The sequence below is a fragment of the Acomys minous genome (genome assembly GCF_964271855.1).
Source record: "Acomys minous genome assembly, chromosome: 1".
In the NCBI taxonomy this organism is placed as follows: Eukaryota; Metazoa; Chordata; class Mammalia; order Rodentia; family Muridae; genus Acomys; species Acomys minous.
In genome coordinates, this window is record NC_140483.1 from 183,013,040 (window position 1) to 183,084,580 (window position 71,541).

At 42.6% G+C, this 71,541-nt stretch overlaps 1 long non-coding RNA gene across 1 annotated transcript; it reads right to left on the minus strand.

Annotated features, from left to right (window-relative positions):
- Positions 1–36,980: 36,980 nt before the first annotated feature.
- LOC311599912 lies at positions 36,981–54,068 on the minus strand. The gene is made up of 3 exons (XR_014780056.1): positions 53,529–54,068; positions 46,279–46,348; positions 36,981–37,058 (listed from the first exon to the last, which is right to left on the minus strand). It is a non-coding gene; the product is annotated as an uncharacterized lncRNA (long non-coding RNA).
- Between the last annotated feature and the right edge of the window lie 17,473 nt (positions 54,069–71,541).

A 71,541-nucleotide genomic window follows, 5' to 3' on the forward strand; every position in this document is an offset into this window, starting at 1 on the left:
ATCCTATTTCACTCCAGAAGAGCAACATTTGGGCTAAGCCAACATTACACAGGAGTGCTCTAAGCTATCAACAGCCACGCCACTATGTGACACCACAACCCCATAGAAAGACCCAAGACAGAACTATTTTCTAGCCTTCTGCTCCAGACCAGACTAAAATATCATATGTTTTCTTGCCTGGTAGAAGACATGAAAAGGACTATTTCCAAATTCATTAATTTGGGTAAAGTTAGAGAAGTTGGGAGGGGGGCAAGTGAAAACCCATTTCCCTTACTAACTCAGAAGCCCTTCAAAAATATACCAGTCATCATCCAGACTCCCCTAAAGGAAGATTCATCCTAGGATTGCACCTCATCTTCCAGTCAGCACCAGATATCAGATGTAAATGGTAAAATACAGAAAAATGCCCACAGTTCCTTCAAAACAAACTCGCAAGACCTGTCCTTCAGTGCTTAACAACAGGGATGCACAGGATTAGGGAAAGAAAAAAAATCAACTCTTGTTCAGTCCCAAACACCTCCTAGCTCCTGGTTAAGGGATATTAACCTTGGCCATTAGAACAACAATCCCCAAGCCCCAGTTAAAGGTCTCATATCCTATGTCTCACCCAACCTATAAATTGGACATTAGAGGAGACTCCTTCCCTTAAAAGAAAAGTCAGTCTTACCCATGCCTAACCTTAATGGCTAAAGGAACTCACCACTCTCCAGCAATGAATCATCTGGGCCCACTACAGGGAACCAGCTGACATATCATAGGACTATAGCAAACTTCATCTTATACCATCTAATTGGCTGACCCCAGGGTGCCTATCTCCTTGGCCAGTAAGTATTGTGTTATTCTGCCATACACTGGAGCTGCTTATTCTGCCCTGACCAAATTTTAGGGACCCCTCTCTCCCTGCTACCTCAATAATTGGAGTGAATGGCATCTTTTCTTACCCCAAAGGTCATTCCCTGTTACCATGTGCTCTAGAATATCAAGTCTTTAGCCATTACATTCCAATCTTGCCTTCCTGCCCAATTCCTTTGTTTAAAGAGATATTTCCAAGCTCTACACCAGGCTACACTGAGACCCTGAATCATCTCAAACTCATTCCATTAGCCAGATAACTATGGTCCTTTGGAACCAACCACTCTCTCTGCCCTCCAAAATATTCACCTCAAATATCCACTCAAATTCCCCCACTTCATCTGGCACATATCAACACCAATCAGAACATTGTCTATTCTATTTTCATCAAATTAAAAGACTTCTATTTGTCATGCAAACCTCAATAACCTCTTTGAACCCAAGTTTTTCAAAGAACCCTCACATGCTTATTTCCAAATTCCTGGAGGCTAATATCCTTAATTTCCCCTGTGTAATACTCCTATTTTCCATGTCAGGTATCCCTGTGGGTCATTCCATCCAGCTCAACATCTTAAGATCACTACTGAGACAGTTGCCTCTCTAGTTGGCCCAACCCATATACCCTCCTCAGTACAACTCAATATAACATGCAATATTTCACTGCCTTACACATTAAAGGTACTTTTTTCACTATACCCCTTCTCCTTGGGTCTCAGGTTCATTTCCTTTCACCCCCAGACTTAACCCTGACATTTATCAGCCCCAACAGCACACATGGACAGTTATCTTCAAAAGATCCTAAAAGAAGTCATATTTGCTTCAAATCTTTCTTCTCCTTCCCTCATAGCACCCTTCTGCAATATGTAGATGGCCGCCTCCCTTATAGTCCTTCCCTCCAAATGTCACTGCAGGTGCCATCACTCTCCTAAGGGATACACAGCTGTTCCATAAAAAACCACTCAGCTCAACCAACAATTGCTCACACACACACACACACACACACACACACACACACACACATACACACACACATTTTCTTTCTAAACAGCTTGATAACATGATTAAAGAATGTCCCCCATGCCTTACGGCAGTGGCAGCCACTGTCCTACTGACCCAGTATTCATAATAGGCCCCCCTACTATGAAATTCACATTTCTACACATAAATGAAATACATTAAATCTCACGCCCCTTCTCCATAGAAGAACCCACTGATTAGCTGCACCTGGAAGTGGTAGACTATTCCCAGGAAGCCCACATAGGCTTAACAGACTCAATATTTCCAAATCCAAAATGCAGAGTTCAGAGATGGCAACAATTTTATCCTAAGTAGAGTAAGAAAAGGTATTTAGTAACAACCCCGGCCCAAATTATAGAAAGCCTACCCTTACACCTGAACACATCTGCCCAAAAGGCACAATTGAATACCCTCAAGAGCTCTCATCCTGAAAAAAAGGTAAAAGATTTAGCATTTATACTGACTCCAAATATGCTTCCCTTGTCCCAAACTCATGTGCAGCAATCTGGAGCAAAAGAAGGTTCTTAAGATCTAAAGACTCACCTATTAAACACACCTCTTATTTGACACCTAATAGAGGTTGCCCAGGTCCCAGCCTAGGTCACAGTTATCCATTGAAATGATTACCAAAAGGCCAAAGCTTAGGAACACAGCAATAAGGAACAGATAAGAAAGCAAAGAACGGTGCTCTTTTCCTACTTACAGCCTCTGAGACCCTTGATACTACCTTGATTATCTACAAATATAGCCAAACAACATAAGAAGGCCTAATGGAGGAAGAAGCTGATAAAGATGGACCCTAGTTTTCTTCACAAGAACAAAATCATCCTTCCCGCTCATCACAAAATGGGGATTCCAGCAGACTATATAATTGCATGTCGATCAGTTGAAAACCTCTCCACAGGCCCCTTAGTCTCTGTATCCATGGCTGGGTATCCCAATCTGCCCTCTCTGCATCCTATAAGTCCTCAAAGATTTCTCAGGCCACCTACTTCCTTGACCACTCAGGAGTCAAGAGAGCACATCCCTGGACAGGGCAGGCAAGTGGATTTCACCCATTTGCCAAGTACAAATAATAGAAGTGCATAGTCACTCTGTCTTCAATTACCATATGAAGTGTTAGATAGCAAAGTGCGTTTTAGTGATAATCTTTGCCTTTTTATCTCTCTTACCACCCTGCTTATCATGAACCTCTCTTGTGGACACCACCCTCATCTCTTTTCCTTTTTCATTTACCATGTGTAGCTATCCTCACCTTTTCATGCTGGCTAGGAGCCTTCCCAATGAAAACAAAAAGGGCCGTGGATAGCACTCAAGTAAATTTCAAGATATAATCCCCAGATTTGGAGTCTATACCTCTTCCAGAGAGGTAGCAGTCCAGCCTTTGTCCCTCAATAACTCAACGTGTCTGACAAGCTTCAGCTCTCACCTTTAAGTACTACTTTGGCCATCACCTTCAGTCTTTGGGGAAGATAGGAAAAGCATAGTCCACATCACAACAATATCTCACCACATTGTTGCATAGTCACTCTGTCTTCAACTAGCATGAGTTTCAGCAAGGGTAGCCCCAACTTTTGTTTTTTACTCTTCTAAGATATGGAACCACATTCAAAGTCTATATCCTTAGGCCCTTTTGAGACTATGCTTCTCCTCCTCCACCCTATTGAAACTTCTCCTTTGAGTAACTCTTTATAGAGCCTGCTAAAAAAAAAAAGAAAACCTTCAGGAGGCATACTGACCACTATCAGCACCCTTGTCACACCCCCCTTAAATCTTAAATCTGTGGTTAAGTCCACCTTAAAGACCTATGAGGACAAATACGAAAAGGACCCTGGCAAGCTTTCCTCACAACTCCAACTACAGCTACACATATACAATTCCCATTCTCGGTCCAACCCTCCTGGCTCTAGCTCACCACTCCCACCAGACACAGTCTCCGCCAGATCAAGTTCTCAGCCCATGAGTGAACCGTGACTGAATCATAGACAGTAGACACCAAACCCGCAAATGACTTCAAGCTCATCTCAGAAGAAAAAAAAAAAAAGAAGAAGGTAAAGGCTCCAGCTGCAGACAGAGGAGAAAAGTCTCTGTATGATTCCACCAGAAATGATATTCAGCTTGTTCATTTCCTCTAAACACCCAAGTAGCTTGCTCACAAATCAGGCTATGAGACTGTCCTCACTCTAGCCTGGGACAAATATCTTCACCAGGATTTCTAAGGTTACCCAAGAAACTTCCCTTGTATTTAGAAGTTGCTTGATATGGTGAACTATACTTCAAAGCATGCTTTGTTTTAGCTTCTTTTGCCCCTCAAAGTGTTCTAATCTTACCTCCAGATATGAAAGCTTGTAAATGTCCAGTCATGTGAGTCCTTCTTCTACTCAGACTAAGACTGACCACTGACCATGTCTACCCTTTGACACGACCTTTGTCTTCCATACTCTCTCCTGTTCCTTTGTTACCCATATGACATTCCTGCTTCCAAACCATCTAAAAGGTCATATGAGCACTAAATGAAGGATCTTTGTTTCACAGACTGTCGAGTTTGTGCCCCTAAATTGCCAACTAAGGACTTATCTTCATCTCAGTAAGTCAAAGTTTTAGATCAGGATACTTTCAACGCCATCATTCACACTAAGATAACCATAGCTGATACCAGTGGGTTTTTATATAAAATTTCAAATCATTGTTTTCTTCAATAAATTCATACTGATATTGAACCAGTTCCTTTCAGATTAAAATCAACCCAGGCAGCTTGCAGGTGGAGAGACCCTTCTGCCTGTTCTCTAAGTTTTCCACAGACCCTGCAGCTGCTCGCTGCTCCCTTAGGCCCCACCTGCCTTTACAAACCCAATAATAGAATCTCCTGTGACCCTTTCTTGAGTCCTATACCAGATAAGTAATAGACTCCTAAATTCAAGATCTATCTTACATCTATGCTAATTCTTTTCCAAAGGAAAATAAAAACATACAATCAACTAAGTCTAAAAACACAAAACTATGAAAAGGGGAGAACCTCACACTGGGTCTCAGCAGAGGTCTTCCTGGCTCTCCTCCAGACCTTGCACCAACCTATGGCCCTCCACTGGCAGCTACATCCAAAGCGGTGCTTTATCCTCTATTAAAACAACAAATTTTAAATGTACGTAGGAGCCTGCCTTCACCCTATTAATTCTATTTCCTTTGTGGAACTGTGGCACTCCCATGCCTTCCTGCCATGTGTTAAAGACTTTACACGCCAGTTTACCTAGTATCTCACTTACTCTCTTGCCAAGTACCTCTTCAGCTCCCTCTTTCAGAAAAAATAAATCTTAAGGAAGAATGAATTCTTAACTCTGCCAGTAGAACCATATGAACTGAACCAATTGCAGCTCTCTTAGTTTTGGGAGGCCTCACTGGCGTGCAGCTCAGCACTGGGGGTACAGTGCACTCTGAGAAAATGAAAGAACTCTCATCTGTATGCCAATAGAACCGAGCATTTGCCTTCTCCATGCATATGGCCACAAAGACAACCCAACTCTCTAGCCTGGTACTTCACAGTAAGCAAGGCCTTAGGTTCACCAACATCCATCCAGAGTGGAGACTGCAATGTTCTGCAGTGCTATGCTGTTACATCCATGAGTCTGGTGGGGTACTAAAAATAACCCTCAGTTCCATCATGAAACAGGTTAATGACAATCGAGAAAACTAAAAACTACTGCTCAAACTGGATCAAGTGGAAGTCAAGCATGTGGTCATGATTTTCTTGGTTATCTGCCTATCTAGACCCCATTGCTGGCTTGCTCTTTATCATCGTCTTTGGGCCCTGCTTCCTCAAACACATTCTATCCTTCATAAGTCAAAATTCAAAAAATTTTCAATGCTTTTTAACAGTAAAAAGGAAACTTTTTGTACTCCTTCCTCAAAATCCCTCTTCACAGACAGGCAGGGACAGCTCTGTTCCTCTGGTTGAAAGAAAGCGTATGTAAAAGAACACCTCAGCCTTATTTCCCAATTGAACTAGTGTTCTTACTGCAGTTAGCTAGTTAGTAGTTAGTTAGTTAGTTAGCTCATTAGTTAGTTAGCTGATGTTTGGGGTATGTATGTGCCACCGTGTACATTTGGAGACTAGAGGACAACTTGAAGGAGTCAGGTCTTTCTTTGCACCATGGTGGTCTAAAGCGTCGAGATTAAGCCATTGGTCTGAGCAGCTAGCATCCTTACCCACTGAGACATCATGCTTGTCCTAAAAGTAATTTTTAAAGACCAAGAGAAGGAACTGAGCCAGCCAAAATTAATATGGCGGTTAACTCAAAAGCAGCTTCTCTCTTGCCTTACCTCTATCTTTCTTTGAGTCTTAGCTAAGTGGAAAACTACCACACCCAGCCTGTGACATCTGTCCTAAAGTCAGCTAATCCAGGTAAGAGGTGAGGTGAATGTGGGGATCCAGAGCCCCTGTGAAGTGAAGATGAACAGTTATCTTTATGCACTGGCCCCTTAAATGATGGATTTGTCACCTTGACACAATCTAGACTCAGGAAAACACCTCAGTTGGATGACTGTCCAGACCTAGTTGGACTGTGGACATCTAGGTGAAATACTGTTTTGGTTATGTCCATTGATAAAAGAGGACAGATTAGTGGACAGCACCATTCCCTTGGTTTGGGTCCTGGATTTGTACAAAGGAAGAGAAAGCCAATTGAGCACTAGGCACACATGTGTTCGTTTCTCTCCGCTGTTGGCTTTGGCTGTGACTGGCTCCTTCAAGTTTCTGATTGACTTCCATACAATGACAAACTAAGACCCGAAGTTACAGAATAAACCCTTTCTCTCCTAAATTGTTTTTTGTCAGAGCAATTTATCACAGCAGCAGAAATGAAACAAATACAGCCCATTGGTCTATGTTGAGTGAATAAATGTCTTTGTTTATAGACTCCTGGTGAAAATATTTATTCTCCATGACTCTAACCTCCATTTCCATTTAAACAAGTTCTATTCACAATGCCGGTCCTTGACTAGCATCTAGAAATTTGGCACTCAAATCATGCTAATAAAAGAGACACATCATTCTATTTTCATAGACCGAATAATCTGCGGTTACCATCTCCTCCCCCACTCCCCAGGCCATGAAACTAAATAGAAGGTACTGGCATGTAAACAGAGATTGGAAGGTAGAAACCTGAGCTCTGACAGCCCAAACAAGCTGGGCTACCTGTTTCTGATGGGCAAAAAAGACGTAGAGGGACGGTAACACAGTAAATTCAGATCCTCAGCCCTCATGTTTAAAAAAAAAAAACTGGGTGAGAGGCCGCAATTCCAGTGCTGGGAGGCAGAGAGAGGAAGACCTCTAGGCTTTGACAGCCCCTGGAGCTGAATAAGTGATGTACAGGTTCAGTAATAGACCTTGTTTCAAGTAATAAAAATAAAAATAATATTAGAGGAAGGTAACTGATTGAGGAAGACTCCCACTGTCGTCCTGCAGCCTGCACACATATACCCGTGTGTGTACACACAACGACATGGAACAGGTAATAGTAGAAAAAAGAAAAAAAGGGAGTTATTCAATATGGCCATATTGGAAAGATAAACCGACGTAGGGGTTGAGTGACCATAAATTTGCCAACTAGGAGTACCAGCATGAACTTTAGGCTGAAAAGAGGAAGAATTGTGTCCAAAGAAATGATATGGATATATGAATTATTAAATAGTTTTGATTTGGATGCATCTCCTTGAACATTATTTCAACCCCAATCCTAGGAAGTGTTCCATGGCAATCCTAGCTGCTTGAGGGTACAAGGTGGTTCTCAGGATATTATTTTTTCTCCATGGTAGAGATTTCCCTTTATAAACAGTTGCCCTCATTTAGGGAAGGGGATGTGTCCTGTGAGGTTCTGTTGCTCCAAGCACCCAAGGTGACTCAGGAGGAAAGGGAAAGACAATAACTGTCCTCCATGCCTTCAGCCAAAGTAAAGGAGACAGACACAAAATGCAGACACAGATGTCAGGCTTTCCTTCCGCTGTTGGGTACTTTGTATGCCTACATGACAAGCAGTGTCTAAGTAACTGTTTCATGCTATCTGATAAGTACCGCCCCTACATACACACACACACACACACACACACACACACACACACACACACACACGCACACGTACATGCACACGCACACGAGGCCTTTTTACTCAGCTCTGCAGTATAATCCTTCAGGTTCAAATACTATACATGTGTTTCTTCAGCTTTCACTACTACACACATGTGAACATTCATTTTATAACCCTCATGGAAGAGAAAGAGCACACACATTTCTCTAGAAGTCACCTGCTTTTCCTTTGGTAGTCAATCACATATCCTTTCTCAACAATGAACTTCGGCTATGAATCAAACTACATTCTAAGTCCTGTTTGTGCTTCTAAACAGTCTCCAAATGTGTGTGGCCTCAAGGACCCCTAAAACCACCATGGCTTTGAGACTCACTAGCATAGATGCCCCTTACTATGGCATTATTTGGAAAAACAGAAGGCTATGATCTGAATTCTAGTGCTTGGATGATTAGAGAGTCATCCATGTTCAAATCAACAGCTGACCTTTTATCTATTTTTAAAGGTGAATGTACTTGTAGGATTTCCAAATTCCACAAGAATTGTTAAATTCAATCCCACGGGACTTGGCTCTTTGTATTCGCTGATTCCTTTGGGCCATGTTGGCTAAAATTAAGATGTCCAAGTTATGTTTGTCTTCTGAGCTCTTCTCCACATAGAAGGGGCCTAAATGTTCACAAATGTGATCCTTAAATGGATCAAAGACAGTAAAGACTGTCTGAATAACTGCTCTCCGCTCTTTTGCTGCCTGGCTGCACCAGACCCACTTCTTCGCATCCCAGCAGACATTGCCTAGCTGCTGTAAGTTTATCCCTGTAAATGCTGAATTCACTGCTAACAATGAAGAAAGTTATACCATGAAAAAATAAGTGGCTTTGTGCCTATTTTATGTACATATGATAAAAAAAATGAGTTGTCAGACTCTAATTTCATAATGTCATAGAGAGAAAAGTTTCAAAGAAAAAATGTTACAAACCCCTTTGCTTTTTTGCCATGCATGAGTGGGTCAGTTGAAATATAACACTTTGAGTATTAGACACAGAACATGTCCCTACAGCTGATGCTTTGTTATGGATTTTGCCTATTGGAGCCTCTGTGAGAAACAGAGAAAACACGAAAATAAAGAATGAAGGCACTCTTGTGGTTTTGAAAAGCACTTTTCAGTCTGCTAATGAGTTCTTGTTCAAATCAAATGCCTGACCCTCGAAGACAAATGATTTTCCAGCATATTATAGAGCAGGTCAATTTGGAATCAGAATAGGTCTTTAAAAAGACACACAGGGAGATGAAGAGATCTTAGCAGACCCTCTTACTTTGACTTTCAATGTAGTGTTGCAGCACCACTGTCTTGGTTTTACTACAGTAGTAGAAAAAAGACACTGACACATTTGGAGCTCTGGACATGATCCCAGTTGCTCATATATGGCCGCTCACTGAATGTTGCTTCAACCTGAACATTAATGATGCTCATCTGGAACCAAAGGAGACCACTCTGATCACTGGACTTAAACTCAGACTCTGTGACTGTTGAAGGTTTAGCATGCCCTTCAGCAGGGCCGCGAATTAGAAGAGCATTGTAGATATTGGACAGCTTCTCTGGAGTTAGAAAAAGCTGCCCGTGGAAGTGGGTTTATTCTCAAATGAGAAAATTTCCAATCGTGCTGATGCCTGGCCATATACTACTGATGCAGAGACTAGAGGCATTCAGAACCCGGGGATCCATCCAAAAGTTCCACCTGGAGTGAACACATTCGAGAAGCTCATTGGCTGACACAGATCTTTGTGCAGTTAACAGAATTTGTTTCAAGTGGTTAAATCCAGGATCCCTGAGCACATGATTGAGGTCAATACCACAGGTTAGTCCCTGCACCAAGGGGTCCTAATAATGATTTTGCTGTCAAGATGCCTTGGATGATGATCAAGGGAGTAGGATGCACAGAGCAGAGCTCCTGGCTGCTATCTTTAGGGACTACTTAGAAAGTAGAGTGCTTATGCAGCATCAACTATGTGACATTCAGACAAGTCCTTGACTAGTACAGAAAGTCCACTTGCCTGCATTGTTTATTCAGATAATGCAACATATAGTGAACAATGGCTTTTCTTCTGGGAGTGTGGAGTTTTAGTACGTAACCATGAAATTAATGCCAAAAGAAATGAGACACTAATAGTATATGAAAAAAGGGTATATAAAGATATCAACTTAACTGTTGTCAAGACGAAAAAAGGACATTAAAAACTGAAGTGTGAAAAGTAGACGTGTATTTGAGCACCAGTATAGTAGCAGACAAGTAACCCTGAAAGATTAAAAGTTCCGAACGCGGGACAATTTGAATCCACACTAAAATTGATTCAAAGGGATTCATAGGCAGGTACACAGATTATCTACTGGCACATGGTGCTGGGTAATAAACAATCACAAAAATCCAATGGTTCAGAGCAAGCAGCATCAGCCGAAGTCCGCAGAGGGTGGGTTGACTGAAGAGTTCCCTCGGCTCTCTAACCTGACGCCTGGAGTCCTCTGAGTACATCTCTAGAGAACATCTCTGTAACAGGAACTCCTTTGACATCGTCATTTGCTTTCTCAAAGAAACACAGCCACTGTCCTGACTCTGTTTTGTTTCTTCATCTTGTTCTCCCTCTTCCCTGTCCTTCCTTGTTGCCAGCTTATGTGAAATCCCAAGAACATTTAAACTTACAACTCACTTCCAACACTGGAACGAAGTGTTTCCCCTCAAGCATTGGTGGGACTCCATAAAACCAGAACTGAGGTCATGCTAACACCACGCAGTTTGAGCAGGTCTGCCTGGCTCCTCCTTCTGTTACTCTACTTTAATCCTTCTGCTCTACCCCCACCCTGGAGCTAGCATCTAACACCCCACACACACCCCACCCCGCGCCCTGTTGCTTTGCTGGGTTGGTCACATTGAGTAGATGTATTGTCTTCCAGCATCGCTTGCCTCTCTGCCAATTGGATTACCATAGTGAGAGTCTGGACCTCTTCTGTTGCCATGTTTTCAGAGCCAAGACTTTTGGTCCAGGAGTCCAGTAAGAGCTTAAACTGCTTTTGCTCCACCTCCACCCCAGCCCACCCCGAGTTCTAATCCAAGAAACTATTCTGTGTCCTTAGGTCAAACAGCAGAAAAAGCAAGAGAAGAAACAAAAACCATTCAAGCAGTTCAAGCACCGTTGGCCAGAGAAAGATGCATGGCTAAGTTCCCCACAGTAAGGGAAGGAACAGCCAATGGCAAATGGCAGGGAGGTCTTTCAGTGATAACATCAATGTGAACCCACCCACAATAGTTTCGATGATATTAATATCAGACAACCGGAAAGAAGAAAAATGAGAATAATATGGCAAATTCAAGAAAAGAAAAATCTCAATTGTGATTAGCTAGAGATACCCAAAGTAACTTTCAGAATAATTCATGAAAAATACAGAAATATGATACTACATAAGGTAGGAGAGTTGCTGGTGGTGGGCAAAATTAGAGAAATACTGACTTCTGTTGTTGTAACCCTAAATTTTAACCTATCTCGATGACTTTCGGTAGGCCCGAGTAGAGCAGCAACTCTTACAGGATTCTTCATCAAAATACATGGCTTCTTTTAAGTAACATCAAATTGAGATTATCACTGTTTCTCTTCTGTGGGAAGGGGAGTGGGATCTGTCTTGCTCAAGAGATTCATAGATTCATCTACTGAGTTTCCATGTGAGATGCCTTTTAAATGAAATGGCATCTTGTACTGCTGGAGACACCATCTACTCTTGAACAATCTTTAGCCATTCGTTTAACAGCAAGCCACAGAAGTGGAAACCCTACAGAAAATATTTACTGAACACTACCCACAAAGTAGCCAGTACTTGGTATATGATGGTGAGAGTACAGAAATATGGAAGCCTACTTTATTGATAGCTGAGGCTCCCCTCTAAAGGTGGAGAACAGTCCAGGCTCCATTCTTACTCCTTCGTGCCCATAGATTATATCTCTTGGAAGTGTCTTTTTTGTTGTTGTTGTTGTTCCTTGATCACATTTCTTAAACATCAAGTAGGTTTATCACAAACAGACTTCCTAGAAAAACAAAAGGAATCTTTACTACTCTTAGTAGTAAGGATGTACCCTCCATCCCTCTTCTAAATGCATAAATGAAATCACATCATTTTTTGTCTTTGTTTTGCTTTTTGCCTTGTGCCTTCATCACATGCTTTCATGGCAAAGACCTAGTAAGTCATAATGGATGGCAACCAATGAGCATCTAAGCCCTGTCTTCATCTGCCAGTCAGTACTAATACAGCAAAAGTGGGAGATTAAACCATGTTGACGTTAACATCTAACTGCTCCGTGGTAGATAACCCCTGTCTTCCACCAGAATTGTATTCCATAGCTAAAGAAGACTTGTGTCCAATTTGATCCTTTCAATAAATAAAATATCTCTGTATTCACATTGGCTGGACTGCATTGTAAACAGCATCAAGCAGAGGAAATATTTTGATATCTAATGTGTACAAAGTACACATATCTTAAGTATACCATTCAACACGGCAAAGCCATATAAAATCACTCAGACCAAGATATAAAATATTTTCAGGATCTAAATGTCTAGCTTCCTGTTCCCCATCATTAATATTCCTAAAGAGTAATTTTAATTTTGACCCCTATTGCTGTCTTCTACCTACTTTAGGGACTCTTATATGTTTTCTATGTCCGTACTTATCAAGTCCAATCTTGCCTCTGTTTCCTTGGGCATATGGAAAATGGTTATAATAATTGTTTTCATTTCCTTTTCTGCTGACTCTATTATCTGTGTGTTAACTCTAATCAGTTTCAATTGGCTGGCTTTTCTCCTCATGTGAGTTATATTTTTCAGCTTCTTTGCATGCCTCGTGATTTCCATCAGATGCCAGGTACTGTGAATTTTAGCTTGGTCAGTGTTGGACGTTTTTTAACATACAATATTCTTCTTCTGAGATATTGTAAAAGTACTTAAAAACAGATTATTTGGGGTCTTGGTTTTGAGCTTCCTTTAGGTGGTCCCAGAATGAGGGCCAATCTCAATTTCCACATTAGTACTCTATCCAAAGCTCTCATAAATTATGTTTTCTACCCTGTGCCATAGAAAAATAAACCAGTCTGTGATAAGAAGAGATGCAATGGTGTGGTTGTTCCCAATATCTTTCCTTGTATGTAAGCACTGGTGACTCTTGCCCTGAGGACTAAAAGGAATTACTTCAGACTTCTTCCTACGCCTAACTCTCTCATCCTGCATAATCACTCCACCTTGACTGTCAGACTCCACCTCAGCTGCTTCTTAGGGAGAGCCCAGAGGCCCCACCCGGCATGGCCTTCCAGTGCTCCTCTCTGAAAACATCATGACAGAACACAGGGCACTGCCTACTTTCACTGCCATCTCCCAAGGAGTGTCGTCCTTTGGTGCTGGCTCCCCTTGTCTTGGAAGCCACTGCTACTTTGTCTGGATTTTAGTTGTTTCAGGCAGGAGAAGAACTGATCCCAGTCCCTCCATCTTGGCCTGAAGTTGTGCACATTATGAAACTTTACATGTACTTCTGTGATTACTTCTCACTCTTTTTGTGAGTCTGGCTTCACTGACTCAGCCTCATATCTGACGCGTGCCATTTCATGAATCCAGAGATTCTTTGTTTGGGTTCTGTTCATTATTTCTACCAATAATAACTGAAGGTTAGTATAGAAGTTGTCACAATGTCATTTATAGGATTGATACACTGCTCCTGTTTAGAAATCATAACTTTGAATATTGGTTTTGACAATCACTCTGTTCTTTTCAATGTATCACTTAACCTCTCTACAGTCTTTGGTCAAAATTATAAATTATAAATTAAGGTCTCTAAAACTAGAGAATGATTTTATTTGGTGGAAGCAATATTTTTACCTAGTTTTATTTTTATAACAAAGAAACAATTTGAAGTTTAACCTGACCAAATAATTTCAAAGTCATAGAATTCCCTGATTGGGCAGGTAGAAATAATTACTTTCTAAATGCACAGCCAAATTTTTAAAAACAATAATAATAATACTTAGTGGTCAGATGGTACCCTTTTATCATGATGTTTAGAGTGAAGATTACTCATGTTGGCAGCTTTATGAATGCCTGTTGAACGTAGAGGCATATTGAGTGTGCACCAGCAGTTTGAGTTCTGTAATATGATTAGTCCTCTAAGAAACACTGAAAGTAGAGTTTATGAGATTTGCCTATTGGACGTTACTCCATTAATGAGGTAAGGAATTCCATTTATATAAAAGATGAGTGTGCTCTGATAATTCAGCTATAATGACATTGAGCTCCGTAAAGACAAATACACTGAAAGAATCTATTCTGCAAACATAAATTCAATTCCTCACAATGCTTTGACTTTTCTTTTTCTTCTTAATTTAAGTGGCTGAGCATTAATTATTTCATGATCAGATAAGAGAGCCTCATGAGTTTGAGCACAAACTACTCTCCTCAAATCAAAGTGTTTGAGAAAATGCCTCTTCAACCAATGTATTCTATAAAAATAATGTATGACATCTGGGCTCCTGAGAAGGGGTAAGGGCTCCCCAGGATTTTCAGAGGCTCTGGGAAAAGTTTGCTCCTCATCCACCGCTGTCATCCCTTCCAGCTGGCAGTCAGATGTATAAACTACTGCTTGTTTTTGGCTTAGGCTAGAAGCAAAATAAAGGAAAATGCATTGGAGAGTGATGTATAGTTTGGGTCAAATGGATCCAGGCATCTTCTGTCTCATTAGGCAAGTATCACTAAGAAAGCCACTCAACCTTTCTGAGTTTGATTTCCCATCGATAATAGCAGCAGCCTTGACAAATTTACTCCTTGCATGTAAAGCTGTTGGTGCCATGCCCAGCACGGAAGTACTGTGGTAGCTCTGGTTATTATCACTAATGAACACATTGCACTGCCCATGAGTCCTTCTTATAAAACACCAGTACAACCATGTAAGTGAACTTCCAGATTTTCAAAGAACTTTCTGCTTATCCACAAGCCCACTGCGGCCTGAAGGACTGCCAACAGTGATAATCTTCCTCTAAACAAAACATTCCTACTTCTGAACTTTACCTGCTGCTGGACAGCTTCTTCTTTGTCCTACTTGCTTTATTTAATGTCATGAGTGTTTTCACATTGCAATGCTCATGGGAAAAGAAATGTTGATCCAACTACCTGGGTTTAATCTATACGTACAACCTATCATCTGTGGAACTCATGCATACTCGTTAATCCTCCCAACAGAGTTTTCTATCTATAAAATTAAGGCTAAAAGGGCTGGGCGTGGTGGAGCATGCCTTTAATTCTAGCACTCGGGAGGCAGAGGCAGGCAGATTGTTGTGAGTTGGAGGCCATCCTGGTCTACAGAGCGAGTCCAGGACAGCCAAGGCTAACACAGAGACCCTGTCTCGAAAAACAAAAAAACAAAAAACAAACAAAACAAAACAAAAGGCTAAAAATGCCATGCTAGATCACTATACAGACTAAAATGTTGAAGGTAGCAAGGGCTTACTATGAAATGGCACTTAAATATTTAAATATTGACTTCCACTAAGAAATAATTAAGAGCCTGTGCTCTTAACTGTAGACACTATTGTTTCCAGGTGGTCTTCTGTTGACAAAGGTAATTGCATCTCCACTCAATAAAATAGAAGTAACAAAGTTCATTTCCTTAGAAAAGCTAGGTCAATAGGTAAGGTGCTTCTTGATACATTCAACTACTCAAAATATCCTGGACTGTTGGCTTTTTATGACAACAATTGCCTTCTAGTAATGATGCCTCCTATTGGCTATGTAAATGTGAGTGTAAGTGCATCCAAACATCTTCCCAGTGGCAAAAATAAAAATGGCAACACGTCAGTTTAGTGGCTATTTCTGCAAAAAGTTAAACTGTATTCTAATTAAAAGTTCAACTGGGAATACACCCATGCCTGGACCTCTTTGGCTGGGTTGTTAGGTCTCACTGAATGCAATGCTTCTGAGCATCTGCCTTTGAGAGACTGGAGACTGGTTTGACGCTATTAACTTTGAGATCAACACTGAACAATTCCAATAGCTGATTGTAGCAGCCCTTCTGCTGAGCCTCTGTCTGCAGCAGCTTCCTAGCTCACTGGGATCTCATCTAATCTAATGTTGTTTAAGCTGTTACTGCAATGCAGTCACAAGGAAGGCCTGTGTACCCTGTTGTTTACCAGCTCTTTAGGTTTTGTACTTATTTCCCAGATCTAATGTTGCTTCCAACATAACTGGGTGGGCATCTTTGGTCTTATTTTAAAAATAAATCATAGAGGGAAAATGCCAGGGAAGTGGCCAGTTCCTAAACACCAAATCTGCATAGTCCAGTGTTTGGAGTAGCAGGAGTCTGAGTGGACCATCTTATATAGGTCAGTTTTCTTCTTCCTTTTGAATCTGTTCCTTCCTTTCCTTGTGTATAACTGGACATTGGTGGGCTGGGAATGTGGTTCAGTCATAAAGTACTTGTGTGCATGAGGCCCCAGGTATAACCCAACATCCCCAAACAAACAAATAAGCATTATGAAAAGGGTAGTAAGCATAGCCCGTAACAGAAGACCCTCCCTTCCACCCTTGTCTTTTTTTTTTTGACCCTGTATGTATTTTTTAATTTAATTAATTTAATCAGATTACAACTCAATTGTTATCCCATCACTTGTATCCTCCTGTTCCTCCCTCCTCCCGCTTTCACCCTATTCCCCTCCCCTAGGTCTAAGACCGAGGGGGACCTCCTCCCCCAGTATATGGCCATAGACTATCCTACTGGGACTCCTGATAAGAGAAATATAGGAGATGGAGAAATATAAGGACCCAGAGGGTCCTAGAAACCTGCAAGAGGAACACCGTGACAGGTGGATCAGGGCCCACGGGGGTCTGCTCAAACTATTGCACTAACCAAGAACAATACAAGTAGTAAACGTCGAACCTCTACTCTGATCTACCCAATGGGCAAGACATTCTCCACAGTTATGTGGAGAGCGGGGACTGACTCTGACATGAACTCTGGTGCCCCATATTTGACCACCTCCCCTTGGTGGAGAGGCCTTGTGGCACTCAGAGAAAGAATAAGCAGGCCACCCTTGTCTTTCTTACAACTCTGCCTGAGGGCCCTCAGGGCCTCTGTGTGCGTTACCTTTAGCTGCTGTCTGCTAAGCCTCTTTTCCATTGACGAGCTCACTGTGCTTGGAGTTAGGCACCAGGCTCTATGTCTCCGTGAATGGCCCTCTTAGATCTCTTACCTTTCCCCTCTTACTACCTCACATCATGACACTCTGACATCAAATTTCACCTTTGTAAATTGGCCCAAATTTTAAATCTTTGCCACTTGACCACAGGGATTTCAGTGGTGTGCGCATGCGCGCTCGTGCGTACACACGCACACACACGCACACGCACACACACACACATTGGATGTGTGTTTAAAATAATCTTCAAATTTAAAGTAGAAACAAGCCACTTGAATATTTAATTAGTTAAGAAAGAAGTTGGAAAAGGAACATAGGAATGCTTGCCTCTCTGAAATCAATTATTAAGACTATTATTTCCTATTGAGTTATTGACAGAAGATAAACAGTAGACATTTCCTGGATATATAAGTAAAAAGGCATGTGATTTCTGAGACAAAAGAATGGCACACAGACGATAAATGTGAGGAAACTAATGGTTCAGTCATTCACCCTTATAAATCTGAGCTTGCTGTTTGGGAAACTACTTCTCAACTGTCTTGTTCTAGACTGTCCGTTCCCATCGCCTCCGTGGTGAGAGGAGCGTGCGAAACTGCTCAAAATGAGATGACAATGGCAGATGCATCTCCCCAGAGACGAAAATATCTCAAAATCCTTAATAAAAACATTAATACCTTTTGACCAAGTATTCTGGTTAGTTGGTTTTTTTTTTCATCTTGACACAAGCTAACATTTACAAACAAGAAAGAGACCTCAGCTGAGAAAACATCACCATTAGATTTTAAGCAAGTCAGTGGGTATCTGCTTGCTAAATTATTGTGGGAGAATTCCCAAGCCACTGTGGGAAGTTCCATCCCTGGGCAGACAGACAGTCCTTGGGTTTATAAGAAAGCAAGCTACATAAGCCAGGAGGACAATACCAGTAAGCATTCTGCCCTGACTTCCTTCAATGATAGAAATGGAAAAATAAACCTTTTTTCCCCAGATTGCTTTTGGTCATGGTCTTTATCACGGCAACAGAAACGGAAGTGGAGTACCCAGTAATTCAAGTCAAAGAAATGCAATCAATTGACAGAAGTGTCCCATGCATTGATATTTATTTTTAACATATATAAAAAACAAAATGGTAAATAGCATTTCCCACCAAGAAAATGTCTCTTTGCAACAGATGGAGACCACAACCACTCAGTACTCAGACTTGTGGAGCCCAGTCTCAATAGATACATCCATAAATCTCAATGGCACCTAAGACTCTGGGAACATTGCAGAAGAGGGGACATAAAGATGGTAGCAGCCAGAAGATCAGGGAGTTTGCTGTGACTGTGTCTCCTAATAATGTCAGAAGCTACACCAGTGAAGTCTCATCAACATGACTGTTCAAACATCAGCTGAGCAAAGATGTCACCAAAGTGGACAGGGAGAAGCCCATGAGACCTCAACACAAAGACAGCTATAGGTAACAGAGGAAAGCTGGGAGCAGGACATGTATTTGGTGCCAGATGGCCAGCCCTGAAAGCATACATACAAGTACCATTACACCAACTGATTGTGCTGTATTTATGAATACATATGTATATACACCTATGCATGCAGTTACAGTGAAAAAGGAGGCCAGGGATTTGAAGGAGAAAGGGTAGGGATACAGGGAAGGCTTTGATGGGCAGAAAGGGGAGGGAGAAATGTTGCAATTACATTAAAATCTCAAAAACTTTTTTAAAATCTCAAAAATAAGATTGTTCTTCAAAATAATAACAAAAAACATTACTACTAAATGTATTTACTTAATAAAAGCCAGTAAATAGCAGTGTATGGGAGAATTTTACTTTAAAGAGAAAACAAGGAATATTTGCATCAAGTATGAAGTGAAGACCCTCTTGAAAACGGGTCACTGGGACCACTGCGGTTTCTGTGGGTTTCAGATGCCCGGATAGAGTGGACAGAGAGAGGACATCACTGCTGTGATGGTTTTGTTCATCCAATGCTAATCAAGTGTCTGAACATCAGAAACAAAGAACACATCAGCCAAAAGACAAGAGGGTTCAGTCCCCAGGGTCTCATGGCAGGATACACTTATCCCTGGACAAAAGGAGAATATTAAAGAGCTATCTGGATAGTAAAATTATAATAAATGTTTCCAATTGTATAAGAAAATCCCCTAGAGACAAAGGTAACAAAGCTGAGGTTCCCTCCAAAGAAAATATACAATTTCCCAGTGCAAAGAAAGGAGCAAGCTAGACACCCCCCAAGAGTGACCGAGGGAAGGCAGAGTTCGCGCGTGGTCCCACGCTAGCCAGCAAGCCCCGTTCCCGAGTAGTCTACGCTAGCCAGCAAGCCCCGTTCCCGAGTGGTCTACGCTAGCCAGCAAGCCCCGTTCCCGAGTGGTCTACGCTAGCCAGCAAGCCCCATTCCCGAGTGGTCTACGCTAGCCAGCAAGCCCCGTTCCCGAGTAGTCTACGCTAGCCAGCAAGCCCCGTTCCCGAGTGGTCTACACTAGCCAGCAAGCCCCGTTCCCGAGTGGTCTACACTAGCCAGCAAGCCCCGTTCCCGAGTGGTCTACGCTAGCCAGCAAGCCCCATTCCCGAGTGGTCCCACGCTAGCCAGCAAGCCCTGTTCCCCTCTGCAGTCCACACTCTTCTTACCTGAGTGATTTCTGTAACAGAAACAAGCGCTTCTGACTACTTTAGCTGGAACTGATAAAAAGCAAAGGTAAATCAACTAAACGCTAATCAACTAAGTACCAAATTCTATCACTTGCTTGAATTAAAAAAGAAGAAACTGTGTTGTGAAACAGGAAACTGCTAGATTATAAAGTTGGTTTGAATGCTTTCTCCTAGCAAGGTGTGCAATAAAACACATCCTTCACTCCATAGAAAAAATTTCTACGTATTATCTCCAATCTCTCAAAGATGCAGCCTTTATATCCATAATGCTGAAAAGTTATGGTGGGTGGGAGAGCTACCCACAGTTTTACCCACCTGTTTGCCCAGCGCACTGTGCCTCCCACTGCCATGCAAAATGAGCCAACCCACTAGTGCAATAGTAGCGTGACTTTCAGGGTAGCACGGCAAATACTTTCCGACTGAATTAGAGTCCCACTTCACCCAAGGGAAGTCATGTCTGGCATCATACAAGTGGTCAAAAGTTCTTTTCTGCCCTAGAGAGAGAAGCTACAACTATTGGTTTGCTTAATGTGACTATGCTCACCAAGTTGCTTTAAAGTACTTATGTTTATGCTCATTGGTTAGTTTTCTCTTAGCCGTGGTCAGGGAAGCCTCTTTTGGTAATGGACAGTGGTCACCACATAAATGTAAGAGCATATAAGAGGTCCAAGTGCTGAGATTAAGTGACTGTTAAGTGTTCAGCCCTAAATGGAACATCGATTTCATGTCCTCCTAGGCTCAAGGGACATCAGTAGAAAAAAGAAAAAGTAAGAACTGAAACATGGCGGAGGAAGACCATGGAAGGCTATCTTCTGGGTGTAACATGACAACCACACCCATTAACACAGCATCTGTGATTACTTGCGTAGGACCTGTACAGATTGGATCTATCAATGTTCTGCCATGGATAGGGAGAGACCATGAAGCTCCTTGAGGAGCTGCTATCAGCTGATGAGCGGTGGGGACAGTATCAGAGCATGGTCAGAAGACTCCCCATGGTGACAATGCCTTGGAGAACTGTGACAGAGGCTCCAGAAAAAAAATGGAGAAAACTTTTCACCTCGGGTGCATTTGTTCCCTGGATTGCTCTTGGACGTGATTTCATGCCTCCTGTGACAAATGTTTACATTCAATTTGTAAGACATGTTTATTCTTGTTGAATGCCAGAACACAGCTATAGAACTGAAGTTGGTCAGTGTACCCTGAATCTGGATACAGCCTTCTGCCTTGCTTTCATGCTTTCCCAGATATAATCTATAGTGCACGCCAGGGAACTGTGTTCGAATTGGTCTGTCCTGAGAAAGCTCTGGGAAAGGGCTGCTCTGAGAATATTATTAGGTATTACTAACATCTACTTACATGTTTTTCTGATCATGTTTTTCTGAACTTAACCTTCCTTGGATCATTGCTTTCCTTGTTACATTCATGTATAAAAGTACACTGAAGTTAAAGTGTAACTGTTGACAGCAATAGCTTGCAGTCTGCCTCATTCTTTCTGGTCCTCAGAGCCCAGGTTTCACAGGACCAGATCTACATAAGTTGGCAAATATCAACAGGGAAGGTTTTTTTCCAGTTGTGCAGCCACTGGTAAGTTGCCCATACATGAAATTATATATATATATATATAATGTAAATAGCCCTCCACCCATGCTTATGTCGGCAAGTATAATTAAACTCAGTGGGACATACACACAGAATTACAAAGACATGAAAGTAGAGAGGGAACTAGCCGAGAAGGGATTCTGTGAGATGGGGATGAGAGAAAACGATTGGGAAAAATAGGAATCAAAATATGTTATAAACAAGAATGATATTTTAAAAAGTAAAGATACATTAAAGACTGGGGCTTCTCCATGTGTAAAGTTCATTTACAAATAAAAAGTATCTAAATCTTGAACAGGTATAGAAGGAACTATGACAACTGATTTATACAGAAAAAGCTATGGTAATTACCAACTGATTTTTCAGTGGTTGTATACCCACTCCAGATTTTTGGACAAATAAATGAGAAATTGTGCTTTGCGCTTAAGCTAATTAGCCAGGCCTAAAGATCACACCACAGCTTTTTGTCTCTGACATGGGACTAAAAGTAATCTGTCAAATACCACCATATTTTTATAAAATGCCTGTTCAGATTTATGAGTTAATTTTTTCACTTAGGGAAAACAGGGGGAAAAGAGTTTAATTCTCTCATCCAGACTTCCAGAAATTAAAGGATTTGCAGGATCCCTGTTTTCTCCCAAAGAAAGTGTTCACTCCAATCTCCACAGTGCCTTAAGGTCCCTGTTATGTGAGGAAGTGAGCTGGTTCTGACCTGAAAGCCTCCTCCCTTGGGATTAGCTTTCATGGTACCAGAAGGCACCTTGTAAGCTTCCAAGGGAGGAAAACAGTCAATAGTCCTACCCAGCTGTGATGAAATTCATTAAAACATTGACCAGTGTGGCATAATAATCTTAAGGGTACAATAGTGGCACGTATACTTTGGCAGTAACCAACAGCTCTCTAATGGATTTACAGCCTGCTCAAGAGAGAAAACATGCCTGATACTGGAAATCTTGTCCAGACCTACGTATAGGGAAGTCATAGATCTTAGGGGAGACTCAACAGCTGCCACTTTACTAAGATAGCATAATTCCTAGCTAAATTCTAGATCCTTATACCTATAGAAAAGTATAGGTCTCACCCCTCATCAAAGGAACAGCTCTTTGAAACAGACTACTATAGAAAGCTATAACTGATGAAAATGCAGACAAGTGACTATGTTGGTACTCAGCCGTAACTAACACATCTGTAAAATAACCCCGGCATTTAAGGCTCAGGGATGACAGTGGAAGAGAAGGTTGAAAGATTGTAGGAACTGGAAGAACAGGAAGTTCACTATGAGACTGTGTCTCCTGGAAATTTCAGAGGTTTAGGTTCAACAGCCTGGCTGCCTAAAAAAGACATGAACAGTGATGACACCAATTTATACTCATTAACATGGAAGGGGAAATCCTAAGACCTCAACCTTAGACAAAGAGCAGGAGAAACACTCTTCCCCAGGGAAGAGTCCACAAATTGGTTATCTAATACATACAAGTAAAATTATATGGACTGAAAACATGTGTGAGTGGGTCTATATGTTCATATACATATATGTATATGTTCATATATATAATGATAATTAAAGAAATAGAGGCCATTAGTTTGAGAGAGAGACCAAAGGGTATGTAGGAAGGAGGAAAGGAAAAGGTAAAACTATGTAATAATATTTTAAGTTCAAAAAAGAAATGTCTCTTCCATAGGGAGTGTTAGGAACAAGTTGAGAATGTTTAGACATGAGGCAAAAAAAAAAAAAAACACATAAACAAAGCAAGTGGTGGTAAAAAGGAACCTAGAAAGGCTGGTCCCAGGGTTAGTAATGGGAATTATGCAGGATCCAAACTCCAGGTATATTACAAGTCCAGAGAAAATTCTGAATCCTTTCTCTCAGGGAAATAGAGACAAAAGTCCTTAACCCTAGAAGCTTCACTCTAGAAAAATGACCATAGACAACTTTAAAACAGCGGGTTGGTGCCAACACAAGGAGGGCAATATCTCTCATTCTCCAAATATGGACATGTCACTGCACAAAAGAAATCACCAGAGGTGGCATCTGCCTGGGAAATCCCCTTCTCAAAGCCTGAAATAATGTCCATTGATTTCATTCCATTCCCAGGGATGCTGAAAGCAGGGGGAAAGACCCTGCGAGATGGCTACAGTTCAGAGCCAAAATAGCAAGGGGACATGCAGAGCTTCAGCAAGTTGATATTAGAACTGACTTCTGTTGAAGAGATTATGGTAATGACCCCGATTTCCCAGAAGCAATGTGCAGATCACAAAACTTTGAACCTCAGAAATTGTAGGGTACAAGATATCCACTGAACCAGCAATACTCAAAGGACTCTGAAGACCCAGAAAACAGCTATTTCCAGATTTTCTTCCTCTAAGGTCCATGTTCCTGTAACTAGCAGATGCATGGTCATGTTGATACAAGTTTCAGACTGTAACTAGGAAAGAAGAACACTGAGCATGCTTTTTGGATAGGTCAAATAGAAACGCTTCTGAAGACCCAGCTAGCTAAGCGTGTATCAGCTCATCAGCTCCCATGCAGGCATAGATTCAGCCATGGATCACTCAGGGGATCAGACTCTGCTCTCCTCAAGAGCCATCTAAGGTTACTCTGTTGGGGAGAGTAACTGAATCTCTTTGGCTTGGTTCTTAGGTGTAGATTGCTCACAGGCCAAGAGATGACACAGAGGAACTAGGTCCATGTTGGATCCAGCTCCCAGAATGCCCTTCCACCCTGGAATTGCTAGTTTGGTATTTTTGTGCTCTTTGATAAACTCGATGACAATTTGCCCTATGACAAAGTGCTGAAGGAACAATAATTGATGGGCCATGCAGGAGCAAAGAATAAAATTTAATCTCTTTGGGGGCTGTGATACCTAATTTCACTTAATTAGAGATATCCATTCTGAGACTGTTGTGAATTGCTTATTAGTGTAGTTATCAGCTCATGTAACAGCAGTCATGGCCAACAGTCTCCAAGTACAAAAGGAGTTCAGAACCTATGTGATGTAAACCTTACAGCCTCATCTCTGCTAACCTTCTGCTGAGCTATAGAGCAGGACCAGCTATCCACACAACCAACTGGAGACCTTGAGTTGGCTCCTTGGTGTTACCTTAATCAGTGGAGAGTTTGTCGCCTGGCAGAGAGATACTACAGCGAGCAAATTAGTCACAGGATAAACACAGATGACTACATAGTACACAGTTTGACTAGTCTGACAGTACATGGGTGGATAATGAAACCTCATTGAGAAGACAAGGCAGGATAATACACTGGACCATCTTTTCATACAATGGAACCCCTCGAGTATCTGGGGACGTCAGAAATCTATTGGGCCAAAAGATTCCATCCTTACTCAAGATTCAGTGTAGCTGACTTGATTTCCGGTACAGGTTTAATACTGCCTCTGATCTAGATGTCTTTAGTGTGAAAGATTTCAAGAGGAGTTGGTGCCAGTGTTATGGACCAATGTCTTCAAGAATGAAGAGACCGGTGGCTACAAATATGTCTGAATCAATTTGTATACGAAATAGGATGAAAATGAAATTTTTCTCATGGACTTCAGAAGACACCTGGATGACTGTACTTTTCCTTAATCGCAGGTTTGTGGTAATTACTCTTCCTTAGAGCAAAATATGTAGCTGTCCTCTGGAAAATAGATAATGCAAAGGCCCATAATCATTTTGCGGTCTCAAGTTACTATCATTTTCCCTTAGCCACAATTTATTATTTTTATTTATCTCATTCTCTTATAGTATCTTATCTCTGTGTGACACGTTTTAAGTCCGTTTTGGAACAAAGCAAGGCTTTCTTTAAAGAAATCTACTCCACCTGAACTTGAGAGAGACACCATTGCCTCGTCTCAGTGGTGTGGGGGGCCCTACTCTCCCTGAAGACCCTGGCTAGCCTCGTCTCAGGGGTGTGGGGGCCCCTGCGCTCCCTGAAGCCCTGGCTAGCCTCGTCTCAGGGGTGTCGGGGCCCTGCTCTCCATGAAGGCCCTGGCTAGCCTCGTCTCAGGGGTGTGGGGGCCCTGCTCTCCATGAAGGCCCTGGCTAGCCTCGTCTCAAGGGTGTGGGGGGCCCTGCTCTCCGTGAAGGCCCTGGCTAGCCTCGTCTCAGGGGTGTGGGGGCCCTGCTCTCCGTGAAGGCCTTGGCTAGCCTCGTCTCAGGGGTGTGGGGGGCCCTGCTCTCCGTGAAGGCCCTGGCTAGCCTCGTCTCAGGGGTGTGGGGGCCCCTGCTCTCCGTGAAGGCCCTGGCTAGCCTCGTCTCAGGGGTGTGGGGGCCCCTGCTCTCCGTGAAGGCCCTGGCTAGCCTCGTCTCAGGGGTGTGGGGGCCCTGCGCTCCCTGAAGGCCTCCCCCCATTTTGCAGTGCTAACTGTAACTTTACAAGGGTCTCCTGTTTGGTTTATCCCTCGCTTTCTAAATCTCTCCAAACTTCCAAAAGAACTGTCTCCAAGATATGTTTTTCAGGGAAATTACCAGCTATGTGATGGATCAGTAAGAATTCTCAGAGGCTGGGGGACACTTGGAAATTAGGCAAGGATAGAAAAGCAGAGGGTTGAAAATGAAAGAAAACAGAAGCTACAAAAATGTGGAGAAATTGAATGATCATTGCTGGAGGAAAATTCATGAAAAGAGAAGTGGTGGGACGTATGGCTGTTATGCAGGGAACCCTCATTAAAGGCTCCACCATCGAGGAGTTTATCCTGCCGCAGTAGAGAATTCATGAAAGGTTTTAAGAAAAGACATAATAGAGATTTGCATTTTACAAAAACAGTTTTGACAGGGTATAAAAGACTGATCACTTAAGGTGGGAAATAAAAGCATGGTAAGGTTTAGTGAAGGCCTAAGATAAGGCGGCACCAGAGGGATGCTGAGTAAATCTCGGGGAGGCTTATAACACGTAATTAATGAAATTCAGTGGCCATATCAATAGGATAGGCATTAATATCATTCTAGGATTAGACTCACATTGTTCAGACTTAAATAACTTGGCACTTGTTGATTTCACTCATAATAAGAAGTGGCTCCGGTTGAACAGAAGGTGAAAGAATCCAGATATTGAATACATAGTATTTAGGTGATGTGCCCTAAGTGCTTTCCATAAAGAAAGGTAGCAGCTGGGCATGTGGCTGTGATCACATTATTACAAACAGTATGTATGTGCCAAAGCTCGAAGGATGGGGAGTAGCTTTAAGGAGAGAAAACAAGAGCCGGGAAGGGCGCATGCACAGACAGCAACACCGACAGTAACCGCACGGTCTCATTCCCTTCACCTGTACTTCCTGATCTCCCCACCATGAGAACGCTCTCCATACGTATGTAAAATATACACACAGTATACATTGGCTTAGATATAGAACAAAATAAAGTACCATTTCTCTATCTGCAGAAACAGACCAGAGGATACTGAGAGCAAGTATATAAAATTGGTCATGGTTTTGCCTAGGATGACCCAGCAGTGTGCAGAGATGAGAGTCATGAATAGGTCTCTGAATGTCAAGAAGAGACTGAACAGGAGCAAGCTGTATCCCAGGGGCCCTTGTTGTAAACCCTACCTTTATTATTTAATATCTAATATTCTACCCTCTGTGTCTTTGATTGTGGGACAATTTGTTATTGTCTCTCCCACTGGCATGCTTATCTCCCCGTCAGAACCAGATGCGTATAATATAAATGTGATTGCATTTGCCTCTTAGCCTCTGTCATCTGAGCTTCTGTGGAATATGCTATTTGTGAAATTTTCTCTAAGACTATAATGAGACTGAGTTTATGGGGCTCATAAGAAGACAAGACTCCTCAGCCTTCAGAAGATTCATTCTTCCAGGGTGTGGGAGGAACATTTAAGAAAGAAAAAGAGAATTACTTGTTCTCAGTCTTTTGTGATTGTGGCTGCCTGAAAACAACCACAACAATATTGAGGGACAAAGGTGGAGTTTGAGGGGGAGTGTACCCAACCTGTGAAAAATAAGCCTCTCATTGGCAAACGTAAACATAGAAGTCTTGTGGTCTGGTCATCAGTATTTATATACTCTTATCTTAGTCCCCGCTGACCACAGGCACAATGGATTATACTGAACAACAAAATTCTTTTTCAAATATGTAAACTACATAAATAAATCACCATTTATGAAGGAGGCAAGAAAAGAAGTAAGAATGCCAAAGTATTTTTCTAAGTTTGTTAGATTTGTTCTTAAAATATTTACATTTTCATAATTTAGTGCAACACAGATTTAAAAAAAAACTAGTAAAAGTACAGTAACTAAAGAAAGGTGGCAGAAAGGAGAGGGGTCCCTGCAAACAGCAGGGTGAATCTGAGCTCCTGGCTACGCAAATGAGAAGTGGGGCTTAAGGGATCTAAGAAACAATGGAGAAAAGAATTCAAAGATGTCCCCTGCATCAGAAAACTATGCACGTGTAAGTTCAGCAATGGCTCAGAATATCAGAGATTTCTCATTGGTATAAAGTAACTTACCACCTACAACATAGGAAGTAAATGTGTTCCTTAAAGCCACTCAATCCTCAGGCCCCTCCAGTGAGGCCAGGAGGGCTTAGCACACAAGCCCTGCTAAGTTTCAGAATGGAATAGGAGTTTAAATGTTTCCTCTCTTTTATTCCTACTGAGATGACAGAACTTGCATCTCATCCCAAAGAGTGCATCCCAACTGCAACTGAATCATGGCCACCCAATCATCTGAAAGTCAAGAATACACCAACTACAGGGAGGGGTGGACTTTCATATAAGCAGACTTCCCAGAAGCCATTCATGCTCCTGCTTACAGCGCTCTGTCAAAAGAACAGCTTCAGGAAAAAGATGGTGTGGGATAAGTCACCCCACTGACCAAAAAGAGATGGCCTTCTGTTCAGCCAGAGGGCTGGAGCATGCTTTCCAAAACAAAGGGGGGAGGGATGGGAGCGGGTGAACAGGAGATATCTTTGAATCCCCAGTGGAATGGGTAGACCATACAGGCACCGGCTCTTGTCTTTCAGAGAAACTCGAGATAGGCCTGCAGATATTTAAAGCGGACAACGCATCTGTCCCTTGCTCTTTGACTATTTCTTTTGCAACACTGAACATGTCAGAAGCTGGTGCCTGGTATTCTCTGTCCTCACAGCGCTGGTGAATGGAGGCTTTGCCAACTCTATAGCACCAAGGGCAGACCAGATAGATCAGAAAGAAGGACAAAATCAAGACCTCAACATGACCAAGAAGGTAAAAGGCCAGTTCTGTGCAATGACTACTTTGTGAGCCTCCTCAGAGTAGTTTATAAGATAGGGATTCTATGAGGTGACAGATTTGTCTTTCCACTTTCCCCACTCCAGTCACCAAAACAACAAGACTCTCCCCTACACCAAATAGTCAGACCAACAATACTGGGATTAAAATAATTCCAAATCCAGGCCACAGTACACCTATCATAAAAAGAGGTGAAGATGTATACAGTTCAGATCATTAAACTGAGAATCTTACTGCAAGTCCAGGAGACCAACAGAGGGCTTCAAGGTCAGCAAGGAACACTTTACAATGATCTTTAAAATGCTGGGTTTTGCATCCCAGGAAGACATATTATTCAGGAGGTTCTGTGGAATTTCATCTATGTTTGCATCATTTTTAAGTAAGAAATTCCCATATCCTTAGATCCTAGATATCTAGAGTTTATCTATACATCTAGATAATGTGTTCGAATCAATTCAATAAAGAAGCCTTTCATAAATAGATCAAAAAATGTCTTTTTCTACAAGTATTTTTCTTCTTGCTTTTAACAATATTAAAGAAATATGGTCAAATTATTGACAGAAGATAATCAATTGTTAGGTGGGCAGAACCTCCTCAGAAAGTGAGAGTCCCCTTCTTTAGAAATCTGTACTTACTAGCTCTATAAAATCATCACTCCTTTAAAAAAATATGTCCAACAAAAGCATAAAGCCAACTCCTCCCCTTACTAACTGGCAACCTCATGTCTCCAATTTGGGAATGCCATGCTTGGTCCACATAAACACACAACTATGAAAAACAAAGCTGGTGGGGATCAAGGTAAGAAGTATAGTGACCATAGAAGATGTCTGGTTTTGCATATATGGAAGGACCCCACATACACACACACCTGATTCTAGAGGGGAGAGACAAGGAAAGAAAGGAAGGACAGCAAGAATGTCTCCGTGTGTCCTGTAAGGTGAAGGTGAACCACTGTTGTGATCTCCAAGTCATAACTCAACCTAGTGCCTTGTAAACAAGATGCATTTGCCACATTCGAACTACTATATTTAAAAACTCAAGTTCATCTTTCCTTTCCTTAGAAACTCAGAAGAGAGATGGTAAATTTGGGTCCTGGTTTCTTAAAACAGATAGAATATAGGGAAAACTTTAGGCTATAAAGAAAGGGAATTTGTTTCTTCTGACTACAATGTTGCTTCTCATGTATGGCTTCTGCAAATCCTTCCTAGTTATATTCCAAGCAGGGAAGACATACTGATGTGTCGTGGGCCAACTGAACCCGGATAAGATGGCTGGTATGAACCAGAACATCTCCAGACAACTACGATGTTTCAAAATCTCCCTGAAGAGAGGAGGGTCCCACCTCAAAGCTCCCTGAGAGCAGCTGGGCTTCACAAGCAATAGGAAAGCACAGGGGAACAAATATAAAAACACTGACTTGCCCTAGAGGACAAAGCATGCCCAGACTGGCTTGCCTACTCCTAGTGGCCTTCCATGTTGCAGACAAGCCTTGATGCCTCTCAGTACCTGGTCTGTTACCCACTCTAACAAGGGTAGACCAGCTGGGTCAGGAAAAAAATTAGGCCATGAATATGACCAGAATGACAGGAGGCTGGTTCCACGGTTGGGGGCGGGGCTCTCCTACGTGATCCTCCTCATGGTATTTCATAAGGTGGAGATGAGAGAGTGGAAACTTGACTTTCTAGTTTCTACCAACTTCAAGTCACTAAAGAGCAAGAACGTCTTCACATCAAATGTTCAGACCAAACAGTGAGACTGAAATAATTCCATGCACAGCCCATGATAGTTCTCAATGTAAAGATCTGGTGGAGTGCCTGCTCTCAAGTCCCGGGCAACTGTTCTCTCACTAGGGCAGACAGATGAAGATGCCAGTGCTGAAAGCTTTTAAAAGAAGAGGGTTCTAGTGAGAAGGTGCTGTAGAAGTGACTCCTCCTCTGGGTTAGACATCCAATACTCTAGTCATGGGTGAAGGCCACTCACTCTGGTTCCGGCGCCATGGCCTTCTCAGCACCACTACCACTTTCTTCAAACTGGGATGGTTTGTGTGAAAAAATGCATATCAATTGGAAGAAGAGTCATTTCAGAAATGAGTCTTGTCTCCAGGAGAGAAGACGGTATGTGCTTATCTGCAGAAGAGAAACATGGCCAGCAAATGGGAAGTTTGGACATCTGGGATACTGTCCTCCATCCTCAGGCAGAAAAGGCAACTCTGAGAAGTCATCTCAGGTCTAGTTTTTATATCCTATATAAAAGCAGCATCACTAACTCACACAATGTAGTTCCCTGACTGATAAAGAATGCTACATAAATCTAGGCAGAGATGACAGAACGGAAGCTGAAATTCCTCTAATACTTAAATTGTCAGCAGAGGTCTTAATAGCTTCATCACATCTGTCTGCTTCTCCTCTTACAACATTAATGTTAAATCTTTATGTTGGAAGGAAAATAATCCTCTGGTAATATTACGGCCAACTTAAAGGAGAAAAATATTTAAAGCAACAGCTCCCTGATGGCAGAGAGTTGCTGGGCAACAATTCTACACATTTTCTTTCCGGGGTGCTAGGGAATGCGGGTTGGGCTGTCTGTGTGACTTCACTGTGTTATTGTCAACACCAGCTGGAGGGATTTAACTCCTTCCCAGTTGGCCACCTCCTTGAGCTCCTAACATTAGACTACTCTCTCTCTTTTTTTTTTTAATTGCAAAATGAACTCTAAGGGCTGTAGATGTAGAAAAGCAGTCCAGTGTGTAGATGCAACAAGGAACAGGTGTGATTGTCTTGGAGGGAGTGGCGTAAACAAGGGTCACTTGGCACAGTGCTGATATGTCCTTCGTTCAAGTTATAAGGGGTCCATAGCAAAGAGAAGAGACACATCCCCAGCCACCAAGGAGAGAGTATGAAGAGCTGCAGAAAGAAAAGGAGTTAAGCCAAGGAGTTAGGAGAGAAGCGGGAAAACGGGGGCCTTCTCAAAGAGGGGCACACCCAGGAGCACTTGAGAAACCAACCCCAACATCTAGGGGAGAGCATGCAGTGGAGTGTAGAGAATCCAAGGGAAGTTTCACGTGGCTTCAGTGAGAAAGATGGGAAATCACCATTCACACAGTATGTGACCCCTCACCCAGGATAGGGGAGGTCCCTTCTGCTCAAACCTGCACACCCCATGTCATCCCAGGCAGCCACCATATCTGCATGCTGGCCTGTTCCTAGTGGCCTTCCATGTTGCAGACACACCTTGGATCCTCTGGGTACCTGGTCAGGGAAAGTTTTGCCTGCTCTGGAACCCACTCCAGCAAGGAGTAAAAGATTGAGTGACTAGATTCAACTCAGAGGATAGTTTTCTGTGGAGTATGTATCCAGGCAGAGTTTCCAGAACCACAAATACGACACAGGGCTCTGAAGGTTTTCTATAGAACTCTAAAGTACGGGGAAATATATTACAATTAGCTGAAATATAAACTCCCTAGATTTTTCCAGACCACAGGCTTTTTTTTAAATATGTGCAGAAGGATAAGAGCAATGAAAAGGAGGGGGAAAGCAGTGGAAGGGGGGGGCAGGGAGAAGGGGGAGGGAGCTGGGGGGAGAGGGGGGGCTGACTCCCCCAGCACCTGCATGGGCTCTTAACAAGGGGAAATCCAGTCAGTCTAGGCCAGTGCCCTGTGCTTTTCAAGGCTTCTGTGGAAAGGCCTGAGCTAGTACCAACAAGCTGAGAACAGGATCAGTTGTCAAGATCCTCAAAGGGTTCTTCATAGTAGTGAGATTATGGAATGTTCTTTATCTAATTCTCTTTAAACTCCCCTTTAAGATAGGACAGAAAATTGTAGTGACTGGACAGTTATGCTTCTTCCCAAATTCCATGAGGGACAAGGCTGAAGAAGTGAGCTGCTCTGTGGGAGTAACACAGGAAAAGCAATGGCTGCTGAGGAAGCCACAGGCCCCTGGGGACGCTCCCTTCCCACACAGTTGTCCAGGCACAGGCTATCGTCCTGGGAGGTCCACACTGGAACAGACAGCCTCCCCTCTGACAAGTATCCCTGTGGGAATTCCCTTTGTTGATAACCCTCCTGCAGGTGGGTCTTAAGACATCCAGCTCTCTAGTAAAGACTGTTTCTTCTATGTATATTGGCTAGGATATAAACTTTTCCAGAAGTTCCAACTATGTTGGAATTCAGCTGGGTATCAGAGGGGGATTTAACTACACAGAGTTGGTCTAAGAAACAGAAATCCCACACAGCCCTCCCTCCTCACTTGGTGTCACACCAGAAGGTATGGATTGGATAACTTATGAGACAAAGTATGAAGAGCCTAACGTTGACCCACATGGGAATCTGTCTGCTGTTGCCAAATTAGACAATCAAGGGGAAACAGTGAAAACCCAATCTCTTGGCGTGACAGACAGACACAAAATGAGAGCAGTGGTGGTCCAGAGACTCAATGTTGAATACAAGGTGTGAGCCAGAGTTTTGACGTGGGCCTGGAACTGGTTTATAATTTAGAGCCATCCCCTTCTGCAAACAGTTTCATTCTTTGCCATCAAGGCTACAAAAGTGTCCTCTTGAGAAGGGGTTGTCGTACTTGTCCCAGGATGGATTACAAATGTACGCACAGTGACAGATGTCACCAGCAAGCCTTGCTGCCACCCTGTCTGTCCCCTGAGTGACCAGGTCCCTCTACGAGGCTTTAGTTGCACCACTGCTAGGGCCTTAAGTGTACAGAAGTGTACAGCAACCAGCCAGCACGTGGAATAACTGCCAAGTTTATTCCAGGATTTTTCCAACCCTGACAGAGAGAAGTAATAAGGCTTTTGTGGCAGCGAGCCTCACAAATCAGCTTCCCTTATGTGTCACCTACAACGCCTCCATCACACTTTCCTTAACCTTGAAAACTCATGGGGGTAAACAGAGATTTGCTTCTCCAGCAGAATGACGTAACAAGGAAGCAAATGTGTCAGGGCTGGAAGTGTTCTCCAGAAGAAAGGAGGGTAAGGTAATGCTGTGAACTCCAAGAGACCTTTGCCTGGGGCCGCTGGGTTGCCTAAAATCTGAGCAAGGACCATGGCTTCCTAATCGGTGTAGGCTCTCAAGTGTTGCAGCCTGCTCTTGATTCCAAACTAACAAGGCCACTGCACCTGAAAGTGACTAGCCAGCCCGTGTCTCCGCATAATCTGTGCACTGTAACAGTTTTCAGTGAAAGGGCTCCAGAGATGCGTATGGTTCTTGAAGCCTTAGGAAGAAATTCTATCTACCAACACAAAGGCCGGCCAATGGGGTAAATACAGGAGAACAGACCCATTACAACAGTATACCGAGACCGGGAAAGAGGCAGACCAGGAGAGAGGTGAGGAGACTATTGTGAATGGAGGCATTCTTTGTTTACGAAAAAAGGACTCCGGCCCACAAAATTTATTTGCCCCCAGATTCCCAGTGAGTGGCATTCCTTGAAGTAGGATAAGGTTTATTTTTCTATACGATAACAAGTTTCTTGGGCAGCTGGTCCTTTGTTAAAGCATGCCAATACTAGAGTGGCTAATATGAGTCCCTTTCCAGAGCACAGGTTATGAAGAGGAAGAGAAGGGTTATATTGTAGAAAATGGCCTACAAGAAAAAGGAAATAAAGAGATTTTTGTGCTTAAAAAAAGAAATCTTTCAAAGTCCTGCCTTCAAGATTTGGGGACATGCATTATCCACAGTCAACCAGCAGTGTGAAGGAGTACAGCGCTTTCTTGCTCTTATCTAAGTATAACTTGATACCCACTCCATCTTTCCCCATCTCCTTGCATTCTCCCCAGCCTTTGACAACCACTGTTCTACGTCTAGAAGATTATTTCCATCTTCTGTACTTGAATGAGATCATATGGCACTCGTTTCACTGTGTCTGACTTATTTCACATCACACGATCATCTCCAGTACCATGTGTGTTGTCACAAGCAACACAATTTCCTCCCTTCTAATGGCTGAATAATAGTCTGCTATGTGGATATGCCACAGTTCCACCCATGGATGGATACTTGAGTTGCTTCCCTCTCTTGGCTATTTCGAACAGTGCTGACATGAACACGGGCATGCAGATACCTCGTTGGCGTGCTCATTTCACTTTCTTGGGCTACATACCCAAATAATGGGGACTGCTGGTTCATATGATCATTAATTTTTGAGGATCTTTGAGGGTCCTCCCAATAAAGGCTTTACTAATTTTCATTCCAACTGCCACGGTACCTGGGTCCATGTCTCTTTACACTTTGTCAGCACCTGCTGCCTCTAGTTAGCATTTTCGAGACTAGCCATCCTTACAGGGAAATAATTAGATACCTCACTGGTTCTGATTTGTGTCTTCCTAACTGATGTGGAGTGTTTTTTTTTTCATATGCCTGTTGCCCATTTGACGTGTCTTCTGAGAAATGTCTATGCCAACTGCTTTTGAGATCTGTTTCTCTTCAGTTTCACCTACATCACCAGCAGGAAAAGTCACTCAGGTTTATTCTAAGTTTTTGTTTTGTTTTGTTTTTTACCTACAGAATTAAAATAAATCAAAAACTATATTGCCCTGACAAGGATATATCAATGCCTCTTGGAATGAGTGTTTTAGTTACCAAAAGCATTTGTACATCCCTAGTCACACAACTTTACATGGTTCTAATACCCGACACATTCACATTTCACTTCCTTTAACTTTGGCCCCATCTCCTTTCACTGTGTCCTTGGAACCATCTCTGGCTCCTCCCCATAATATCTTATATCTCACTGCAGCGGCAAAGTTATTCTTCTCCTTTCCTTATCCTTACTAATCAAATTATCTGCTGCATTAAGACCCCGTGATGCCACTCCCTCCAGATCAATTTGGACTATTCCAAGTGTAAGGAAAAGGTTTCCATCATCATTGTCCTATTTCTGACTGAGGACTGTATTGATACCACCAAAGTCAGCATTTGCTTTGAGCATCCTCAGCATCCTCATCCTTGGCTCAGAGAAGCCTGCGTACTACATGGAGAGGACAGGAGGAGGGTGGCAATGTCGGTCCGCTCTCAGCCCAGTGTGTCACGGCAGATGGTGGGCTGGCACTGCAACTGCTCTTGTGTTTCCTCGTCATAGATGAAAACAATGACCTTCCCTTGGATAGATTGAGACAGGTGACGCTCACTCTGTCTCTGCAGCAGACATCACAAGTGTCTGCCATAGCATTTTTTACTCTCAGCTTGGCTAAAGTCACACTGACTGTTCTGTGGTATTACCCCAAGAGGACATGAGATACAAGAGATCAAACCTGCGAGTAAAATGGCGGGTAACGTTTCATCCAGTCCTCAAGGCCAGCTTTTGGTGCCACACAGACTCTTCCTTAAATGTGTGACAATAGCTTTTTTCTTTTTTTACTTTTAGTGAATGTCTACGATTTACATGTCATGCACCAAAATCCCTCTCCTCCCTCCAATAAAATAAAACAGACAAAAAATCTTGTCACAGAAGCTGTAGTGCATCACGCAATATAGCCCTCTGTCTACATATGTTTATTTGCAAATGTTCATTGCTATGGGTCATGGGTCTGGTTGGAGGCCTACACTGTCATTACCAGATCCTCGCTGGGACTGCTGTCGGATATCCCATTGTTTCTGTGTGTGACTATAGCTTTTTATCCTATAAAGTCTTGACACATGCTGGTGCTGCAGAGAGGTTGAGAAATTATTAACCAGCGTTCATTTCTTGGACTGTCAGTTGCCAAAATTGTGCTGGAAAAATATAGAATCAAGCTTACTTTTGTCTGTGTTTCATTACCAGGCTCCCAGCAAACAACCAAAATAAAGCCATTCAATGGAATTCAGAGGGGAGTCTTCAAGTCTCTAATCCAGAATGTCAACCAAGGACATCACTGGTCCATCCTGGGTGGCACTGCGTTTAACTATAGTAAGTCTTCAAAAACGTGCTAGTCTGACACCTGGCCTGTAAGCTCTGCCAGTGCAGGAGCTTTGAGTTCAGTCACTGGGTTTCTGGTTCTGCTTTCACATGAAGCCATTATCTAATCTGGTCTGAATTAAAAGTTTCACTGACTTTTTTTTTTAAATACATAATTAGTAAATGCTCTCAAACTTCCCTTCTAAGGAAGCACATTTGCATAGCTAGAGCGAAAGGGAGTCTTCTTCCTTTTTTTTAAATGAATTTATCCACTTTTTATTGGGACACAGATTCCTCTTCTCCCAGCCCCTCCCTTCTCATCCCATTCTGCATCCATCTCCCCTCCCTTTCTCCCCAGAAAAGAGAAGGCCTCGAAATGGAGTCCTCTGCTTGTGGCAGACTACCCAGTACAACGGCACACTTAGCAGGACCACCACTAAGTCATTGCTAATATTTTTTTATTAATGTTCCAAAGTGCCATGCCCAATTGTATCCAACACAGAAGCATTGATGGTTTGTGTCTTGACATCACCCTGAAAGCAGAAAGAAGAGGATTAAGAGGATTTTCTAGGGCCTAAAAAGCAACTCTCCCCTAGGAGCTTTCTATTCGTAAAGCAAGGTGGGGACATGGACTTAAGCTTGTGCTTCTGTTCTGCCATGAGTGATTAAGCCAAAGCTTCAGATGCTGTCATCGTTTGCCCCATCAATATAGAAATGAGATGACAAATTCTAACTCAAGATTTTGATAATAGCAAAGAATACTAACAGAAAGGGGACGTGTTCATACCAACACATGTATAAGCTCCTCCTGTGGGCACAGACACACAGAGTATACACCTGGCAGGTGTGATGTAAGAATATTGTGTAGTATCAACAGTAGTTATGAACTGTCTCCTAGATTTATATAAAATATTTCCCTCTTCCTTAGGCATGAAGTAAGTATAAAATAGAAGTAGAGCAATTAAGTGCTATCCTTTTATTTAAAATGAAAATTTTGGGGAAAATATTCACAGGAGAAAAGAAAGCTCAAAAAGTCATGGTAAAGTAATATTCATATCACCATTATTTAGCAAAATTTTAGATGAGGAAGACTATGTTAAACTAACCAGTTCCTACATATCTCTTTTTCTAGCAATAATAGTTAAAAATTTCATCTCCCAAAGAAAGGTAGCAAGTATAAGTTTCTCTGTGTAGGCTTGAAGCATATAGTGCCCAAATGGGACCACCCAGCTGGAGGCGCCTTTAGATGCCTAGGTACATTATCTTTCTAAATGCCTGGTTTTCCACTGCTAAGTTTCACCCTGTCACAATAGCCATCATTTTTATTCTTATCAAAGCACCAAATACATATCTGGAAGAGCAAGAGTGTGGGAGAGAAAACAAATAACTTAGTAACGATTAGCTGTTGAAACATGGCACATGCTTGTTTCCAATCCACCATGAGATAACAAGGCTGATCTTATTCTTCCACCTGTCAGGTGGTGTGCATCCAAAACTCATCAAAAAAAAAACCTGAGGTGCTCCTCTCTGTGTCACAAACACACACCAAATATGCACAACAGAAAATGTGATGTCCACAAAGTCGCACACAGCCATATAACAGCCCAGACTTCTTTCACCAACTTCATCCCACACTTAGGATTGCTTTACTTAAAAACAAAAAAACTATTTCTTCATACTCCAGAGCCAAGAGTAAAATCAACTTGAAAAAGTAAATGTACAAAGAGGCTGTCAACAGAGAACATATCAGAGAGACTGGATGGGAAACAGAGGTCACGGTAAATGCTTTCTCAGAGATGGGACTTCAGCAACAACACTATGACCCTGACAGGAAGGCCAGAATACGAGAACCAAACTGGCCACGGGAGGAAAATACACTGTAAGAATTCTCCAGCAGCAGCAATGGGCACAGCAAGGAAAGATCTCAGCAAGGAAGGAGAGAAGAGGCCCAGTGATCAGCTGTAGGTGAGGGAGCCAGGCCAAGGGGCATCATGGGAGACTGGCAAGCCTGGGAAAGCACTTGGCATCAGAGTCACTTAGCAGCAAGGAGTAGACAGCCAGTTCTTAAAACTGGGGCCCAAGGTCAGGACTCCTTGAGAAGATCCTGGCAGATCTTGTGCTAATAGGAAACATGGAGGCTAAAAGAGGGCATGGAAGCAAGACCGTTGTTAGGACATGGACACAAGCTGAGGTCACAGGAGGAACACAACACGCTATCTCTGTTTTGTGGTTGTTGGGCTGAGCCATGGACTCCAATAAATACTGTGCAGTTTTAGGCTTAACCCTAAAGCCTGAAGTGAGGGCAATGAAGGGATTACTTAGAATATAACTGAATTAACAGAGTTGTTCACTGAAAAAAAAATGCCCAGAGCATAATGACCACTATCTTAATCATTGGGTAGACCAAATAGTCTTCAAAAGCCAGTCATGGGCTGGATACTGCATTGAATCCTGAGTGGTTCCCGTTCCTAGTGCGTCTCCAATTCCAAGGCCCTAGCAGCCCTGATGCAGTTCCCACTCCTTTGGAGGGTGGGATTTGCAGGCCTGACGGTGCTTTAGGAAGAAGGAAATGGCCCCTAACTTTAGCTCTTTCCCTCCAATAACACCTTTGAGAGGGCGAGAGTGGCAACTGACCCCAAAGCTCAAGCAGCTGCCACATGACCACAGCCAGCCTTGTTGAGCAAGCACTGATCTATCAGGAAGCATGTCTTAAGTTGATATCCTGAGTAGTATCCGGATGTAGGTTGCCCAATAGTCACTTATACACTGGGTTTTACTTAAGGACACAGTAGTCACCAAGGACAAACCAGGACTAGGCCAAAAGTACAAGACCAGCCACATGGCGATCATGTGGAAGGGTCTTTAAGGAGGATGGCTGAGAGGCAAGAAGAGTTGAAAAGGATCAGCTTCTTGAAATAGGCGGTTATGCCCTAAGAAGGGTTGGGCCAAGATTGAGGCAGTTGGCTGTGTGCCTTGTGTGGGACCTCCTAAAACTTCCAAACCTACCCCAACTAAGGTCCCCTTAGGAAAAGCCTGCAAAGAGCAACCTCTAACATTAGGACTCAGATGTGGAGACTCATCTGAGTTTATCAGCTACTGTAGAAGGTGGTAGCCAAAGAGCTGATCCTCCTCTTCTCAGAGGGAGACCAAGGCTTCAAGCCTAAAAGTAGATACCATGTATGTTCTGTTCTCAGCCTGTGTTGACACTTCAGAGGAGGCCAGGGTTAAATTCCTGGAGTAAACTGTATAGCTGCTAGCTAGGATCCCAAAGCACTAATTCGATAAAAGAATGAGGAGCCAAGCCTGGTGGGGAATAAGATGTATGCAACGTTCCCACTGACAATTAACAACATTCACATGAGCAGAAGTTCAAACCTCTGCTCTGGCCAAGGGGTACTTCTGCTTCCTCCTGTATGTACACGTAGGTTGACTATCATTCCAAAGCCAACATCTTTAGAGTAGGTTCCTTATTCATGAGCTTAAATACAAGTAGCAGAACTTTGTTCAAATGAGTTTATTTCATTTACTGACACATAACTTCTTGTTCCCTGTAATTGCTTTAAATTTGCTGAATACTTTCAAATAATACTGTGAATTTCATGACATGAATTGGCCCTGTCAAAGCCAAAAGACCTTTGGGGTTATGAGTTTCAAATGTCTGTTCTGCAATTTGCTATCAATCAGGCCCTATTACACAATATGCCTTTAGTCGTAAAGTTTATACTCAGGAAAAACGTTCCCTTTCTAGTACGCCTGGGTTTCTCCCAAACCATCCTGCGTTTGTAGCTTGGCCTTAACCTGAGGCCAAAGTGCGCCTCAAGTTACTGTTTCAATAAAACCCAAAGCCAATCCAAAAGGCCAATCTGCCTCCTCGCACTGTGACTCAGCACAGGAACTTCCCCCCACAGTCCCAGCCTGTTTCCAAACCCCGAGTGGAGGTTAGCGCACCCTCCTGAGTCCTCCTCCCCACTTTGTGCCACCACCCCAGCCCCACGCCCATGCTGCCAGGGGGCTCTTCCTCTGCCACTCCTTAGCATCCAAATCCATGCTAGCTCAAGCTTTATTTCCAGAGCGACGCTGGAACCACTGCTACAAAGGATGACTGTTTCCAGTGACAAAGACTACATGAAATCTTTCCACAAATGCATGTCTTCAGCATTCAAAATACTACCTGCCCATTTCTGCTTCGGTGTCTTTGCTTTTTGCTCCCATGATATGGAATGCCATCTGCCCTGGTCTCCTGCTGGCCAAATGCTGTTTTGGAAACTAAGGCCCTGACTAAAGTTCTGTTTCCATCTCAAAAAAAAAAAAAAAGTCTTGGTCTTCAATCAGTGTTTCCCTTGCAATGTTCCCCAAGATCCTCAAATATGTCACTTGCAGCAGGTGACACACAATGACATAGAACTAATTAGATAAAACTGCTAAAAGGTACTTTAAGACCACCTGACAGGCTTTCATCTCTAAGGATGGAGAGGTCATGGTTCATGTAATTGAAGGGACAAAAGATCCATGAAAGTCTGGGTCGCAGTCCTGACACTTACTAGCTATGTGACCTTAGCCCAACAGCAGCCACTTTCTTAAACACTGGAGCTACACGGTGTCAGTGATGAGACCCCAGATCTGCAAAGTTCACAATCCACAGGTTAAGTTCTTTTCCTGCCTTCAGGGCCTGTGAAGGAATTAAACAGGCGCGGCTGGGGGCAGGGACTAGAGGCTACCAGAATTGCAGAGAAGACCTCTAAAGCCTGGGGAAAGGGGATTTGAAAGCCATTCCAAAGAGGAAAAAATAACAGGCCTCGCTTTATTGCAGATCTAAAAGGATTAATGAGATGGACGAAGTATCATGGATTTCTTGCCAAGAAAGAGACAGGTGCAGGACTGCTAAAAATGGAATAACTAAGAAACAAATATGTGTCTGTGGTCCCAGAGTCCTGCCTCTACAGAGCCTGCAGGTGTGCCTCTCAAAAGCAACTGATGCCTGTCTCAAGCCCGACAGCTTCCTCCTTCACAACCCCACTGAGTTCTTTTCCTCTCCCCACCCTGTCCAACCTAATTTTACCAACAGAAAGTTCATTGGTGATTTGAACAGTCAACCAGGTTTGCTTGATCTAGGAGTGTGTGTGGCCTAATTTAGAAAAAAAAATCATTGCATCTTACTTATTGGTCCTTCTTGACTTTAAAGCTAAAATAGTTTTCACATAAAATAGCTCATGTCCCTCTTAACCGTTCCTCCACGATCAGTCCTCTGAAGCTGCCTGGGTCAGTTTCCGGTGGGGGAGGGAAGATGATAGCTCTGCATTCTGAGCCAGTAACTGCCGCTCAGGACCAGCCAATGCTGGCCTTCTTTGGAATTGCTAACCCCCACTAGGCACTGAGCATGCTCACTGTAAGTCACAAACGGGATTCTTTTATTTCTAACTTATAATTTATTTAAACCCTAAAATTTTAATACTTGCTTTTCTTTTGCTGTTACAGTTTTAGAAATTCATAAGAAAATAACCTTTGATGAGTAGGAAACCAATCTGGTGCTTTCTCAGAATACTGGGACTAGGGCTACCTCAAGACCCAGCTATTCCACTTCTTGGAATATACACACAACAGGGACATATGCTCAACCATGTTCATAGCAGAACCTGGAAACCACCTAAATGTCCCTCAGTAGAAGAATGGATAAAGAAACTGTGGTACATTTACACTATGGAATACTACACAGCTATTAAAAACAAGGAAATTCTGAAATTTGTGGACAAATGGATGGAACTAGAAATGATCATACTGAGTGAGTTAACCCAGAAGCAGAAAGACACACATGGTATATACTCACTTATAACTGGACACTAGCCCATAAGGCAAGTCCCATGAAAGTCTTCACTTAGCAGGAGATTGGGATAGATACAAGGACATCCTATTGGGACTCTAGGTAAGAGAAGTATGGGAGAATGGTGAAATAGAAGGACCCAGAGGGTCCTAGAAACCTTCAAGAAGAACATGATGATGGGCAGATCCTGACCCAGGGTGTCTGCTGAAAATATTGCACCAACCAAGGACAATACATGCAATAAACATCAAACCCCTACTCAGATCTAGCCAAAGGACAAGACATTCTCCCCAGTTGTGTAGAAAGCAAGAACTGACTTGGACATGAACTCCTGTGCCCTATATTTGACCACTTCCTCTTGGTGGGGAGGCCTGGTAGCACTCAGAGAAAGAAAAGGAAGGCTACCAAGATGAGACTTGATAGGCTGTGACCATATGATGGGGGAGGAGGTCCCCTTATGTCACAGACCTAGGGGAGGGTAATAGGGTAAAAGAGGGAGGGAGGGAGGAATGGGAGGATACAAGTGAGGTGATAACAATTGAGATGTTATCTGAATAAATTAATAAAAAAGAGAAAATAACCTTAAAGCATGCATTAAAATATGGTTATAAACTTATCAATTGAAGCATACCTTCAGATTAAAACAGAAAAGCATAGACATTCTTTCTTAAGGCAAAACAAGGAAGTATTTAAATAAATGACTATGTGGTCCATAAAATAGAATACTGTATATTTTAAAGGTTGCAAAGGCATTTTAGTGATATGAAATTTCTGAAATATATTTTAATGAGTAAATTATGCTAATAGAACTATATCTAGTTTTGTCCTTGATTTTTATGACATCCATACACTTGCATGTGTTTGTACAGTAGATACATGCACACACATACTATACACACGCAGAGGAAAATGCCCTGAGATAAAAATAACTACCACTATCTCGGGACAGAGAATTACGGATAATTCTCATTTCCTTCTTCCTGTTTTTTCTAATTATTCTTTGAAATCTTTATGCAATCAGAAAGAAATTAAAATAAAAAGAAATTGTCCATGAAATCTGCCATGACTGTGGGAATAAGTGTGTCAAGGAACATTTGTTCTTTAGTAGTAGCAGGGTTGCTGGGGTATTGTGTATTGTTTTAACCCAGAAATGATCCATTTTTCCACCTCTTGAAACAATGTACTTAAGAGATTACTGATGCCTGTCCTTTGTCTTACCTAACTACTTCACACACACACACACACACACACACACACACACACACACACACACACACACACGACAACTGCCCCTGGGGAAATACTATATGTATTAATTACTTTTATGTTGCTGTGATAAAACACAGCAACCAAGGTAATTTATAAAAGTGTTTATCTCAGTTTATGGCTGCAGAAGAACAAGAATTTCAATGCTGTTGGCTTTATCTCTTGTCCTAAAGTTTGGTAGTTTTAGGCTCTAGTTCCTACCCTCAGCTTCTATTTCCAGTTTCTTTCAAGGTCCTGAAGGCATGAAAATAACAGGGAGGAAAGCAGCAGGCATGGACAGCTGCTGGTAGCAAGCTGGGAGCTCACTTCTTGACCTTAAAGCAAGAAACGGGAGGTGGGGGAGAGAGAGACAGAGAGTGAGGTAGGGGGAGAGAGAGAGACAGAGGCAGAGAGCAACTAGGAATAGCGCAAGTCTGTAAACTCTCAAAGGCACCTCCGGTGACATGCTTCAACAAGATAGCACCTCCTCAATCTACCAGTCAAAAATGTGGCTGAATTGTTATGTTCTTAAATTAATCCCTTGGAATACCTATCAACAGTACAGTAATTACATCTCTGTATTTTATGACCCATTCTTCTCCCACCTCATGCTCTATTTTCTTTCACCAAAAATCCCATCATTAATTTCAATAGCTTTGGGGGACTGGATGAAATGTCTTAGTTTGTTTCAATCTAAGGCTCCAAGATTTGAATTAATCTCAGAAAAAGTTTAAGAAATCATCACTCAAGTCTTCTGTGCAGTTGTAACCTCTGCTCTTTATAAGTATATTCACTTATAAAAGAGAAGAATTTCACTCACCTAGCCCAACTCAAAATTATGTCGATGCTCAATTACAACATAAAAAAAATTGGAAGAATGCCCCATTTGATTGTATAGTACGGTTGCATAAGCTAAGTTACAAAATATAATTTGCCAGGCACTTCTAAGCATATTTCCAAGCTTTTTTTTATAAAGATAACTCTACACTCAATTTCGCTAGTCAAATCTATGTCTCTCAAAAATGTAAGTCCATTGAATAACCTGTGCTTCTTAAAAGGTGAACATTATGTGTAATAGGGAAACAATCTTATGTCACACAGGATTCCAGATTTTAGAGACCACCATATAGAGAACTTGAGAGAGCTTAGAGACAAAACCAGGCTGTACTTACTCTCATATAGCTTTAAGTCGCCTTTTCTAAAATGAGGTACTAGGAGTCTAATAAAATCTTAAAATATTGAACCTACAATTTTCATTAATTACTGTCTTCCAATATAAAGTGCTGATGGGAAATTAAAGCATAAAAGCAACATGAGGGGTTTGGGGTTTTGTTTTTTGTTTTGTTTTTGTTTTTGTTTTTTGCCATCTACTTTTGAGAAAAAGAAGTGGAACAAGCAGGGATCCACTAAGGAAAAGCTCCTTGTTGTTAATATATTGAAGGTATTCTTTTCAAGGGGCTTCCCTGGCCCTCCAGCCCTCTCCCCGAACACAGAACAGCCCAGCCCACACTGCTAGAGATGTTCCCTCGCTTTCTCCACACAGTTAGGCCTTGCTTTGCCACGGCCAGTCTTTTAAGGTGGTTAACTAACTTCATTAGAGATTTTGGGGAAAAGAATGTCATGTTGACACAATAATGTTTGGATCTAAAGATGAAGTAAGGATAAGTGTGTCAGCACTGGAGGAAGGGTGGCTTAGAGTCTCAGTTTTCAAAGGCTTTCATCCGAACTGGGAAGTCTAATTATAATTGATTCCTACCTAGGCTAATCCATCTTTTCCCTTGTGTTTCAGTGGCATTGTTAAACCAAAGTATTGTGTAGATTAAACAAAACTGAGTTATATCATTATAAGGCATTATACAATTAATAGCACTTGAGAAGGTACAAAAATATCCTTCCTGAAATTCCTTGGCCTTCCCCAAACTCCTTTACCAAACCCCTCTCTGCCCACTTCATCTTTGAATATACACATTTACAACTCATATCTTCTACAGGACTCTGTAGGTTTCCTACTAGCCAGAAGATGCAATGCCATGTGGCAGATGTTATTTTTTTTTCTTCCTGAGTAAAATAAACATGTTACCTTCAAACTTCTACACCACTTTTCTTGCCTCCAGTGTTCTATTTTCTGTTCAATACAAGCTCTTCCTTCACTTCAAGAACTTTCCCAACTCTGCAGAGCCCACCCAGAAAGTTGCTTGCCTGGTTTTGGTTTCGTTCACTGGTATTGTTGTTCTTGGATTCGCATGGAACCCGAACAAACCCTGTTCTTCCCCCATCAGAACCAGTACAAAGAGTTTGATTTCAAACCCTGGATTCAGAGCAGAGCATCAGAGAACACACAAACTGAGTATACCTTCCGAACCTCGGAGAGCTGTCTGTAAAATGAGGGTCCCTGTGAATACTTACTAGCACAGCTTACAGGTTTCAAAGTGAACTCACCTGTGGAAACATTGGCAAACTTACATATAGAATATATACCTCCTAAGTTTCTCTCTACACACACAAATCCTGAATCCTCCTTTTGGTTTTATTAAATGAGTAGTCAAGTAGCATTGTTTCTTCTCACTACAAAGCTCAATGTGAAAACTCATTCTTCTTATATCTTTTCAGGAACACACACACACACACACACACACACACACACACACACACACAAACAAATACAAAAACTTCATCTCATTTATACATACCATGTAGTTCATAAATCTATTCTGGCTGCTCCTGAAGATCCAGGGCCTTGCTCTTCTTTTGCTTGAAAAACTGTAAGAAATCACAGAACACAATACTATTTACAGATTCTGTATGCTGGTTTGTCTCTCCCCTTTCAAATGAAACCATTCCAAACTTAGACTTGGCTCTTTCGGTTAGCATCATATACTGTTATTAACCTGGCATATCTATGCACAAATGTGATCTTTGATACAAAATTGAGTTACAAAAAGCAAAGAATAAGAAATTGTAATAAAGTGAGGGAGGATTCTAATGAATCTTGGGACCAAAACTGAGCTGTCCAAACCTATTGTTTATATGTAGGCTTAATTTCACCAGGACAGCTTGCTCAGCCTAACATAAATCCTGGAGGATAGAAAAGGCTACTCTCACATGAAGAAATATGAACTGAGATTCAGAGACACTGGAAGAAAAAAGAGGTATAACTCTCAACTGTCTACAAGAGCAAACTCATTTCGCTAATGATCTTTAGGATTTATAGCTGCTACCCCATGACAGGTTCAGGTGTAATACACAAAACAAAAGGATTTTCTTTGTAGCAGAGGAGGACAAGAAAGTTGTTCTCTTCGTCAGGCTGAAGAATGGTGACAGAGCCGCTGGCATCTCCAAAGATGGGATACTACTGGGTTTGCAAGCTCTCCTCCTGAACACTGACACTCTTAGGGATACAATGCACAGACTCAAATTTCCTCCCAAGACAGCAGTGGGTGATGGGTTCTATGTACTACCTTACTTTTAGGTCACTGGGTTCTCAGTTCTCAGGATGCAAATGTGGCATACTTGGATAAAGCATTTGAAAAGGACACTGGGCATTACCCTCACCGCTGCCCCCCCCCACTCCCCCACCTACCTTTTCTTACTGTTCTAATGACTTTTAAAGGTGAGAGAAAACTAAATCTATTTGCAATCCTGGGTCAGTCAACAGCGAACTACATATTTTTAGACTCTGAACCAATTGTTACACAGTGTGTATGTTTCTTCTAGCTGCCAATATTCAGAAGAATTCCTGCGGGGCAGGACAGGGAACTTATCTCCTCCTGAAGCAGCCACTCGATTAGAATGTTCTGTGGAGCATCCTTCATTACCGTGAGTTGCTGCCTGCTTACGATTTGGAGTACCAGTTTGGATTTTGCCTGGATGAGTTGTAGAAAGCATGTCTTCTCCAGCACAGCTCTTTGGTCCTGTCAGCTCATCACAGGTTTATTGTATTCTTTATGAAACAGAGTGCCTCCATTCTTCACATCCAGTCCATTCAGAGAAACCCATCCCACTATAATAAAAGCACGTTGCTGCTATTTTCAATAACACCAAGAAAATCTATCTGTAGGCGATAAGGGGTAGGCAGCCCTAATCCTTTCTCTCCTGAAAATACTGGTTTTCAGTGGCACTGAAGTACAGCCTTGCTTTTAGGTCTCCAGCAAGAAAACAAATGACGGAAATGTTTTCCAGACCAATCAGTTTTCATAGAGTTACGCCTTATACCCACTGGCAGATCTCCATAAAGAGATTTCCACTTCCTTACAGATGGTGACATCCACACCTTCCTCATCTAAAGTTGTTCCACTGGTCAAAATAGTCAGGAGATGAGGTATCAAAGTGGAAGTAACAAGAGACTCCATTCCCACGGCTTCCAAGAGCTGCCACAGAGCTACAAATTCAAGGATTATAAATTCAGGGTTTCTATTCAGAAACAATCGGTTTACTGATTAGTATACTATATACTAAGAGAAGATAACTGTTTTCAGCATAAGCACTTTGTTTCTTTGTGAAATATTAGATAATTTTTGTCTCTGTTTTTGATCCTAAAACAGTGGCTAGTTGAAAGAGCAAAATGTGAACTGTTGTTGATTTTCCTATGAAAAGTGTGCTAACTATTCTTTTCCTACTCCCTAAGTCAAGATGTTTTGTAGTCTGACATAAGCTAAACAGGCTATGAGAGGCCTTAGACATTGAAATGAAGCTACTAGAAACTCAAAGAGCAGACTTGATTCCTAAGAACAATTTAGTGCATTAATTTTCCCACAAAGTTCCCATCAAAGTCAACACACTGTGCAGATGGGAAAGACTAACTATTGAAACAATTAACTACTGTGAGTCATTTCCTCAATCTGCTTTTGTTTTAGCCAATATGTCAAGTGGTGACAGACACTGTTAAATTTCATGGGCTCTACTGTCTTTTTGGAAACGGGATAATACAATTGACATAACTCAGCTTGATAAATCTGCTGAGCTCATAGTGACGCCTCCTCCTTTCTACTTTTCAATGCCAAATCCAAAGATATTATGCAGAACCTATTCAACCTGAAGATCACGAAGTCCATTTTACTCTGAATACTCCCACTTGATCACCTGCTGGCTCCTGCTCTCCCAGTCCCTTTGAATTGAGGCTAAAATGAACAACGTAAAAATTGCATTTGTTCATTCTCCCTGTGTCAGAAAAAAGTCATCAAGAAACCCAGCTTTTCCTAAACTTCGTTGCTCTCTGCATTTTGGTCTGAAAGTTCCTGCTTTAGATGACTTTTGCATGACTAATTGCCCTGATCCATATTAAACAGATGCAGACTTAGATTTGTGGTTTTACTGTTTATGTACATCACGTCACATGTCTGGAGAAAAACAAAAGTTGGTTTGGTCATTCCAACACGATAGCCTTGTTCCAATCAGGAAAAAAATTAAAGACTCTTAGATTTCTTCTTAAGCACAAGCTTCCAACTCAAAAAGGATAGAATAGTCACGAGGAGTTCAGACACTGCGGGGGCCAGGCTAAGGCAGAATTGTGGGACCCGGGCAGCTGAGCCAGGCAGATCTATGCAGCAGACAGACCACACTCCATCCCAGATATTTAAAAGCAACAGCTGACTCAAGATCTGACAGAACACATGAGCTGATAGGCAGCTGGAAGGCATAGAGGAGTCTCCCCAAACTTGACAAGACCTCAGCCTACAACTGTCTATCCACACTCCAAATGTAGAGCCTCCAAGCACAAACGGGTTCCTTAGGCTGCCAGCCAATCGTCTCACACTTCTTAGTTACTCTAGTGTTGCTGTGATAAAGCGCCCGGACAAAGGCGATTGGAAGGAGGTTAAGTCTTGACTCTCAGTTTAAGGGTACTGGCCGTCATGGTAACAGCAGCGTGAGGAAGCTGGACACTCTATATACACAGCCAGGAAGCAGAGAGGGGTGAAGGCTGGCATCAAGGAGTTTGCTCTCCTTTCTGCAGGTCAGGACCCAAGCTCAGGAAACAGAGCCATGACGGCCACCTTTAGGGTGGGTCTTTCCACCCCACGCAACCTAATTAAGATAATCCCGCAAAGATTTGCTTGAAGGCTTGTCTCTTCGGTGATTCTAGGTGCTTCTAAGATGTCACACAGTATTAGCCATCATAATGTCCATAGACTTTGACTGTGAAGGTGAAAACTCTCACATTCTTGGGGGGGGAGGCATCTTTTACAACTTTCTTCTTGATCATCTTCATCACTACCTTTTCCATCCACTCTGAGGACCTTTGTTTTTTTTGTTTTGTTTTGTTTTGTTTTTTTGTGTTTTTTTTTTGTTTTTTGTTTTTTGTTTTTTTTTTGCCATCAGTTCAAAAGCTAAAGCAGCTAGAAACAAGATCTCCATGGATTTCAAACCCCAATCTACCTACTTAGCTGCCAGCATCCACACTCAAATGGACCAGGTTCCCACAAATGAACAAAGTCTCCAGACCCTTGTCTAGAAAATTCAGAAACTTTTCCATCTAAGAAAAGAGAACTTTGTGCATGGTGACAAATATAGGTCCAATTGCATTTTTCAAAGACCTCAACAGGTCTTTTCAAAGACACTAAATCAGTTAGAAGAAAAAGTGGGGAAGAGCCCGGAACACATTGGCACAGGAGACAACTTCCTGAACAGAACACCAACAGCCTAGGCCTTAAGGTCAACAATTAATAAATGGGAACTCATGAGGCTGAGGAGCTTCTGTAAGACAGAAGACACTGTCAACAGAACAAAGTGACAGCCTACAGACTGGGAAAAGATCTTCACCAACCCTACATCTGACAATAATATCCAAAATATGTAAAGAACTCAAGAAATTAAACACCACCAAACCAAATAACCCAATTGAGAAATGGGGCTTGGAACTAAACAGAGAATTCTCAACAAAGGAATATCGAATGGCTGAGAAACACTTAAAGAAATGCTCAACCTCCTTAGTCATCAGGGAAATGCAAATCAAAAGAACTCTGAGATTCCATCTTACACCCCTCAGAATGGCTAAGATCAAAAATTCAAGAGACACCACATGCTGGCGAGGACGTGGAGAGAGAGAAACATTCCTTTGAAGGAGAGAAACCTGCTCTTTAGGATCCCAAGTGTGGGATCGAACGGTCTAGTAAGAGAACAGGTGATGTTAATACACTAGAAGAGCAACCACCTCATGCAGGAGCTTAATTGCTACCAGATGAAAAAGATCCCGTGAACAGACTCTGGGAGGAGATATATAAATGAGCCCAGAACTGGCGGCTGGGGGGATTGAAGACTTGGGATGGATTTGGCTGTTCATCACTGCCCTTCAAGACGCTCCTAGAGAAAACCGCTCAAGGGAAGGCTTCAGAGCTCAGGCTCCTGCTGAGGCTCTGGCATCTGGTTACCCCCAGTTCCAGTGGAAGAAATCCTGTGGCTCCTGACCAGAGAATCGTTCTTCGGGACTGATATCCTTAAGGTTTTGTTGTTGTGTCAATTAATCTTCATTTCCTACTGTTTTGGTTAATTGGGTTATGATTGACGTAGGCTCAGTCAATAAGTTGTTAATAAAATATTTTGGTTAAGAAAATTGAATCTACACTCCTTCATTGCTGGTGGGAATGCAAACTAGTACAACCACTTTGGAAATCTATCTGGCACTATCTCAGAAAACTGGGAATAAGACTTCCTCAAGACCCAGCTATTCCACTCCTTGGAATATACCCAGAAGATGCTCCAGCACACAAGAACATTTGCTCAACCATGTTCATAGCAGCCTTATTCATAATAGCCAAAACATGGAAGCAGCCTAAGTGTCCCTCAGTAGAAGAATGGATAAAGAAACTGTGGTACATTTACACTATGGAATACTACTCAGCTATTAAAAACAAGGAATTCCTGAAATTTGTGGACAAGTGGATTGAACTAGAAATGATCATAATGAGTGAGTTAACCTAGAAGCATAAAGACTCAAATGGTATATACTCACTTATATCTGGACACTAGCTCAAGGGGCATGTCCCATGAAAGTGTTCACTTATCAGAAAAGTGGGACAGAGGGGAGGACATCCTATTGGGACTCTAGGTGAGAGAAATATAGGAGATGGGGAAATAGAAGGATCCAGAGGGTCCTAGAAACCTACAAGAAGAACACTATGATGGGCAGATCTGGGCCCAGGGGTTCTGCTCAAACTATGGCACCAGCCAAGGACAATACGTGCAGTAAACATCAAACCCCTACCCAGATCTAGCCAATGGACAGGACATTCTCCACTGTTAAGTGGAGAATGGGGACTGACTTTCACAAGAACTCTGGTGCCCCATATTTGACCACATCCCCTGGATCGGGAGACCTGGTGGCACTCAGAGGAAGGACAGCAGGCTACCAAGAAGAGACTTAATACCCTATGAGCATATACAGGGGGAGGAAGTCCCCCTCAGTCACAGTCATAGAGGAAGGGAGTAAGGGGAAAATGGGAAGGAGGGTGGAATGGGAGGATACAAGGGTTTGGATAACAGTTGAGATGTAATATGAATAAATTAATAAAATATATTAAAAAAGAAAAGAGAACTTCATATTTATTATCAAGATGATTCATTATTTTGATGCTTTTAATTGATATCCCATTGAATTGGATATTATGCAGTCAATAACAATTAAAATTTGGAGGACTAAATCTGCATATAATGGCACATGCACTTGTAACTCAAGAGGTTATGGCACAAAAATATGGAATCTTAAAACATCCCGGGATGTGTTGGCAAAGTAGAGGCCAATCTGACTTATATAACAAGATTGTGCCTTTAAAAATATAAAGACAGAAGAGGAAACTTGAAATAAAAGATAAATATATGCACATGTTTAGGTATATGTATAATGTATATGTGTATATATATATATATTATTTGAAAGACTAAAGGATCATTAGATATAATCTAAGCTAGTTGATTCTCAAACCTGACTAAACATCAGAAGCCAAAGACTAACAACACCAAGGCCTTTGCTCTTGCAGAAATTCTCAGTTAGTTTTGGGCGTATAGCCTAGGAGTCGGTATCATGTGCATTTCACTTGATTCTAGATTCTAGTATGCATCCAAATTTTGGAAATATGAATCTAAGCTGAAATTTTTTTGGGGGGTACGGGGAAAGTAACACAGCAAAAGTCTAGAGAGGTAAAGCAGTCCACTGAAGCCCAGACAAACCTTTAGTGCAGGAAGTGAAACGAAAGGCCAGCACATCTTATACCCAGGCCAGTGCTGTTGACACCGTCAGGCAATATGTCACATGCCCACACAAACGTCATCATTGGCAAAGAACTGAGGAGGACACCATAAGTCACAAACCTGGTAACTGATCATCTCCACTGAGAATTTGGGTCTTTCGGTCTCCGGTTGCCTAGAAGAGCTTTAAGGCAGGATTCTGAGGTGAGTGGACGCATGAAGGGGGCAGGAGGAAACTGCTGCTGCAGAACCCACAGCAGATGTTCAGAAGTCTCAGGCTGCTGAGGGACCTGGGGGAGGGTGCCGAGCAGCAGCATGAGGTACAGTGTGATAAATGAAGCTGTCGCTTTCCCATTACAGGAACATAGCAAGTTTCAAGAAACAAATCAGAAACCTGCAATGATTAATTGTGTGGTCTACAATGAGTCTTGTAGTGTTTGCCTAGGAATCCCTTTGCTCTGAAGAACAGACATACCAGGTGCAGAGAAACACTGGGCCATGGTGAATCTATGAAATCCATAGTTGCCCAGTTCAAAAAGAGTCATTTTGTTTTCAGGTGAGCTGTGTACACAGGCAGGGAATCAGCTGTAGTGAAAAAATGAACATATGGAATAAGAACAAAAGAATCTTCTTTAACATCGAGCCTTGCAATTCCTACCCTACCTGTGGTTTTGCTTCCTCTTTCTATAGACCTGCTTGTCACCAACAAGAAATAAAACACTTTGAGAAAATATTAACTTCAGTCTAATGTACTCCTACTCACAGCCTCAGCTGACCTCTCCACCGTGGCGAAGTGCTAGCTGAGCACTGGACTGAGCAGCGCAGATGTTAAGTTGTGTGGTTCCCGCGGTCCCAACCCTGCTGTTGTCCATTTCCTTGCCAATGTTGAATAAGGCAGCTTTGTGTTTTCTAATTGTTCCACTTATCAAATAAGGCTAAGAATATATAATATTCAAAACGGTACTGAAGACTGAAGGGAGAAGGGACGTCAGATGACGTCAGATGACGTCAGCTGTCTGAGGCCACCGAAGAGTCAGCAGTTAGCGAAAATGGAAGAACAGACTTCTGTGGGTCTTCTTCACACTATTAAACATACAATAATAAAACTGTTTACGGACAACGGGCTGCGTTAACTAATTTAACTTAGTTGTTCAGCCTCTCCTAATGCTGATAAGGTACACTAATATTTAGCTAAGTTTGTTCAATTGTAGAAGCAATGTGGCTTGGGCTAAAGACCTAGATTCAAATAGCAGCTCCATTGTTTACTGACTACAAACCTAGAAGTGTTACTTACTCTCTCTATTCCTCGTCGTTTTATTTATTTATTTTTTTTAATGAGAAGAAAAATACCTCATTTTCAGGGTTGTGAGAAGTGAATGACATAATGTGTCGGGTCTCTCAGGTAGAGCTGGAAGAGGAGAGGACCCGGCCCACTGTTTCCTCTCACTGGGGGCTGAGCAGGACGGTGAGTGTTGGCTACCAAGCCTCCTCCCATGACGCCCAGGGGAAAAATACACTGAGTTAGGAGTCTCGTCGGAGATAGGTCTCAATTTTATTACGGCAGGTTTTTCTTATATAGAACATAGGGAGTGGGCAGGGCATAAGGAGTCAGGAGATATGACGTCTCCGAGGACGTAAAGTGGCCTGATACTGTGGGACCAATTGGTTTGTGTTACGTGGCTGTTGTCAGGCGGGGCTCGCACCAGGATGTGCCCAGATGGACCATGCTAAGTCATTCCTATGTGGAAGTATTTATCAGAGACTGTTGCTGAAACTCACACCAGGCTTGGTTCTGTCCTCAAGGCCTCAGAGGGCTGACATATTCGGCCATGGAGTCCAACAATAATGCAGATGCCAAGAGTACAATATATGTCTATAATAAGGGATAGTTGACGCTATACCACATATATACTTTAAGGTAACAAAACTGTTCATCGTTTTAAATGATGCCTAATTTTTTTATTAATCAGAGCAGCATTTCTGCAAATTAATATGAAAATTTTAATTTGTTAAATTTTTGCCATATTTTCTAATTTCAAGCAAAGCTAAATGACAAGCCCCCATCTCAGAATGGCTTTGGGGCATGTATTATCTAAAATAGATTAATGTCAATGTCTATGTTTGCAAAATATAAAGAGAAAAGTGAAACTTCTTTTAGTCACATCAGAAGAAAGAGGACACAATCAGGTTCAAATTCACTGAAACCAAAGAGGGGAAAAAAGGACACAGACCTATGTAAAACAATATATATGTCAAGTGTTTCTAAATTTATGTTTTTAAAAAAGCCACACATTAAATGTCTCTGGCAATTCTAGTCACCAAAAAGCCAAGCAGTTTAAATTCAGTTGCATTTTCTGAAGTTCCCATAGGCTTCTGTTTGAGGGGACTGCCAGTATTTCCGAAAGCAGAAGATGTATTTATATAGACTGTCATTCCTATTTCTAATGTACTCTAAACTCATGGGGCCCTGCTCTCGGTTCTCTGGATCAGGCACTAAGACAAAGATGCTGCAGGAGCAGATTAAGGAAGTCTTCCTGGGCTGGGAGGATGAGGGACCCGACAAAGGAGAGAGAGAAAGGCCAAAGAAAGCAAACCAGCAAGAAGGGTTTGCCTGCTCCTCTGGGAGCACCCTGGAGGACTCATTACACTTTGGAGTGGTCCCAGGTAGGAGCAAGAAATGGGAGCTCCCGAACAGCTAGAGGTTCTGGTCCCTGGGAGGTAAGATGCGAGCTGCCAGTTACGGCTCGCTCTCTGGAACAATCCTCCCAAGGAGAGGGCCAGGTGCTGGCCCTTCAGAGGGAGAAGCCTGTGGCTATTTTCCAAACAGGAGTAGGAAACTTGAAATGAGGGAGAAGAGAAGAGAGAAAGAAGTTCAGACATGGCCAGCTTTTCTCTCAACTATGCCAAAGCCAGCTATTTTTTTGTATTGTGCTCTAGTTTTTCTATTATGGGTATTATGAGCCCAAAACATAAAATAAGGTAGATATACATTTTCCCCCAACAATGTTGTCACCAGTCTGACCTGTTGTAAAATAAATTTAATAAAAACAAAGTATTTAAAACTTTGAAAGTTATGTTCAAAGTGTGCATATAAGCAAAGTAGTACAGAGGGTTAGTGCTGTTTCATTATGAGTGTTAATCTCAAAATCTACAAATATAATCATAATTTCTTAGATCAGTCACCTCTGTACACACTTTAATAAGCAATTATATGGGCTTCTTTTTTACTTTTTTCTATTGTTTTACTTTGACTCTATTTACTAAAATGGAATTGTATGCCCATTGTAACTGAAAGTGATAAAACAGCACTTGTGTTTTATATCTTTCTTTCCAGTCCACTAGGTACTCATTTTAGTTTGTTTGGTGACACTGCCAGGCCAGGCCAGGCCAGGCTGGAAACTCGAATACTTGGTCAGTCACTACAGTTACTTTAAGAAGCCCTGCTGTGTGCCCTGGCTTGCCTCCATGACGCCTGGGGGAGGAGGTCAGGCTCCTAGGCAAAGCAGGGAGGAAGGCGAACTAAAACCCAGCCCAGTCATAACAACACTATAACGGTTAACAGCCCTGTCTGAAGCAAGGAGACACCATCGCAGCTAGGACGTGAAGTCAGCTTCACAAACTAAGAAACCTGCGACCAGTTTGCCTTTGTTCTGTAGTGATGGCAACAAGGTTTCGTCTCGGGGATTAAAACCAAAAGTCAAGATAAAGAAGTAGGGGCGCCATCTTGTGGCGAAATCAACCAGCACCTGGTCCAGCTCTGCCTAACCCACCCCAGCCCTGAAAGCAACCCTAATACTACTTGGAACTTGTGGGTGCTTTTCAGACATCAAACACTCCTTTTTCTCAAACATAGGTAAGAAAAACACCTCAGGCCTGCACCATTTTCCCTCCCCACAGAGCCCTGTTTGTGGGCTGGGCTTTAAGAGCCCTGTGTGATCATAGGGCATAAAGACTCCACCTGCTCCTGGCTAGAGGGAACCTTGTGCAGGGCTGAGGCCTTTTGTCCCTTCCACACGGGCTGCTTTTCTCCATCCCTCACCTGTCACAGAAAGCTTTTCAGGCAAGTGCTGCCACAAACAGGACAGCTTTTGAGAAAATTACGGTTGGGAGGAGTTTTGGAAGTCATCTGTCACTTGCTTCCAAGGAGCACCACACAAAGCAGCTGCACATACGAATGCCAGCCAATCTCCCGTCATCCTAACTACTCCTAGAGACTGGATTCAGTATGTAACCGCTCGTATCTAGAATATGCCCTTATATTCAATGGATGTGTCAACCTGTGCTCTCAGTGTGCAACACAAAAGGAAAACACATAAAGACAGATACTCATCTCACCAGCTTTAAGTGATAAATGCACTTAGTTTTCTTTTCTCGGATTTCTAATTTTTGTAAAATATTATTCATACTACCCATGACTGTGTTGTAACCCTTCCTGTTGCTAAGATGAAATGCCATGACCAGAGCAACTGAAGAGAGAAAGGGTTTGTTTTGGCTCTTACTCCTCAAGGGAGGGAAGGCCAGGAGAGCAGGGCCCCATGGCAGCAGGTCACATTGCATGTACAGTCAGGAATCAGAGAGAAATGAAGACCTGTACTCAACTAGCTTGCTCCTTGTTATTTAACCCAGGACCTCAGCCCATGGACTAGTACTGACCACATCCAGGCTGGACCTTGTCATCTCTATTAACCTAAATAGATAACCCTTACAGGTGTGGCCAAAAGACAGCCTCGTCAGCGACTAGGCCAGTCAATATGGTGCTATAGATTGCTACAGTAACAAAGCATGCAACTCAATTACCCTGAGAATAAGAAAAAATATATAAAGGAAAAGGATTCACTCACATAACGCGGACCCCATCTGGACTTCAGGCACACCTAGATCTGGGGCTTAACTGATGCCACAAGACATGCATCTTTTCCTCTGTCTCTTAGTCACACTTTGCTTCTTACCTGCAGCCTTGTTTTGAAGACGTGCACAGAGTAATTGCAATCAGCAGCAGGGCTCACATCTGTACTCCTGGCACCGTGAACTTAAAAATAGCATTGCGTGCCCTCAAGAAAAGTCTCAGCAGGATTCCTCTGGTTGGCTCCATTTCTGTTACATGTGAGAATGCAGCACGACAGAAACTTGCCAGGCAGAAACAGAATACAGGAGGAAGAGTTCAAGATAGGGGTGGGGCTACCCCTCCAACAGAAACTGGGGCACACTATACTGTATGCTCGAACTGACCTCAATATAAAAGATGCATCCAGTACCACTGCACTCATTTTGAAGTCTCTACCCATATAGACCACAGTCTGGTCTTGTGTTTGACCTTTTGTGTCCATGCAAGGTCATTCTGGGACTCTCCGTGATCCAAGGATTCGCCCCCCCCCCCCACAATCTAAGCACCAACATGGTGAACATACATGAAGTCCCCATCCAGACTTTATTCATCTTTAAGCAAGAGCAGGAACTGAGTGTACCAAACACCACTAGTGCCTCATAGAGCTAGTGACATATGTCCACAAAGGAAAACAGTCGTTCAATTTGCTTTTCAACCTCTGCTTTGTGCGCTTCAAACTTAGCACTGACTGAAAGAAAGTAGAAAATTATGAGGAAAAAGTCAACAATGAAAAATGATATACCAAAAAAAAATCTCAGTGCTCAAGACCCAGACATATGTCTGCTCTTACTTGTGTTAGAAAATTTAAGCAAATAATTTAGCCTTTTCCAGTAAAAAGGAAAAATGGAGATGGTCATGGTGGTGCACACATTTAATCCCACTCAGGAGGCAGAGGCAGGTGGGGGATCAACTTGAGTTTGAAGCCAGCCTGGTCTACACAGTGAGTCTCAGGACAGCCAAGGCTATGCAGTAAGACTCTGACTCAAAGAGAGGAGGGGGAAAGGGAGGAAGGAGATGGAGATGGAAGTGGAAGAGGGAGAAAGAGAGAAAGAAGGAGAATTAATTTTTTTTTAATCAGCAAGAAAAATTCTGTCTCAGGATCAACAGCGAATTTTCCTGTTTCTACCTGACCTCCTATAAATAAGGTCTCAATCTTAGTGTCCTCAAATGGCAAGAGCCCCACAGCCTGAAGAAGGGGTTCAGACATTGGAACCAAGTGTCCATCAGGGCTTTTTATGAGGTCCAGCGACAGGCCAAGCTCTGCCATCAAGTGCCACCCTGCCTTGCATTGCAACAGGGCTGCCCGGAAGGAAGACTAAGTTGGCTGGGCATAAGGGCTTGTAGTAAGAGGTGACTGAACTTCCTCCCCAAAGCCACAGAGTGGAGCATCCAGAAATGTTTGTAAGGACTGGAGATCGCCCCATCCACCTTCATACTCTGTCCTCCAAGGGGTCCAGGAGAATATTCATTTATTTCCACAGGATCTGGGTAAAGGGTGTGTCAGGTCCCCTTCGGTCTTCCATGGCTGGCACATGGCTATGCATATGCATAGCCAATACATAAGAAATTGCTACTAAATTCAAAATGCTTTGATTCCTACAATAGTAAATGGGAAGATTATGAGTCAAATAATGAATTGCTGTAAGATACCTATAGAAAATGTTGAATAACAACGTCTTTTAAAATGTATGAAGAGATGTCAATGAGTACAGTCCAAAATGCAGGACACCCTCCAGAAAGGTTCTCCAGAAACAGCAGACATGAGGGACAAATGATTGTTCATGCCTTTAGAAATCTGGGGTGGGGGGAGGGGGGGAGGGGTTGCTACAGAGTCCTTTCCATACTCTTTGAGAAATGTGTCATTGTTACCTAAGTCTATTCCAGAAACTGCTTTTAGCTTCTGAAATGCTGGAAATGTCAAATAAGCACTTTAACCCCTTAATGAGGACCATGACATGAGAGGACACTGACATCAGGTTGGACTCTGTGGAACTATGAACCAGAGTACTTAGAGACCATGGCCATCCCACAAGCATCTCATCAGTCCAATCAGGAGGCCTCTACTTAGGGCTAGTGAGATGCTTAGCAGATAAAAGTCTTGCTGTGCAAACCTGGCAACCTAAGTCTCATCTCCAGAACAAAGGTAAAGGCAGAAGAGAGCTAGCGTTTGAAAGTGGCCCTCCGACCTCTACACACATGCCATGCTGCGTAATGCTTGCACTCTCACATACACACCACACACAGAGACAAGGTCATAAATTCCTTTTTTTAAAGGAGGCTCATATTCCAATACTTTCTCTCTGTCCTAGGCAGGAATGCCAAGAGATCTCTCAGAAAAAGAAACTCCACTCACTAAAGAGCTGAATTTTCATTTTACTGAAATCCAGCTGCTCAAATACGTGGTCATAACCAAATTGGTGACACTACTCACTAGGAATGCTTCGTTTCAAGTTTCTGAAAGACAGGAACACTGCCGTATCTGTATCAACTAGTATGCAGTCTAATAACAAAAGAGGAGTGCGTGTTCCTTCATCATATAGGAACTGGACAGATGTGGGCCACTGCGACGGCTCAGTGGATAGAGCGTCTGCTGCCAAGCCTGAGTTTGAACCTCAGAGATCATGTGGAAGGGAAGAACTGACTTCCACATGCTGTATTCTGATGTCCACATGAGAGCCTGCACATACACACAAGAAAAATAAACCAATGAAAAGGTAAAAATAAATGAACATATATGAAGCCAAAAGAACCACCAGTCAGCATCACCTACCATTCTTCCCAAACAGGCAGCAAACTGTAGCCTACTGCACCCCAGCTTGAAGGTCCTAAGGGCATCCCCCCATCATACATACAGGGAAATCCAAGCTCCTTCTTGGGGCCTGCAGGCCTTCTCTGGATTTGGTTTTAGAACACTAACCAACAACTTCTTTGGTTTGCTTAATACTATTCAGTGCTCAGGAAAATGTCCGGAACACAGGAAAGAATAGGGAAATCTGAAAGAAAGAAGGAAGAGATGGAAGTCTCTTTTCCCCAAGACAAACTATCCCCTCTCTCACTTGGAAACTGCCTGTGTGGTGTTTCATGCATATTTTTCTCATGCTACTTTTTGGACCAAAATACACAGTTTTGGTCCATTTATATTGTTACTTGTTGAATAAATGTAGGTGCATGTATGCTTAGACGGTTGGAGGAGGTAGGTGGATAGTTAAATGGTTGAAGGATTTGTTTGTTTGTTTGTTTGTCTGTTCTCTGTAATGCTTCAGAACGCTTATATATAATTCAATTATTTTCTTGGTGTAAATAAGTATTCAGAAACTACTATTTTTTTATACTTTATTTTTTAACTCCTTTATGCCTTCATTTATTAACTAAAGCACATGCTTCGAGCAATCATTGCCTTGGCCAGAAGGCTCCCGTGAGTGTCAAGGCGTGGAAGAACATTATACTACAGAATCACTGTCATGATGCCTTTCCTTACAAGTCTAAAACACATTCCACATGCATCAAGTGAGCTTTCCAAATTTATCTTCAAAGATGGCACTACCCACTTCTGCATAGTATCTAGTCATTGTCCCTGGCACATCCAACAAATGATCTTTATTCTAACCCCCTTCTTCCTGTCAGCTATGATACTGTCTTCTCCCCATAATGACAAGCTTCTAATCCTCCTGCACAGCCCCTGTCCTCCGACCTTTTCCTTGTCGCTACCATTATTTTTCTTCATGGGTACATCATAACTACCAAGCATCCATCTCCTTCCAGAGTTTCCACCCCATTCAGGAGTTGTGGCAGCAGCACGGCAAGTGATCAAACTGCACAGCCTAACTCCATCTGTCAAAAACCTATCCTCCTGTCCGAGCTCAGTGGAATGATTTGTAGTCATTGGGGCTTCATAGGAAAACTACCCAAGTAGAATATTTGAAGGTGAGAAGAACAAAGATAAATAGTTGCAAATTTGGTCTTGAAATCTAATCAAGAACAGTAACAAAAAAAAAAAAAGCCTGCCAGAAAAGATATCATATTGCCAGTGACTTTCTAAATAGAGATGACTCAAGGCTGACATAATTCACACAAAAGATAATAATGACTCAAATCATAGCCTACTTGAACTACATTTTCCAGAACATCCTGAGCACCAAGCACCTTCTGTTACAACACACACACACACACACACACACACACACAGAGAGAGAGAGAGAGAGAGAGAGAGAGAGAGAGAGAGAGAGAGAGAGAGAGAGAGAGAGTGTCTTCTTTGATTTCTGGACTCTTGAGCTTTTAACATAATATCTTACACACCATAATAATGACCAATACTTATCATCTACCAGATCCTGTGCTGAGCATCTTACAGAAAGTGTTGGAAGGAAGGGAGGGAGAGAAGGAGGGAGAGATGGAGGGAGGGAGAGAGAGGGGGGGACAACAGAGAGAGAGAGAGAGAGAGAGAGAGAGAGAGAGAGAGAGAGAGAGAGAGAGAGAGAGAGATTGGACAGGGTCTCATTTCAGAGCCTGGGCTGTCCTATAGTTCACTATGGGAACCAAGCTGGCCTTGATATCAGAAATCCACCTGCTTCTCTATGCTGAGAGTAATGGTATGAGCCAACACGTCTCTCTAACCAATGTCTATAAAGAAGATATTTGCCTTCACAGTTTTCAAATGAAGAAACCAAGGATCAAAAAAGTTGAACAATCAAGGCTACCCATCTGGTAAGTGTGGCAGATTAGATTCAAACCCAGGACTCTTGCTCTATACTCCATCCTTTTCAAGCTGTCTGATTTGTGCAAGTCACACTTGGTCTTTAAAATAAAGTAAAATATAATAAAGCCATACAATATAAATGCAAAAATCATATTTTAAAAGAGAAGCAACAAATGTTTCAAATAACTATAACAAGTTAGCAACTATAATTGAGTTAAATGGATGCTTCAGCAAGGCAAATGATTTAGATAGATGATAGATAGATAGATAGATAGATAGATAGATAGATAGATAGATAGATAGATAGATACTGTATACTGTTCTGGTCCTAGAGTGATCGGCATTCCACAGCTATGCTAAAAAGCTAAGTTTTTTAATCAAACAGACGTAGTTGCTAAGGATAAATGTGCAATGTCCTACCCTGGTATATTAGAAAGATCTGATTTAAGTACTCATAGAGTAACCAGAACTAAAATACATGCAAGATCTTGGGACAAATCCCAATGTCTCTCCGCTCTCACAGAATTCCTCCCTCCTTTGCAGTGTTCCAAGTGTGGAGCAGTACAAAGAGAGAAGGTCACAAAGAAGAAGGGGCTTAAAGAAACAATGGATGTTGATTAATGTGCCACGTCATCGCATCTCACATCCTCAATTAGCTCTGTGAAAACAGCACCAACAGCAGCCACTTTGCGCGTGAGGATGCCAACAGCTTAGCAGTAACTAGGAGAATGCAATTTGCCCGAAGAACAGCCAGAGGGACAGAGTTTGCACCGAAATCTGTTGCACCATCTCAGAGTCGTCAGAAGACAGGCGTGTGGTCCCTGTTCTACCCGCACCAGTGTTGGGACTGACCTGGGGCAACTCACAGAGCATCTCTCGATCCCAAGTCATCATCTGGTAGAAGAGGACTCGCTGGTTGGTGGGAGAGTGAGAGTGAAGTAATGACTGGGAGATCTCTCTACAAAAGAAAAGCGTGTTTCATAAATTCTGCCCTCGCTACGTCTGATTTATCTTTCACAGCTTAGTTCAGAGCCATTTCTTCTGAGAAGCTTGTCCTAACCACCCTGTTGAGATCATTTCCTGGAGAATGACTATTCTTCACACACCTTATAAGAGCTTGCACTTTATGAGAGCTTTACACATGTGAGTTTGCAGGACAGCCTTCTGCCTTTCCAGGCCACAGATTCACAAGAGAAGACATGCTCCTGACTTTGTTCATCATTGTGGTAACTGCAGGGCTAGGCAGCATTTCCAGCACTCCATGTGCATGCCTTGTGCAGTAAACATTTGTGAAATAAATGCATTGATATATTAGTATCAATATCAGAGTACACACTTTGTGGTTACAAGGTATGGTCACACTCATAACCATCTAGAAGTTAAAAGGAAAACGAGAAGCCTTTCTTCTGTGTGGAAAATGGCTGCCACAAAGTCCACACAACTTTACTCTTCAGAAGAAATGGATCCACCCTCACGTCATCATCCTGACATCAAGCATAAAATAAAGCTAGGGATGAAAATGGCTGGTGAAGTGACAGCCAAAGCGTGTGTAAATGCAGATGCTGACTCTCCACCACAGCTGTCCACAGGCACATAACAGCAAGGCCACCTCCCACACACACCCAGAGTCCTAAGGGACACCTCTCACCACTCAGTGCAACAACTAATGTCACTGTCAGTACAGGGAAAATGGTGTCCGAGACACAAACACGGGGACTGCCGCAGAAGCCCCAGGAACACCTGCTGGAGGGAAAATGCGCCATCTCAGCAGGAAATACGCATAAGATGGAAAGACACAACCCACTAGCTCAGCACAGCTCACGTGTTGGCGATACACAGTTGCATTTGACAGAGGTTAGAATCAATGATTTGTGTCTAAACTCTTCAGAAGTCTGAATATCCCCTCCTAACATCTTATTATTTCCCCCAAACAAACTTCAGAGCACCCAATATTTTGCTGAGCAACATGAATACAAGAAAATCCACTCACCACTTAGCAGCTGAAAAAACATAGAAGCTAATGTCACCCTACAATAAAGAGGTAGTGGTGTAGGAAAAGCAGGTGATTCACAGAGGGGAGGAGCAAAGGGCTAACAGCCAAGCTCCAATCCTCCTCAGGCTCACATGGGACATCATGGAGAAAGGTTTTCTCCTGCCACCCACTACTAGGCTCATGGCTGAGACCTCTTTACCAAAATACAGGTTTGTAAGACAAAAGCACTTGAGATTATTTAACACAGATCCTTCAGAACTAAACACTGAGAAATGGGTTATGTTTTGACTCTAAGATTGATGATGAAAAAGAATCACAGAGAAATTTGATTGGTGAAGCGTAAGAAGATGTGAGCCAGTGCTGACAGAAGGATTTAGTAAAGTTGTTTGTTTCAGATTCTTCTTGGTGTCTCTAACCTTAAGGATTAATAAAAATGAGAGGATGTCTGTCTCCCCCTTTGGTTACAGGAAAGACAATTATGAAATGCATTTCAGGACTTTAGGGGAAAGTCCAATAATTTTTTAGGGCCGGGAAAGATGGCAGGAGTGGGGAGAAAAACTGTTTCTCAAATACCAGGATGTTGTTTTATTTATGGGGTAGTGTGTCCTAAATCTACAGCCTCAAGAAAGTTTCCATGAAGCAGTAGAAGTGGGAAGCTCTCACTGTTACATTTCAGCCTCACACTCTTGCCTTTGGCTTGCTATCATGTTCCTCATGTAACTCGCCTGACTAATCTTCTGTACCTTCAACATAAGAAAATGTCAGCCCCCAGCTATACTCTAACCAGACTTCCTGTTGGTGGTGGTGGTGGTGCTGTTGTTGTTGTTGATAGTGGTGGTGGTGCTGTTGTTGATGTTGGCACTGGTGGTGCTGTTGTTGTTGATGTTGGCACTGGTGGTGGTGCTGTTGTTGTTGTTGTTGTTGATGGTGGTGGTGGTTTTGTTGCAGATACTTAGTTTGGCCCCCAGAAGTTAGAGTATATGGACACAAGCAGTCCCATCACTGGGGCTGTCAGTGAAGCAGAGCACCACGGCCAAGAGGATAGAACGGAGTAGAGCAGCTCACTCCATGCCAACTAGGAAGCAGAAAGAGAGCATGCCCACACTAACTGCATTTTGCTTTCCCCTTTTGTTTCCCTTGAGAATCCAGCATGTTGGATTCTCTGCTGAGTCACCAATTATCTTCAGAAAGACTTTCATGTACATGCCCAGAAATGTGACTTAGTAATCTACATGTCTCTCCCTCTACCCAAACTGAAAATAAAGATTAGCTATCATGTGACATCATCTAGTTTACAAAGGATGAGATAGCACACATATGGTCACAACAGTGACAGCACACAAGCAGGCAGAACTACTACAGTGCATTCTAACTGTAGCTATGACCATGGTGTCGTCGTCATCATCATCATCATCATCATCATCATCATCATCATCTAAAATGTTCTATACTAAGCAAAGCAAACTAGCTAAAGCAGAAAAAGAAACAGATATTATAATATGATAAAAATATCAGGAATTATTGTTTTTAGATTAAGGGTTAGGGGAGTAGAAAGGCTATTGTGTAGAAAATGGTAGTGAGGGAACTACCTTAGAATGAGCAAGAAGCCCCTCTTGAGGAGGTAAGGACATCCAGTTCTTTCCTCCTGCTAAAATCGAGAGAACACTTGTTTCAGGGAGAAGACACAGTAAATACAAAGAATGTGAAGCAGGAAAAAAGTACAGTATACTTTTTTTTTTAACTATCTGGAAAGTTAAGATGACTAGAGTAAGTCAAAGGCAGAATAAAACACACAGGCCAAGAACAGTGCAATGACGCTGAGGTATAGAGACTGTGATCCACTGCTGCCTAAGGTGTGCCCCAACACATTCATGTTCTCTCTTCTCCCTCTCTCTCTCCCTCTCTCTCTCCCTCTCTCTCTCTCTCTCTCTCTCCCTCCCTCCCTCCTCCCTCCCTCCATTCCCTCCCTCTCTCTCTACTTCTCCGTCCATGCCTCCCTTTTCTCTTGTCTATCATCTGCATTCCACACACAGATAATGTCCTCTCAAAGATAAACACATGGAATAGACACTTATGGCCATTTTGTGAATAACGCATTAAATCCTAGTAACAAAAGGTTTTTTTAAAAAAACCCAGTATTTATCCAACCTCTTCTATGTACCACTGTGTTAAATCAGTTGATTCCCATAGCAGGAAAATCAAGAGCATATCAATATCTCCACTTAGGGGGAAAGAAAAAAGCAGGGGGTGGAATTGAGTTTAACATCAGAGATGTGAAGTAAGCTGTCCAAGGTGACGGGCACTCAGGCAGAGCACAGCTTAGAACTGAGAGCTCTCTGGCTCCTCCATTCCCTTTAGAAACAGCTGCTCATTCAACGCTCAACATTTCCCAGGAATCAGGCTTCATTTAGTGAACTCATGTCCATCTCTTCTTGGCAGTTGACGTTCTGCCTTCCTTGTGACAAGGAGTATAGCAGCTAAGAGTTGAAACCCTGGCAGACCTAATTGCAAAAAGCATTTAATTTTTGTAAACAAAGGAAAGTACCACAAAGATCTGCAGAAGTGGCACCACTGAGGGCCGCTTTGAAAATGTTTTACGAGGAAAGAAAAGTTCAGAGCTCATGAGAATCTTGCAAATAGAAAGCTAATTTGCCTTATCAATTTTTGCCCACGATGCTTGATCCTCAGGATAATTTGTGAGCCACTGTATCAGCTTCATTTGTATTATAGTCTTTTATCATATGGGTGTAAGATATATTTCTTGCTGTCAAAACTAATCAGAGCATCTCTGGGAACCAAAGCAACCTTATTTACTTCCTCTGAGATCACTGCAAATGTCCTCCTAGTCTGCTTTTTTTTTTTTTCATGATTTGATTTTTTTTTTTTGGCTGAACATTAAGAAACCTAAATTAAGTACAGTATGTCTTCATTTCAAATGTTGGTTGATAGCCACTAACTGTTTGCTTTTTCAAAAATGAATTAATATCTAAAGCTGGAAATAATAGACACTTTATTATTCACAATTTAAATCAAAGTTTAATGTGTTTCATACCAAAAATACATGAATCCTACATTATGATAACCCCTGGTAAATTAATAGTAAACTAAACAAAGGCTTCTGAAACATCTGAAAGGTATAAAACAGATGAGAATATTTAAATACAGAGGTTATTGATATGTGCGCTGGCTCCAGCATAGGGAAGGGACAGGGGTTGTTTAATTTTAATGTCCCCAGAGGTTGACTTTGCTCATAACATTTATAAAATATTGAAAGACAAGAAATGGTACAGATGTGAATTCTGCAGTTGGTTTTTCTCAGTTGCCCTTGAAAAAGCAGCTGCCATAAATCTTGGATGAAGCCAAATAAGGCTGATGATTTTGATCTTCAATGCGTTCTTTTCTATCCTTCAAAAGGTAAATGATCCTGATGGAATTAGAGCTCAGCAGCATGGCTTTCTTCTGTGATCTGCATACCCACCGATGCGCGCTGCCATCATTAGCACCATGGAGCCCGTTCCCTCTCGTGGCTGTGCATGAGCACTCAGACTTCAGCAGAGTGTTGAGCGAGGAAGGCATTTACGCATGGAGCGCACAGGCTCGCCGCCTCCTCCCTCTCCCCACTCGCTTTTATTTCTCCCTTCTGTGTCGGCTCAGCAAAAAGCCAAAGTGTGAACTGAATGAATGTGGATCAAATACAAAGCTGTGTGCCACCAAGTCCTAGGTTGGCATTTTAAAAAGTGTCAGCAAAAGTTTTTTTTATTGGTCTGACTCTGAAAAGTTTGCCACAAGAACTTGTAGGAATTTCTCATGCGGAAAACACTGGAGCTCTTCCACTGCAACACAGAAAGAGGAGGAGCCGTTGCCATTCCTGTGGTAGAACACTGTGTCACTTTCTGAAGTCCCATGCAGTCATACATAAGACACGGCATCCTGTCATTAGAGATACAATGAATGTGTCTGTGTGGGTTTGCAGCTCTGCCTCAGACCGCAAGGCAAACCTGGTTAAAACAACTACAGAGAGAACCATCTATCTTCATAAATTCAGTCGCAAAGAGAAATTCATCATGTTTACTGTCTTTAAGGAAGGAGCGAGGCTTGTAATAAAATGCTCTCTGGTCCAGACTCTCTGTATTTATAGGGTCCTTTTCTTTCTGCCTTTCACAGAGCATGGCACATTCTAAACCACTGGCTGTGCCTTCATTTGCATAACATAATAAATAAGTTATGTGTCTCAAAATGAAGAACGTGCCTGGAGAGGGTGAAAGAGGGCTGTCCCTTCCAAGGTAAGTAACATCCTTGAAGAGGAAGAAACTGCAAAGCTGAGCATTTTGAACCAAAACCTGCAGTGGAGACAAAGGGCCTTTGTGACGAACATACATCCTAAGCTTCCCTCCTGCTTTCCCTCCGCAACTGTGGACCATTATTGTGACAGGCATTTAAAGTAGTAATATGTTCCAGGTAACACAAAAGTACAAAATAAGTATACAAAAGTAATGAAATGTCTCTGAACCAATTTTCTTTGTCTTGCTTTTAAACTAAATAGTTTGCTATCAGGTGTGTGCGCACATGCACGCGTGCGCACACACACACACACACATACACACACACACACACACACACACACACGCACGCACGCACGCACGCACGCACACGTGTGCGTGCACGGGTGTATTGTCACAATGTGAAATAGATGCGTTTTATAGATGAACCATCCAAAATAAGCTTCCAGGCATTCTGGTCTGGTGCTCCTACCTCTTCCTCCAAGACCAGAAAAAAAAAAATAGTGATGACTAATAATGCAAGCTGAGCTCGAAGTCAGGAAGTTCCCAGACTGTGTGAACAGTCCCCTACACATACCTATGAGCATATTCCGGACCTGTCTGTCAAACAGCATGTATGTATCCCTTACTTAGCCATATCCTTTGAGGTATATCATTTCATCACTTGTTACTAGCACCTAGAAAGTTATATTATCTTAACTTTCTCATGTAGCTTCAAGTGATCTCATAGAAAACACAAAAGTTTTTGGTTGTTGTTGGTTTTTTTTCTTCTTCCTAGATTTGGGACTTGGTTTTGGTGTCACATTTCAAGTGCAGATTAAAAACAAAAGCAAGAAAACCTACATTCTGGGAATTAGACCCCGGCAAGAGCCCAGTAGTCCAGCTGCCTGCATTGGGCACGGTTTTTGTTTAGTTTGTTGATTTTGGGAGGGTTGTTGTTGTGGTTACGGTTGTGGTTAGGGTTTGGGGCTTAGTGTTTGTTTGTTTATTTGTTTGTTTGTTTGTTTGTTTGTTTCTGGACCTTGCACTAGTTCCGGATCCTTGGGAAATATTTTAACCTGTGACAGCTCTCATTCCTTGCCTGCACATTGTACATGCTAATCCTCATAACATTAGGATGATACACAAATGAGATAAAACATATAGGACATTTGATGAGATACCTAGTATTCAATAAGCATCAACTCAGCTAAAACTGTAACTCTGCAGGGGCAACTTGAAATTCAATCCCAACAGAAAACTGTTAAAATAGAGATGATTTACAAACATTTAGGGAAAGTCATGGCTCCAAGGAAAGGCACCAGAAAGGTCACCTTGGTGGAGATCTTCCAACGTATTTGGAAGAGCCAATAAGTGGGACAACCGGCATACTCTACCAGACCAGAATACTTTCATTGCTTTTAGACACTTTCACAAACATACATAATGCATTTTTATCATATCCATCCCATTGCCCTCTCTGACCCCCATTGCCCTCTCTCTGACCCCCATTGCCCTCTCTGATCCCCATTGCCCTCTCTGACCCCCATTGTCCTCTCTGACCCCCATTGTCCTCTCTGACCCCCATTGCCCTCTCTCTGACCCCCATTGTCCTCTCTGACCCCCATTGCCCTCTCTCTGACCCCCATTGCCCTCTCTGACCCCCATTGCCCTCTCTCTGACCCCCATTGCCCTCTCTGACCCCCATTGTCCTCTCTGACCCCCATTGTCCTCTCTGACCCCCATTGTCCTCTCTGACCCCCATTGCCCTCTCTCTGACCCCCATTGTCCTCTCTGACCCCCATTGCCCTCTCTGACCCCCATTGCCCTCTCTGACCCCCATTGTCCTCTCTCTGACCCCCATTGCCCTCTCTCTGACCCCCATTGTCCTCTCTCTGACCCCCATTGTCCTCTCTGACCCCCATTGCCCTCTCTGACCCCCATTGCCCTCTCTCTGACCCCCATTGCCCTCTCTGACCCCCATTGTCCTCTCTCTGACCCCCATTGCCCTCTCTGACCCCCATTGCCCTCTCTCTGACCCCCATTGCCCTCTCTGACCCCCATTGCCCTCTCTGACCCCCATTGTCCTCTCTGACCCCATTGCCCTCTCTCTGATCCCCATTGTCCTCTCTGACCCCATTGCCCTCTCTCTGACCCCCATTGTCCTCTCTGACCCCCATTGTCCTCTCTGACCCCCATTGCCCTCTCTCTGATCCCCATTGCTCTCTCTGACCCCCATTGTCCTCTCTGACCCCATTGCCCTCTCTCTGATCCCCATTGCTCTCTCTGACCCCCATTGCCCTCTCTCTGACCCCCATTGTCCTCTCTGATCCCCATTGCTCTCTCTGACCCCCATTGCCCTCTCTCTGACCCCCATTGCCCTCTCTGACCCCATTGCCCTCTCTGACCCCCATTGCTCTCTCTGACCCCCATTGTCCTCTCTGACCCCATTGCCCTCTCTCTGATCCCCATTGCTCTCTCTGACCCCCATTGCCCTCTCTCTGACCCCCATTGTCCTCTCTGACCCCCATTGCCCTCTCTCTGACCCCCATTGCCCTCTCTCTGACCCCCATTGCCCTCTCTGACCCCCATTGCCCTCTCTGACCCCCATTGCCCTCTCTGATCCCCATTGTCCTCTCTCTGATCCCCATTGCCCTCTCTGACCCCCATTGCCCTCTCTGACCCCCATTGCCCTCTCTGACCCCCATTGTCCTCTCTCTGACCCCCATTGCCCTCTCTGACCCCCATTGCCCTCTCTCTGACCCCCATTGTCCTCTCTCTGACCCCCATTGTCCTCTCTCTGACCCCCATTGTCCTCTCTCTGACCCCATTGCCCTCTCTGACCCCCATTGCCCTCTCTGACCCCCATTGCCCTCTCTCTGACCCCCATTGTCCTCTCTGACCCCCATTGCCCTCTCTGACCCCCATTGCCCTCTCTCTGAC